This window comes from Peromyscus californicus, unplaced genomic scaffold (assembly GCF_007827085.1).
Source record: "Peromyscus californicus insignis strain IS unplaced genomic scaffold, ASM782708v3 Scaffold_4__1_contigs__length_199733344, whole genome shotgun sequence".
NCBI classification, from domain to species: Eukaryota; Metazoa; Chordata; class Mammalia; order Rodentia; family Cricetidae; genus Peromyscus; species Peromyscus californicus.
The window spans coordinates 183,252,906-183,312,706 of record NW_026294562.1 but is presented as its reverse complement, the minus strand read 5'-3'; the positions used below and the strand labels follow the sequence as shown (position 1 = coordinate 183,312,706).

The following is a 59,801-nucleotide window of genomic DNA, read 5'->3' as shown; positions in this document are numbered from 1 at the left end:
TCCTCTAAAAAACACATGTGAGCTTTCTTGGACAATGTCATAATTGTGTTATAGACATCTAGAGGTAGAAACTTGACATCCCTTACCTCCCTCAAAGTAAAATGCCATCCTCCAATTGCGAATAAGAATAAATATTCATGAGGTGCAAAGTTCAGTAATAATTTCCTTTTCCTCCCCTATCTTCGTAAGGGCTTTTGGATCCTGGTTTGATCACACACTTGGATGGTTAACCAGAAGAGACACAGAGAACTTCCTACTAATGTCCTGTGAGGAGCTACAGAGGGTAATTCTCTTTTACTGTGTTTCCTACATTCCCCATATCTGCCTTTGTCCCTTTCCTTTGTATTTCTCTAGGGGTAAACAATCGAGTAAGTGAGTGGGAGACTGTCCTAGTTAGCATCGTTGTCTACTTGACACACCTGTGAGAGGGGCTATCCATGGAGAAAATGCCTCCACTGGATGTCTGTGGGGAATTTTCTCAATTAATGATTAGTAGGAGAGCCTCGCCACTCTGGGTACTATATCCATAGGCGGATGGGCTTGGGATGTATAAGAAAAGTAGCTGAGTAAGCCAGAGGGAGCAAGTCAGTGAGCAGCATTCCTCTGTGGGCTCTGCTTCAGTTCCTGCCTCAAGTTCCTGCCTGGCTTCCATCCATGATGCTCAAAACCCAGAAGCTGGATAAGCCCCTCCTCCCCCAGGTTGTTGTTGGTCAGTATTTTATCACAGCAACAGAAAAATCAAACCAAAACAGGGAAGGTGTGTAAAACCCAGTCTTTCATTGCCTGCATAACCTCAGCATGTTCTAACTCATCCTGTGATTCACTGTTCTCCTGAAACTGCAAAAACAGTAGTATTCAACTAACACAATGAAAGTGACAACTATCTAGAATAGTGAATATCATGCTACATGTGTGGTTGATAAATCTTAGCCATGTCTTATTAAAGACACGTGATTCGTCTAAACGTTCCTTCAGTTTTAGGGCAAGAATCTGATGGCTTTTGTTCAGGATACTAGCCTGGCACATGCTCTGGGTTCAACCTCAACAACATTAGTACAAGGAAGTTGCCACAGTGACTCCCACCCTGACAACCTGACCACATCAACACAGGCACCTCAATAGCTTCATATTGGGGCCCAGGGACAATCAGAGGGAGCATCGACCTTAAAACTTAGGCAAGGCCCTTTCATATAGACTTTCAGAGAATGTTCCAGGCTTGAGTCCTAAGTCAGAACTAAGGACTGGCCAACAGGAATCTCACCATAGTAAACTATGTATTATATACAGCAATTCCAGTACTCCAAAGAGTAGTGGTTTTTCACACAACTATTTCTCTCTTTCAAATCCCTTCTATTGGCTGATTTAATCCAGTGACCACTGAAATTCCCATTTCTTTCTGTGGTATACAGTGTTTTTTTTTTTTTTTTTTTTTTTAGAAAGTGACTGTTCATTTACTGTCTCCACTTTTCAATCCAATTTACATCTAGTTGGATTCATGAGTCTTGTTTTTTTCCAACAAAATTTGCCAATGAAAAGCTAGCAACCAAGGGTAATGATGAGTGTAATGGGGAGGAGCAGAAAAAAGTATTTCACGTATTTTATATGAAATCTAGATTAGCTGTGGGGGGCACACAGGGAGAAGCAGAAGATGGACTGTTCTGCTGGGATGGCGAGGGAACGGGTAAGTAGGAAGGGGTAAGGTGGACAGCAAAGCATGATGGGTGATGAGGTGAACATGAGTTCAGTACAATGATACACATGTATAAAAAGTGACATAATGAAATCCCACACTTTATACATTAAAATTGATTTGTTTTTCATAAGGAAAAGCCGGGGGCTTGAGGTTGGCTTAGCTGTTCAGAGCATTTGCTGCTCTTCCAGAGGAGCTGAGTGTGGGGCCCAAACCCATGCCAGTTAGCTCATAACTGCCTGTAACAATAGCTCCAGGGGAATCTGACACTCTTTTCTGGCCTCCACAGACACCTACATACACACAGACACACAGACACACAAACACACACACAGAGTAACAGACACACACACACATGCAACACATACACATACACACACATGCACAGACACACACACACACACACACATGCACACACACACACACACACGCAGAGACACACACAGGCACACACACAGACACACAGACATAGATACAGACATACACACATACACACAGACACAGACACATAGACATACACACAGACAGACACAGACACAGATGCAAACATACACACACACACACACACACACACACACACATACACACTTTCTTTTTCTGAGCTGGTGGCTGGCAGGCAGACTGACAAAGGAATGGGTTTTCTTTTCATGACTCCTTTATCCCTTCACAATGTAAGACACAGTATGAAAATTGGTGAAGTTGGGGCTGAGTGGTGGCTGAGTGGCTAAGAGTACATGCTGCCTTTACAGAGGACCTGGGTTTGATCCCCAGCACCCACATGGTGGCTCCCAGTCACCTCTAATTCCAACTCAGGGATCCATTGTCCTTTTCCTGCCTCAGTGCACACTGTATGCACATGCATCATATATATATATTTATATTATACATTATAAATTTATACATATCATGTATTTATTATAAATTTATATTTTTGTTTTATACTATATAATGTGCTATTATACAGTATATAATATATAATTTATAAACATAATATATTATAACTGTATAAATATGTTATATATGACATATTGTGTATATTAATATATACATATATTATATAAGATATATATTTGCATATTATATAGGATATGTATTTGTATATTACCATGCATACTATATTATTATACATTTGTGTATATTAATATATATTATATGTGAATATTCATATATAATAGATTATATATAAATATATATGATGTAGGATGTTGGAAACAAAAGTTTAGGTCACATAATAAGGAAGTATTCAGCTTCATGAGAACTCAAGGGCTATGTCACCATCAGTGCTTGTATCCACTCTCTCCTGATAATTCCTTTTCCACCCACAGGACCTCAGAGGCAGCACGCAAAAAGTGCGTCAATTTCTGGGCAAACATCTGACTCCAGAACAGCTTGATTCTGCTGTCCGAAACTTGTCCTTTTCAGTCATGAAAGAGAAAAGGATGTCCAACAGTATAATGCTAAGAAATCCCAAAGATGGCACCGTCTCCAATATACCATTGCTGAGAAAGGGTGAGACAAGATAGAGTGTCAAGGTTGTGTTGTAGAAATGGGTAGGTTTTTGATGTTTGCATGAAGCATGAGGCATGGAAACACGTGCTTGGAAGTTAGTGTCATATTCCATCATATTCTTTCAGAAGAGTCGCTGCCCACAGATCCATTACTGAGAATCCTTAGAACCACGGTTAAGCAGAGAAGGAGTGAGAGGTGCCTGTGCCCTCCTGGCTCTGCCTGTGCAATGGACAAGTCCTGTCTATACACTTAGACCAGTCAGTCTCAGTGACATGGTCCAAGTCTGTAAGAAACTAGAGGTGTAGTCACAGGAACAGGACTTTCCAATTCAGAGGGTTTACAACAGAAAACCCATGCAAACATCCATGTGTCTACATGACAGATACAACACCATTCGTCAGTAATAGAGTCTACTCACACATGCAACAACTTGGATGGATTCCAGTGGCCTTATGCTGAGACAAAAGTCAACAACAAATCCACATACAATATATTTATGTAACATTCATAAAATAGAAAATAATTGTAGAGGCAGAGAATATGTTGCTGATGTTCAGGGATCTGGGGTGGTGGGACTTGATGGTTCATATATGACTAAAAAAGTAGTAGTATTGGGAGATGTTTGTGGCACTGGACTATTTATGTATTTCAGTGGAAATGGATTACAAAACAATCCCACATGGAGAAAAGTGATGTAGAACACATCCATTTCCCTAGTGGAGATTTTTCTGATCACAGCATTGTGTAACTTAACCATATTCCCTTGACTATAATACAAACTTTGTTGTAAAAATAGTTGAAGGACACAAACTTTCAGTGTCCATTTTGTAACCTGTTTCTCTATCACATGGTTGTTATTTTTTTCCACATGGGGGGCAGGACTGAGGTGCGGGTTTGAGAACTCCCTCAGTTTTTCCTTCAGAGTTTCAAGACTAGGATTTTTCACCTGACATTTCGGACGCTCACAGCCACCAACCTCAAATCATCGCAAGCCCTGTCCCTTTTGTGCTAATGTAGTTTTGACAGTTGGCAAATGGTATGAAGCAGAAAATTGTAGGATGACTCATTTTGGTCTTGAAGGATAATACTAACTGGATAGTTGAGGTGGGAGTGTGACAGGCTTGGCTGTGCAAGTGGGATTTGGGCTCATTTTCCTGGTGCTTTCCTTCTGTGTTTGATTGACAGGCACCTGTGGTGACTGGAAGGATCTCTTCACTGTGGCTCAAAGTGAAGGCTTTGACAGAGTCTATCAGAAGATGTCAAGGCTGGATCCTGGTCTCTTCCCCTGGTCATCACGCTGTTGATTGATCCCCCCCCACTCCGCACACCCCCATCCCAGACAGGCTTTCTTAGTGTAGTCCTGGCTGTACTAGAACTCACTCTGTAGACCAGGCTGGCCTCGAACTCGGAGATCTGCCTGCTTCTGCCTCCTGAGTGCTGGGATTAAAGGTGTGCACCACCAATGCCCGGCTGTCTGGTTATAAGACTGTAAACTTTTTAAGGACTCCGAGTGTTACCTACTAAACTTAAAAACAAATGTCTCTGTGCTTTTTTTTGTCATCTGGATGCAAGTTAGTCATCTGGGACCAGGAAATCTGATGGAGAAAATGCCTCCATCAGATTGGCCTGCAGGAGGGTCCCGCCCACTCAAGGTGGTGCCATCCTTGGGGAAGTGGCTCTGGGTTGTATGAAAAAAAGCAATCTGAGCAAGCCACAGGGAATAGGCCAGTAAGCATCACTCCCCCACAGTCTCTATTTCAGTCCCTGCCTCAGTTTCCCATGATGATGGACCTGTAAGCCAAATGAACCCTCCCCCCCCATGTTGCTCTTGGTCAGGGCTTTCTCACAGGAATGGAATGAAGACTGGAATACTATCCCTTTGAGCTGCCAGGTGGTTCGTATCACAAAACTCAGAGCAAAATAATTTTTAAAAAACTTGAGTCTAGAGCAGACATATCTGTACCTGGTTTCCAAAACTGAATTGCAAGCAAGGTATTCATAACAAAACATCAATTTATTGTCGCTTTCAAACAACTACAGTGGTGAATTTATTGGTATTGAAGGGGGTCAGCAGAGAGAAGTGTATGCTTGGCTGAGCTTTAAATCTCTAGTTATAAGGAACAAAGGGTCAACACTTTTCTAGTCAGAACTCAAAACAGGTCCAGCTATAGCGGCAGCTCAGGAGTTGAGAGCACCATGGCTCTTGCAGAAGAAGGGAGCTTGCCCACATCCACACCAGACCCTCACAGCTGCCTTTAAATCCAGATCCAGGGGATCTAGTGCCCTCTGGTGGCCCCACAGGCAACTTCACTCATGTGCGCACACACAAATAATTTAAAATTAAAGACTAGGGATCCCACTAGGTTAAGGAAAAAAAAATCTACACTGCATTAAGCGTACCAGAGTCAAATTGAAGCTGAATTATTAGGGTGGGAAAAGTCAATTATTTCTATTAGGAAAGCTCAACTGAATTAGTAAGAATATTTTTTTCTTGTTTTTGAAAAAAATAATTTACGGACTTAAGAGATGGCTCAGAGATGAAGAGTGCTCACTGCTCTTGCAGAGGACCCAGGTCCATTCCAAGAACCCACATGGCAGCTCATAATCACAGGTAACTACAGTTCCAGGGGATCTGATGGCCTCTTGACCTCCAAGGGCTTCTGTGCACACATGGTACACGCACACGCACACACACCTGCTACACACATATCCATTTAATAAATATTTTCTTACAAGGAAAAAATAAACTATTCAGTGGTTCTCAACTTTCCTAATGCCTTAACTCTTTAACACAGTTCATGTTGTGGTGCTCCCACCAACCAAAAAATTATTTCATTGCTACTTTATAGCTGTAATTTTGTTACTGTTATGAATCATAATGTAAATATCTGATAAGTAGGATATATGATATACAATCCCATTTGAAGTTGTGACCCACAAGTTGAGAACTACTGGTTTAGATTAAAATTTAAAATATTGTTTAAATAGGACTGACTTCTTTATTGTAATTACAGTCAACGTAATAGTGACTAACAGTTAACGTGTAAAATCTTAAGTTTTAGAGGTTTATTATTTGTGTGTACATATGTGGATCTGTGTGTGCTTGCATGTAGGTATCTGTGGAAGCCTGGAAAGCACATCAGATACCCTAGAGCTGGAGTTACAGGCAGTTTTGAGCCACACAGTGTATGTGCTGGGGTTTGAACTCTGGCCCTCTGAGGAACAGAGAGCACTTTTAACTGCTGTGTTATCTTTCCAGCCCCTCTTTGAAGGAATAAAAGGTGAACCTTAGGCCTGATCCCTGGAACTTTGAAAAAGAATTTTTGAGATCACTTTTCCAAAAGCATGGATTCCTGATTTTAACTTTGGGGATTCTAGATAGGATCTTCATGCTTCCCACTTTCTGCATTGTGACATTGGTGTCTTTCAGGATCACGTTCAGGTGGATGTTCCCTGCACTGAGAACGACACCAGTGTAGACATGTTACAAGCATGACTCCCAACCAGAACTGTAAGAGAATCGGGGTCTCTTCATGTTCAAACCCCAACACTCTAAGACAGCCATTAAGGACTCATTCATGTTTTCAAACATGCTTAGAGTTTATTGAATGTATTTGTTATCTAAATATTGCGAAGTGGTGAGGGGAAGTATAAAGACGGATGGGGGCAGGACACCGTGAAAGAGCAACCCTGGAGTCAGCTACCTGTACCAGGTGTGCAGCTTGGGACAGGGTACACAGGAGAAATAGGACGAAGGAAAAGCCGTTGTTTCAAGATCAGTTCGTGCTGTTCCATACCAGACGGACACCCCTCCTCTCGCTTTCCTCTTTGACCCAGGGACAATGTAAGATATCCAGGTGTTTTTTCATTCCCACAGCTTGCAGTAGCATCTGTGACTCCTCAGTCAATGCAGATTTGTCCAGTCTGGAGTGAAAAAGAAAGTGCTGTTTTTTTTTTTATTACATTTACTAATTTGTATGGGTTTGTACGGGCACATGCTACAGTGCACATGGGAAGGTCAGAGGTCAATTCATGGGAGTCCATCCTCCCTCTTCTATTATGTGGGTCCCGGGTTGTCAGGCTGGACAGCAAGTGCCTTCACCCACTGAGCCATGTCAGCATCCCAAGTTTTGTTGACAATCACTTGCCTCTCTTTACCTCCATGACGTCCTGTCACCCTTCCCTAGGAATGAATGAATGTACCGAGTGTGAAGAGAAGGCATGATTCTCTCCCAGAGAGTAGGGACCCTCTCATATATATAGATATGTAATATAGATGTCTATATAAAGAATCTACCAAGATGTTAAGATTAAAGTTAAAAAACACCGAAGTAAAAATGACTGTTTTCAGCCATTCATTGTTTAAATGCCTAACCACGATGATTATTATTCCTTATTCATGCATTATAACTTAATACAGTCTTGACATTTCTCAAACTTGTGAATGCTAGTATAATGTCATTGTCACCAATCTCATAATCGTCCATCTTAAGCCTCTCCCTTCATGTGTCCCTACTCACTTTCTATGAGACACTTAAAGCTTATCCTACATCTTAGCTCACCCATGAACGTAGCTGATGCTCATCTGTTCCCACTGCCTGTTTCACCCATGACATTATCACTAAGCTACCTAAAAAAATAAAAAAGACCAAACACTCATTATCTTTACACTTATATTTAAAAATCTATGTTTATTCTTTGATAATTTCATATATATACAATTATTTTGATCATGTCCTTTCCCTATTCTCCTGTGTGACCTCTCCACATCCCTTTCCAAACTTCAAGTCCTTTTCTTCTCCAATAGCTCACTGAGTCTAAGTCGTGATGCCCACAAGTGTGTGGATATAGGTGCCTGCTCTGGAGAATATGCAACCTACAGGGCCCACATCCCTGAAGAAAACTGACCCTCTTTCCCCTTGAGGCCACAAATGTCCCTAGCTCCTCAGCTAGGGGTGGGGTCCTGAGCCCCTCCTCTGTCTGTGCTGGAGTGTTGACTGGCTTGAGCTTGTGCAGGTCTTGTGCAGACAGCCGCTGCTCCTGTCAGTTCCTGAGTGTACCTGCCTTCTCACGTCTAGAAGAGGCTGGTGTGCAGCAGTCCTGCCAAACTCCTACGATGTTTCTACCCCTTCTTCCTCAATGTTCCTTAGACCTTGGAAGTAAGGGACCATGCCTCCCTTTAAAAAATAATGTCTTAAGCAGTCAACACTCAACATGGTTAATTTTTTTTCTTGAGAAATTTCCCCTAGATTTTTGGGCATTAAGTTCCCCTTGAATTTCACAAATTAAGATCGGAGCACAGGTCTCCCTGACAGTAGGCTGCCTCAATTTTCTCCACCTTCTCTGCCTGCTTTTTTCTTGCCAGATGTCCATAACCACAAGTCATGTCACCTTTGACTACAAAGAGTGAATTCAGAGATCTGCCAGGCTCTTTAGATCTGCTGCCCATTTCAGCCCCTGCCTCTCCAACCTCCCCTTCAGTCAATACTGCCCCAACCACAGCCTTCTCACCATGATTTACCCCTCTGTGTCCACACCCCAGCCCTTCTCAACATCTCATCCTTGCCTGCACATTACTCTTTATAACCCCAGTAAAGGACCTAAGTCAACAGGGCAGAGGCATGAGCCATTTTTCTCACCGAATGTTCCTCAAAACATCTTCACAGGCACTTATGTAACCAACCTGCACATATGGAGTAAGTTCTCAAATGTACATGAAATATTAAGAAACATAACCTGGATTTATAATTCCATACAGCAATTTCAGAACCCTTTCTGACTCTAGACTGGGACTGAACATTTATGGGTAGTGTATGTGTGAGGCAGTGTTTGTAATCACCTCAGCTGGGTGACTGTGTCTCTAGAACACATGAAAATGCCCAACCAAGTTGTGCCCAGTGGTATAACACAGGCCTGGTAGTTATAGCACTAGCCAATCACTTTTTAATTGGATGATGATGCCTGTTCCACAGGGGAGATTTAATGTCTGCTGCTGTAAACATTGTCAAAATCCCATGGTTGAGGGGACCACAGACCCTAGAGGGAAAGCTACTGTGGTTCCCTTAAATGGGCATGTTGTGAAATTGCCATCTAAATGTTTACATTTATTCCCATAGATTTGTACTTCTCACAGCCTTGGTCAAGGAAGCCTTTTTCCCCCTTTTTTTGTGTGGGGGGGGCTGTGGGTGGTGGTTAATTCAGATTCACAACTGGTTGAAAATCCTGAGAGCAAGTGACTATGAACGCTGAGCCATAGATGGGTCATTTATCAATCTCCCCATCCAAGGCTCATGGATGATCATGAAAGAAGGGGCAGATAGACCTTAAAAGCTGAGGGTGGGAAGAAGCACTATGAAGTGCTATCTTGTAGACATGACATGACCGTTTTATGTATCCACTCACAGTTGATGCTGAGGTTGCCAGTACAAGACCTGCATTCAAAATTCCAAAATTCCTCCCCTAGCTGAGAAACTATTGGCAGCTGATGACAGCTGAGTGAGAATGACTCTTAATATCTGGCTGTTGGTAGGTTGCCCATGCCCCAGCAGATGACCCCATGTCCATAAGCACATGGTCAACAGGACTTGGAGTCAGGGGTTATTAGTTGGGATTGGAAGGTCCTGGGAGGGTTGGAGGATGTTAGTGGGGGATGGAATATGATCAATACACATTGTATACATGTATGAAAATGTCAAATAAAAATTTGTTAAAATTAACTTATGGCCTGGAGAGATGGCTCAGTGGTTAAGAGCACTGAATGCGCCGGGCGGTGGTGGCGCACGCCTTTAATCCCAGCACTCGGGAGGCAGAGCCAGGTGGATCTCTGTGAGTTCGAGGCCAGCCTGGACTACCAAGTGAGTTCCAGGAAAGGCGCAAAGCTACACAGAGAAACCCTGTCTCGAAAAACCAAAAAAAAAAAAAAAAAAAAAAAAAAGAGCACTGAATGCTCTTCTATGTGTGACTAGGGTTCAACTCCCAACACTAACATGGTGGCTCACAACTATCTGTAACTCTGTCCCAAGGCATCTGATGCCCTCTTCTGGCCTTTGTAGGCACTGGAAAGCCATGTGGTGCATAGACTTACATGCAGAGAAAACACTCATAAAAATGTTTTAAAGATTAATTTGGCATTTAAAATGTGTTATACCCTGAGAGACCATTTAAATGACTTACACAAAGTACACTATATATGTGAACTCATATTTTGTCTTTTTTATTACCATTTCTTGTTTTTTCTAAATGTTATACAATACCCACATATAACATTTGTGTGTGTGTGTGTGTGTGTGTGTGTGTGTGTGTGTGTGTGTGTGTGTGTACACATTATAGACTAGGATCCATATATGAGAGAGAACATGTGGAGTTTTTCCTTTCTAAGATAAGGTATACTTATTTGGTATACTTCTAAGACCACTATTTTCTACAAATATTGTGATTTCATTATTCTTTAGAGTTGAATGATAATTTAAAAATAAGCCAAGTTTTTAAAAGATGTCTGATGATGTTTGGAGTAATCACCACCAGAGGGAAGTACTCATGAATGGCTAGAAATCAAGGATGGTTCTCAATGTCCTAGAGTACAAAAGTGGTCCTGTACAACAGAACGTCCTAGCCCAGTCTCAACGGGGCTGAGCTTGAGCAAACCAACGCTGAAGAGCTTGCTCTGAAGTTATTCCTGACCCCGAGACAGGGAGTACTCACCCCAGCACCTTCAAATTACAACTTTTGTGACTCAAAGCCTCACACAGCAGCTCCAGCCCATCGTGGTCGAAGGTTATCCAGTCGAGGTTCAGGCTAGTCAGTGTTTTGCATGTGGTGAGAGCTGAGGCAAGGTCTGCACAGCAGTCAGTTTTGAAATCATTCATGTCTAACCTGTGACAGGGAAAATACCAGAAAAAGAATGTGGTATTTGGTGCCAGCCAGTTCCAGGCTTCTGAGCAAACTCCTAACCAGCCCCAAATGTCCACAGTAAGCAAAAGCACTAAGCAAATCCAGGTTTCACAGAACAGTATTTTTTTATTATTTGAGAATTTCATACATGTAGACAATGTGTCCTGATTATATCTGTCTACTACACACACTTCCAACTCCTCCTAGACCTCCCTATTCTGCACAGCTCCCACTTGATACCCCTTTTAAACCCATTAAGGCAGTGGTTTGCTGTGGATATTGCTCTGTATAAATAAAATGCTGATTGTCCAGTAGCCAGGCAGGAAGTATAGATGGGACAAGCAGAGAAGAGAATTCTGGGAACAGGAAGTCTGAGCAAGAGAGACGCTGCCAGCCGCCGCCATGAAAAGTGAAATGTAAGATACCGGTAAGCCACGAGCCACGTGGCAACTTATAGACTAATGGAAATGGGTTAATAGATAGAAGAACTAGATATCAAGAAGCCTGCCACAGCCATACAGTTTGTAAGCAATGTAAGTCTCTATGTGTTTACTTGGTTGGGTCTGAGCAGCTGTGGGACTGGCGGGTGAGAGAGATTTGTCCTGACTGTGGGCCAGGCAGGACTGGAGAAAACTTCAGCTACCTGTGGGTTGTAACCCCTTTGGGGTCGAGCGACCTTTTCACAGTGGTCACATATTAGATACCCTGCACATAAGATATTTACATTGTAATTTGTAACAGCAGCAAAATTACAGTGGTGAAGTAGCAATGGAAATAATGTTATGTTTGGGGGTCACCTCAACATGAGGAACTGTATGGAAGGGCTGTAGCATTAGGAAGGTGGGAATCCCCTGCACCAAGCTCAATCGGGATTGCCTTAGGTGCTTGGGTTTGGGAATACCCACTGGGGCACAGGCAACCAGGGCTACATCTCTGAAGAAAACTGACTCTCCTCCCATCAGCAGCCCAGGGTAGGGGCTTCTTGAGTGCCTCTGCCATCCAACCTGGAATTGTGACCCGGATGATTCATGCCATGTAAATTGGTGAAGAACCTGTGGCTGGGCATGCCATAGGCCCTAAGGGAAAACCCAATACTATTACCTTGTTAGGGGGACATAACATAAAACTACCTTCTAAATCAGTGGTTCTCAACCTTCCTAATGCTGTGACCCTTTAATACAGTTCCTCATGTTGTGGTAACCCTGCCTCTGCCAAATTATTTTCATTGCTACTTCATAACTAATTTTGCTACTGTTATGAATCATAATGAAAATATTTGTGTTTTCTGATGGTCTTGGGTGACTCCTGTGAAAGTGTCATGGTCACCCCCTAAGGGGTTGTGACCCACAGGTTGAGAACCATTGAACTAAATGCTCAGCATTATTCCTATATGTTAGTTCAGCTCTCAAACCCCAACAGAGAAGCTTCTTTTTGCAATGGACTGATTAATACAGAGACTCACAGCTGTTCAACATTCTGAGAGTACTCAGCCTTACATGGAACATATATACCAGCCCTTACCCCAAGGCTCAGGGAACCTGAGGGCCCAGAAGAAGACCCAGGAAGACTAGAACCAGATACTGTGGTGGGGGAAAACATGACAGGGCAGTTACACTCAAACTCACAGCAACTGTTGTTGTCTGTACAAGGCCTGTCTATTGACATTTTTCTCAAAACTTGAGACTACATTAGGTGGAATTCTTCTTAATCTTATTGTCTTAGTGTTGTTTTCTATTGCTGTGAAGAGACACCATGACCACAACAACTCTTATAAAGGAAAACATTTCATTGTGATGGCTCTCTTTCAGTTCAGAGATTCAGACTACTATCATGGCGGGACATGGTGACATGCAGGCAGACCCAGGGCTGGAGAAGGAGCTGAAGGTTCTAACATCCTGACTCACAGGCAACAGGAAGTGGTCTGACTCACTGTGTGTGGCTTGAGCATATATGAGACCTCAAAGCCCGCCTCTACAGTGACACTTCCTCCAACAAGGCCACACCTCCTACTAGTGCCACTCCCTTTGGGGGCCATTTTTTCAAAAACCACCACATCTATTGACCCTTTAGCTTTCCCTCATTGAGCTGGGGGCCCTTTCCACCATGACAGTTAGTAGAGACTCACCCAAGACACTGCAATTTACAATCAGGATTCCTCAGAGCTTCACATAATCGCTTGATGCCCGCATCTTCTATGTTATTCTTGCCCAGTTTCAGGGCCTTTAGATTTTTATTGCTAGTAAGGACAGCAGAGATATCCCCACAGCAGTCTGAAGTGAGAGAGCAACCAGATAACCTGGGAAAACACACATGCAAACATACTGACTTACGAGGCCCAATCTTTTTGTTTTGGTTTATTAATTTTAATTTTTAGAACTTCATATGAGCACTGCATCCACACCCTCCATCCCTACCTCCAGTTCCTCCTCTTCCCCCCAAATTAATAATCTCTTTATTATTGTTACATGTATACATATATGTATATGTGTATTCATGCGTGAATACATGTACATGTATATTTAACCTAAGTTCATTTAGCCTTGCTTGTGTGTACATGTGTTCAGGGGATAGGATAGCCCAGTAGAGCTTGTCCCTGGAGGAGACCCATTCTCCCTCTCAACAGCCATTCACTGACCTTTTCTTTTTGAGACAGGGTCTCATGTACCCAGTCTGGCTTCAGACTCATTACATAGCTGAGGATGACCTTGAACTTCTGACCCTCCTATCTCTACCTCCCAGTGCTGAGATCATAGGTATGTAGTTATCACACATGTTTTTAAAAAAGCTGTGCTGGAGAATCAAACTCAGGGCTCTGTGTATGCTAAGTAAGTGTTCTACCGACTGGGCTACATCCCTCATCAATGAGACCCCATCTTAACAGCTTGGCATATTTCCATCTATTTGAACCCGAAATGATGATGCCTCTCCATCTCTGGTACCCTGCTCTTGGCTGGCTCACTGCAATTCTTCTGCCATGATCTCTTCATGTGATGTTCCTACTCTCATTCCCCCTGGTTAAAATAGAGATACTCTGAAAATCATTGGGGCCACCTTACCGCTGATTTCAGATTTCTGTGCAAATGTCATCAAATGGTGAACGTCTGCCAGTATTTAATATAACAAACATGTCCTCAAACCCTCCCTAAGCCTCAAGCTCGTGGTCCCCATGGCACTTTTAATAATGGTTAAGAAAGAGGTTAAGAAAGAGGGGAGAGAAGGAAGGTAACGGGTGTAAGATAGGTGAGCAATGGAGAACGGAGATGACGAATGTGTAGATGTTAAATATAGACATTAGGCAGATACGTTAGATGTAAAATGAACATACCATAATTAGTAGATGACATATAGATTGATAATGGACAGGCGATATGCAGATGATGAAAAGAGAAGGATGACATGTAAGTAAAGACAAAAAAATTTTAAATGGGAGAAAAGGGGGAGATGTTAAGTTCAAAGTTGATGGATAATAGGTGGGTGGATATATGATAGGCAGGTAAATATGTAAATCAATACATAAACACATATGCATAGATCCATGACTGATGGAGGTATTTCTACATTATGCAGGTCTAATATGTGTGTGTTAATGGTTCTCAGGCAGGGATGAATTTACCTTCCAGGGGATGCACATTGCATGTAGATATATTTTGGTTTGCCACACTAGGTCAGAGGGTACTCTTGACACCTCACAGATGTAGACATCGTGCCACAGCCCTCTTCAAATCACAGGACAGCCACAACAAACATGCCAACAGTACAAAGACTTAGAGACTGTGACATTTGCACTTTGTGCCTTTATGCATACATGCCCATCACCTCAATTCTGTCGGATGAGGACTATACTTAATGCTTCAAAAAAATTTTATTTTATGTGTACTGGTGTTTTGTCTGCATTCATGTCTGTGTGAGGGTGTCACATCCCCTGGAACTGGAGTCACAGATAGTTGTGAGCTGCCATGTGGGTGCTGGAAATTGAACCGTGGTTCTCTGGAAGAGCAGACAGTGCTCTCAACCACCTCATCATCTCTGCAGCCCTGTTGGAGTCTGTGTCCCCATGTAATGGAATGGATGAAGCAGTTTCTGGGGCTTCTATCATGGCATTAATTCCACTCATAGGGACTCACATTCATCACCCAGTCACCAAGGGCTCCATGACTTAAGATAGTCATCATGAGTGGTAGGCTTCACCACAGACTCTGTGGAGACACTGACATTCACACAATTCTACCCTCCCACTTCCTTCTGAACACCAACATCCCAAACCACATTCCCTGCAATGGAAGAGAACACAGCCCTACCATAACTCCTGAAGGGTGCACATTGGGTCCTTCAAAGTTTCACACAGAATGTGCAATCCAGTATCTTTCAGGACATTTGACCCCAGGTCAAGAAGAGAGAGTTTTTTGTTGCACAACAGGACTTCGGAGAGATGGCCACAGGCAATGAAGCTGAGACAGCAACGTGACAACCTGCAAAGAGGGTCACACATCAGCAGCTCACCCATTGTCACAGCATCACATGCCTCTGCAAAGACTGTCATGTTCTCCCTATACTGAATTTCCACTTTGCATGAAAACATTTTGAAATGGGCTGTTGAGATGGATCCACACACAAGTAAAGTCCCTTGCTACCAAGCCTGAGGACCCTAGTTCAATTCCACATGATGGAAGGAAATAATCAACCCCACAAGTTGTCTTCTGTCCTCCATGTGTGTGAGTATACACACACGATGGAAACAGTTTCAAACAAAAGTTTTGAAAACCTGAGGTTGTAGATCACCACAGATGTTTCCAAAATTGACTGATTTGTCAACAACAACTGGCAAATCAATCAACTGATTCTTCCACCTATATCAGAAATTCACCATGTTGCAGAATCCTGCCCTCATGGAATATCTTCCATTATGTTTTAATTTCTTTTCGTTGTCAATAAGTGTGTATATGTCTCTGTGCAGGTGTACGTGGATGTAGAGGTCAGAGGGCAAGCTCAGGTGTCACACTCTGGAACACCACCCACCCCCTTTGAGACAGGGTCTTTCACTTTCTGGAACTTATTTATTAGACATGGCTGGTTGTCCATTGAGCCCTAGGGGTCCTGCTGTCTCTTCTTCTGCAGTTTTCTTTTAGATATTTTTCTTCACCCTGTTATTTGTGTGGGTTAAAGACTAGTGTTTTAAAGACTAGATGATATTTGAGATAACTCATGCTTAATGCAGCTCTTTATAATTACTAGTCACCATGTGTAATTTAATTCAAGCTACTCTATAATAACTAGTAATTAAATAACCGAATAATTTTTGTCTTCTAATGTTATTTTTTCCTACCTCTCCTGAAATATCTTTCAACTCTTTGTAGTGCATATTTCTCCCTTTGTTTTACAAGTTTCACATCAGGACTGGAGACATGATGCAGCATTTAAGATCACTTGCTGATCTTGCAGAGGACACGGGGTTCAGTTCTAACCATCCACATAACATGGTATTCACAAGTCTCCTGTAACCATAGTTCCAGGGGTTTATTGACCTCTTCTGGCTTCTGCTGCTTATGCACTCACATGGTACACAGTAAGAAAATTCCACAAGTGCTCTCATGTATCCAGCCCAGATCAAAACACAATGGTACTGAAAGTATTATATAAAACTATCTCCAAGGCATGTGCACATATTTTATATACCATGCAAATAAATTTCATGTTTGGACTTAGGGACCATCACCAAGACTCATGATATGCAAATATTCCAAAAGAAATTTAAATGGAATATGGAACATTTCTGGTCTAGTCATAAGCAGTTCATGTAACAGATACTTAATCTGCACTAATTTTCTTTTATAAATAGATGTCTCCATAATGGTCAATATTCAATGCTCTTGCATTTTATATGCATGTTCATGTCGGTAAGCTGCATGTGTACATACTACTGCATCAATACATGATCACAGAGGACACAAATAATTTGCACCTGTATACTTTCTCTTCTATGAACCTAGTTGTTTTTGAGTACATTTCCCATCTTAAGGCCTTTGATTGATGGAACAATAAGTTATCTAGTATGGCTTCCCTGGGACAATAGTCTGGCAATTTGCTGCCATGAGCAACCAACCTCAACCTCAGGGCAGGCGATAGTTTACAGTGACTTAGGTCAGATGGAGGAAGCCCAGCCTTGGAAAGGAATTTTTTGTTTTTCTTACTCATATTCTCCTCTTGCCTGGTATCCAATCTCTTTCCAGGGGCATCATTACCTCCATAATAATCATATTCATTAAGCTATAAATTATATATAAGGAATTTCAGAGCTAGTATTGCCTTGTTTAAAGTTGGTCTCATGGTGTATCTGTTTGCATTTGCTCCACTTATTTGGCAACTGAGGCATGGACAAGTGACTGAGTCTAGTGACACATTCCTTGTCCTCATGCATTCCTTAGTGGGTATTTGACTACTTTTATGATGGCTGCACCCATGTGCAGGGTTCTGCAATATCTCCAGGGCATGCTCTCCCAGACCAACTCACATCAGTGTCTCCAGGACACAGCTTGGATGCTTCAGGACTTCACACAGTAACATCACTCCTTTGTTCTTCAAGGGATTTTCAACCAATGAGAGACGTTTCACCTTGCGGTAGATTAGGGAAGAAGCAATCATGCCACAGGCCTCACTTGAGATGTCACATTTCCCCAACCTACATGTGAGATACATGTCACAGGTTAGGAATAACATCTTCAGGTGATCTCTGTAAGACTACCTATTGTTCAAACAAATGACCCAGATTCTAATACTGTACATATCAGTCCACACCTACATCATAGGCTTATTTAATTAATAAGTATAATTCTGTGACTACCACTGATATATAGAGTTCTACTGATTGGGAATAAGCCTAAGCCAGTGGTTTTCAGCTATGGGTGACTTTTACTCTCTGGGATCCATTTAGAAATGCATGGCGAGGTTCTGGGTTGTCACACCAACCAACAGAGAGATAGGGTGTTACTGGAATGTAGTGGGTAGAAGCCCTGCCCTTTTGTGCGGATATAGACCCCATCACTAAAGTATGGTGTGTAACCCAGTATGTCTGATTACCAATATCACTGTAACACACACACACACACACACACACACACACACACACACACACACACACACGCAAGCACGCACTTCTTGAGGCCATCACAGTGATCCTCCCTTTCAGATTTCAGTTATCAATGAGAAACTCATTGTGTTAGAACTGTGCTTCTGACATTATTAAAACCTGCTCCTTGTGTTTAACTTAGAGAGGAGATCATAAAGCTTATGGGTTTTGTTATCTCCCTTGTCAGTTTAGTATATTCAAAAGATATGATGGAAGACAATAGAAAGAGATCACGTGCATGGAGTAAGATCTGGAAGGATCCCAAGTACGCAAGCGTTGCCTTATGGATATAAAGTGCTCCATATGGATATATTTGCCAAACTAGAAGACCCCTGGTTCTCCTTTCATCCCATCACTGTGATAAAACACCCTGACCAAAGCAATTTAGAGAGGAAATGGTTTGGCTTACACTTCCAGCTCACAGTCCATCATTGAGGAAGTCAGAGCAGGAACCTGGATGCAAGAATCATGAAGGAGCTGCTTGCTGGTTCTTGCTTAGCTAGCTAGACTTCCTATAAAGACCAGAACCACCTACCCAGGAAACCTCTTCATAGCAGACTGTACCCTCGTATATTAATTAACAATCAGGATAATCCCTCACAGACATGCCCAATCTGATAAAGAAATCACTGAATCAAGAGTTCAAGTCAAGGTGACAGTTAATGCAAAGCAGGATGAAAATATTCCAAACTTTTTGGGATTTTTTTTTAATGGAGTCTTTATCATGTAAACATGATAGGCTAACTCCAAACTAACATTCTCACTGAGGATGGGGGACGAGAATGACAGTTACAGAACATGGTTCCAGCTTGGTTCTTCTGGGGACTGGTCACTATGCAGTTGCCCACCAAAGACCATTCATTAGAATACAAGTTGATCCTATCACCTGGAGAACGCCAAGAGGTGGGAAGCTTTGTGTCAGGAATCAAGGCAACAGTCCAAATATCAGAAGAAGTGATTCTGCCACCATTACCAAGCTCTCACGAAATGACAAAGGTTTGTAATTCCTGTACACAGCCAGAGGAAAAGACTGCAATGCAAGTTTCTCAGCATGAGCCGCCATACCACAGCGCCAATGGTGATAAACTCACTCTGAGCTATCAGTCATGTAGCTTAAGAGCAACAGTACCCTGCCAACTTCAACTCATTCTCATGCCGTTTCCACATTGCCCTGCAGTTTCAGGGCTGCCCCTATTTTCTTCTTAGCCTCCTGTCAAAGGCCATGTGGAAGTTTTACTTACGGATTGTTTCTCTGCTGGTAGTTTTCACAAGGTGCCTCTGCATGTTGACCTCTGATTTCCACAGGTGCCCTGCCCCCCACACTAAGTAATGAGTGTAATACAATCCAGATATCCTATTATGTTGATATTCAAGCCATTAGAAAACAAAGGAGGTCATCAAAATGCAAGGGGAAAATTTTCAGAAGGGAGTGGGAACCAACAGCACACAAGTGAGTGTGATCAAAGTCCATTATAAACATGGGCGAAATGGCGTCATGGGGGAGGTGGAGAGCGGATCAGCAGGTAAGAGCACTTGCTGCTTCAACAGGGGACTGGAGTTCAAATTCAGGAACCCACATCAGGTAGCTCACAGCCCTCTCTGGCTTTTGAAGGTACCTATATACAGGGATGCACACACACACACACACTTTTAATAAAGAGATAAAGAAACTATCATAATGACACTAATTTTGTGTAACACATGCTAATGCAAGTGTGAACTTTCAAAGATAAGCCTTAAAAGTGATTTTAAAAATAATTTTAAAGAAGCTACTGAGTGTAGACAATGCACTGACTTACAGTAGTTCCTCCACTCCGCATGTTGAACATTTCAGCACAGAGCACAAACTCTCAACCATGTCATTGGAGAGATTAGTGCCATACAGGTTCACAGATTTCAGGTTAGGTAGTTGAAGAAATATGTGAAATAATGCACCATCTCCAAAGTCAGTCATGAAGGGACACCTGTGTAATAAGGCCAAATGGCGAATTATAGCAGGATGTGGGGGTCCATGGCAAAGCAACTTGTAGACATCCTCTTCCACACTTCACCCCACAAACCATGGTTGTTCAGGCATTCTAGTTACCCATGTCAGGCAGCTCATGATTTATTATAACTCTGACTCCAGAGGACCCAATTCAGATGCACACATACATAGACACAATCAAAATAACCTTAAAAACTAGATTTTTAGTTAACATTCATTACAGTCTCTAGAACATAATCAACTCCTATTGGCTATGTACGTGTACACACACACACACACACACACACACACACACACACACACACACACACACACACACGATGTATAAACATTTACAAACCCCTATATAGAAAAACCTCAGATATGCGGCTCTTGGCTATTGCTTTTTCTGCTTTGGATATAGTTCTGCTTTTATTTATGCATTAGTCTCCTCAAGGAAGAGACAGAGTTTCTTCCATCTACTTAAAGGATGGGTGCCTATTCAACTTACGACAAGCTTTGGAGCTTAAATGCAGTCAGAGGGTAAGTAGAAGATGGAGACATTGAGGCACAGAGAACTTTAAGGGCAGTTTCATTGAAATTACAGCAGTCCAGATCCAACACCTCCAAGATGTGGAAATATTCGCAAAATGTAATCCACTGTTTTATTGTGTTTCTGCAATGAGATAACACATCATTATTCTCTGGTGCCTAAATTCAATTCAAGACATTCCTAAGATAGGCAGATCACTCCCAACCCCTTCAACGGGGCACACATGGTACATAGACATACATGCAGACAAAACACTTCTACACTTTAAATAAAAATAAATCTTAAAAAAAGAAAAAGGAGCACACAAGAGACAGAGACGAGAGAGAGAGAGAGAGAGAGAGAGAGAGAGAGAGAGAGAGAGAGAGAAGAGAGAGAGAGAGAGAGAGAGGGCCCTGTGGGTTACAAAATGCCATCTTCTGAGCATGGTATAGTCACTGTGGTCTTAATCCCACAAGAGCTACGGATACCTCCACTGCCTGCACAAGACCGCGCCTGTTACCAGTCAATCAGAAGCTGGGGAGAGCCTCACACAGCTCTACCCCTCCCTGCTAACATAATGACTACTGGTGGATTCTCAGGGAGGAACAGTCATCTCCAGTTTTGTACCCGCAAGTCAGTCCACCAGGGTCTAATGCACAGTTCCAAACCCGTACACACTGATAGCCCTAGTTAAACTCAACAGCTGACACAACAAAAAGACGTGAATGTGAGAAAGGAGCTCATAAAGAAGAAGTTAGTGTGATGGGGTGGAAGGGGGACAGAAGGGAGTAGAAGGTGAGAGTAACCAGAATGCATTACCTACAGGTATGAAATTGCAAATGAATACATTGAATACAAATTATAATAAAGAAGCATGGCTTGAGATGAGGTGAAATAGATGGAGTCTTTGGGAGACACATTTTATATTATTATTAAGAGATTTTCTATTCATTTTACATACCAACCACAGATTCCCCTCTCCTCCTTCCTTCTGCCCCCCAGCCTTCCCCCTCAACCCACCCTCCCATTCCCACCTCCTCCAAGGCAAGGTCTGCTTTGAGGAGTCAGCAGAGCCTGGTACATTCAGTTGAGGCAGGTCCAGTCCCCTCCTCCCTGCACCAAGGCTGCGCAAAGTGTCCCCACCATAGGCACTGGACTCCAAAAAGCCGGCTCATGCACCAGGGATGTGTCCTGATCCCACTGGGCCCCCAAAACAGTTCAAGGTAAACAACAGGGGAGACTCATTGTTAATAGCTACATATCACTGCTGAAGACACCCAACCTTACTCTGTTCTCTAGGGTCTCCTCTTGCAGTGAGAAAACGTGATTTTTATGTGAATTCAGCTAGATATTTGGGACTCCTGAATGAATAGCAAACTATACCCAATAATATCATCAAAGATGCTACACATTTGAAAGATCAAGTATGAGCTAGCAGCCTAAAGCCAATGCAAGGCAAGTCAACTAGAGCAATGTAGTATGAGCACAGCCTCAAACCAGACACGAGTTCCCAGAATCCTCTCCAGTGTAGTCGCCAGGACACTAAACACTCTATGGATGAAGGAAAAGAGCCAGACACTGCAACAAAGCTGCTCACATTTCCACCTCACAACTGGCCTTGTCACAAGTTTGCTCTTTGTATAAATGGAGGAACTCAAGACAACTTTCCAGGGCCACACAGCTCCAAACGGCAGTGCCAAGACTCAACAGATAGCCTTCCTGACGATGCCATTTAAACACTCAAGCATAGATGTGTAAGAACTTATGAAATGCCATGCTAGAGAGAGGGATCAGTGGGTAGGAGTGTAGGCTGTGCAAGTGTGAGGACCTGAGTTCAGATCCACAGCACTGACATAAAAAGCTGAGCATGGTGGCTTGAGGCTGTTGCCCCAACATTAGAAGCGGGAGACAGGTAGACCCTGGTATTCTGCTGGCCGGTTAGCCTAGTCAAGATGGTGAGCTCCAAGGGTGGTGAGAGACTCTCTCAAAGGGTGAAGGCAGAGGACAACAAAGACAGCCGCCCCACATCTTCCTCTGACTTGTTCACAAATTCATATGGATACAGCATGCACACAAACACACGTATAAAATTATGCATGGACGCTAAGGCAAAACTGGAAGAACCGAGGACAAGCTTCAGAATTGTGCTTACCTTTTATTGTATTTAAAGTCTTCTAAGTTAAACTTTTCTGGGTCATAGATTTCTGAAAAAACTTTGTGTTGTATATGCAGATGAAGTTTCTTTAATTTTTGAGATTTCAGCAGATGGTTTGCAGCCGACGTTAATGCATCAACATTCCCAATATCAACAGTCATTTCTTCAAATAGATTGATCACTTGTGTTTCAAATCTTTTTTCCCCGTTGTTATCTAGGCTCTCGAACAAACTCTGGGGATTCAGTTTCTCACTGCACTCTGCTTGACTCAAACTTCTAAAGCATTTGAAAATTTCCTGTTTTACCTCTTCGGATGGTATAAAACCAAAGTGTGGTTTTAGCATGGCAGCGACTTTTTCAGTGGCAATTCCAAACACAAATGTCCCTGTCATGAGCCATTGGGTTTGGCCATGAGCATAAACTTCTTTTAGAAATTGGGGCAGGCTTCCAATGACGGGGTGAGGTGTGCCTTTCTCTTGTCTGAGGAAATAGAACAGGGCAGCGAAATATGACTGTAGCAAAGGATGGTAAAACATGCAGCCGTCTCCTCGATGCTGGAGAAAATTCATCCCCAGCCACACTGCCTTCTCAGATTCCGATATCCCATTCCTCCTGAGATCCTCAGATGTGAACACAAATACCTGTTTCCACATTGCCTCTGCAGCCAAGGTACACAGGGTCTTTAATCGTGCTCTGTTCTGATTAGGTGGACAGTCGGCATACACTGATCTGAATGCGCTCACCATAAAGCTTGTGTAGATAGACGAATCTGTTTCACCAACTAATAATTTCATTCCCTCTCCCCTCTTAAGCTGCCACTTTAAAGTACTACAGATCATCCAGCACCTAAAAGGAGTTCTGCATATAGTGGACAATTGGTCTATGCTTTGTAAATAATTAAAGACTTGTAAGCCTTTCTGAGTATTTTTGAAGAAATATATACAATAGTACTTTTTAGATTGGTCATTGAATCCTCTAAGAATTATGTTCCTTGGATATCGCAGCAAGGGATAGATTTTTGGTACACTTGGGTTTCCCAATTCAAGAAGCAGAGAGGATTCTGGGAGCATTACTTTCTGTAGCAAACTGCTGAAGACAATTTGTGTCGGCAGCATCTTCCCCCAGTCATTGCACAAGTTTGTCCTGAGTTCCAAGTCAAATTTCAGGTATTCAAGGCCCTCCAGGATAAACAAGATTCTCTTTGGATCAGATAAGATTTTGTCCAGTGTCTCTGAAGACTCAGACAACTTAGCTAACATAAGCTCACCTAAGCTCAATTCTGTGATATTGTTAAGTGAGATGAGAGAGATGAAGAAAACATACTGGAATCTGTTCTGCCATAAGTTTCCTGACGCCCAGTCCAACATTGCTTTTCTTAAGAAAGTGGTTTTTCCTTTTCCTTTAGAACCTAATACAACTGTAGTGACTGGCTCTAAGGGACAATGAAATACTTCTTGCAATGCCTTGTACTGCATTTCTATAATTTCTTGGTAGGTTTCATCTTTCATATGAATGAAGGTTTCCCCATTCCATATGTATTGAAATATAGTCTTCATAATCTCTTTGTATGAACTTTCTTTATCTGAGTTTGATGAAATCAGAACACAAGGCAGTTAGGAATAGGATCCTCCTGAGAATGAATCACATTTTTTTTCTTAAATACACGTCTGTTAAATGATCTACACTTCTGGATGATCAGTGAGGCCATGGGTCCCAAGGAAAGAAGAAAAGGAGGAGAGCCACCCACCTCTTCCCCTGCAGTAAGTTACCTTTTCCCTTCATCTGATATAGGTTTTACTTCCTGTTACACTATAAATAAAGAATGGTTAGGTCCCACCTTAACCCAACCAACCAACCAGTTCTTTCTGCACCCACACCTCTAGAGACCTCTACTGTATGCAGCTCTTTCCATGCTTGTGAACATGCATGGAAGAGTTGACTGACTCATGGCCAACTCAAATCCCTATGCTAAAGGGGGTACACGAATATTTCAGGGCCACTAGAGAAGGGAGGTCCCCAGAAGCCAGGGGTACTTAAAGAAAAACGTGGGATCCCTCTAGAGTCAACTGTCTCCATATATTGGATCCCTTCTCTACCAAAAAAAATTACAATGCCAATAAACCTTGCTTTCACTTTCCCTGGAGCTCTTTCCTCCCTTACATTCTTTAATTCACAGAGAAAAACAACTCGCCAGCTAGCCAGTCTCATCTTGGTGCCCAATATGGGGCTCAAACCCCAGACACTCGGTTATTTCACCATATCCAGGGTTATAATATGTTTGATATATTGACTGTAAAAGCATTATGACCAAACTGGAAACTCACCTCCGAGTAACAGCTGCTATAAAGCATGAATTCTGGGTATTGCTTTCCAAATTTGCAAAGGGCATGATACCTCCCCAGGACAAAATCCAGAAGTACTTCATTTGTACATAATTTCATGAGTTAGAGCTCAGAATGTTGCTGTTCAGTCTAAAACTTTTATACCTCACAGTAAGTCACTTACAAGTCATTCTATATAAAAATTTTCAGTTTGGTATACATGTTTATAATTCTATGCTTAGTCAAAGCAATATTTGATTCAGGCAACAAGACAGAGTGAAATGAACTTTGGAGTTATATGAGTTCAAGTCTATGGATAACAAATCAGGGTGTTAAGGTGTCCAGGGTTAAATCATATGTATCTCATTGTTTTAGATACATTAATGTATCTGGATCAATGTCCTAAGCCAAATGCGATTAATAGAAAGTGTTTCTCTGGTCATTCATGGGGATAGTTAGCAGGCAGCTGGCACATGATCAGTACCACAGGTTGGTATTTTTTTTTTATTTCTGGCACCAGACTTTCTGGGGGCAAGGGCCTACTGTCTTCTCTGAGACTGGGACATGCATGTATCAGTGAGTGGTACATTAGAAATGTTCACTAAGTTAAGAGCACTTGCTGCTCTTCCAGAGGACCTAGGTGCAGTTCCCAGCACCTATACATCCACTGACAACTGGCTGTTAAGTTCAGCTCCAGGGTTCCCTGCCCTCTTCTGGCCACCACAGGCACTGCATGCATGTGGTGCCAAAAACATCTTTTCATAAAGGAAAATTGGTATCCATACAGACTTTTGAATGCCATTAAATTTTTATTGTAATTTGAAAAAAAGAATTACTACATTCACACATGATGAAGTGTTGAGTGTTGGGCTGCTAACGTGGCTCAGGGATGGGCACATCCTGTAAGTGCTCCTAGGGCAGCAGCCTAGAGAGGACAAAAATTAAGGTGACATCAGCTAGAATTTGTCCATCTTTAATCTAGTTTCTTTTTTTCCTTTCTGTTTTTAGAGACAGGGTCTTGTGCGGGCCAGAATGCCCACTGACCTCAAACTAGCCACGTAGTCAAGGCTGGCCTTAAACTCCCAAACTCTCCCATGTGCCCCTACATCCGAAGCAGGAGGAGGAGCTAGAATGCACTGCTGTGGTGGTTTGGATAAGAAATGTCCCCCATTGGCTGGAATGTTTAAAGATTTGTTCCCTAGTTGATGGTCATGTCTGGGAAGCCTTAAGAGGTGTGGCCTCGCTGGAGAAGGATGTTGCTTGGGGCGGGCACTGAGATTTTATGGCCTCACCCTACTTCTAGTTGTCTCTGTGCTTCGTGCTTGCCGTTGAGATGTGATCTCAGCTTCCTGCTCCTATCACCAGGCCTGTGTGTTGTCAGGCCTCTCTCCATGCTGCCTCTCATCACTTTGGACCGATAAGCCAAAATGAACTCTTCCATGAGTCACTTTTGTTCATGGTGTTTTATCACAGCAACAGAAAAGGAACTAGTGCAATAACCATGCCCCATTATCCTCCACATCTTATAGGCATGTGCCTACTTGGTCCTTGCCAAATTACTGGCGTCTTTATCCCCATGAGGAAACAGATGTAGTGAGATTAATCATCTCATTGCAGCTGACTAACCAACAAGTCACGTGACTAAGGACCAGCTAAATGAAAGCACGTGGTTCCAGATTCACAATCATTTTCGGTGGATGCTTCTGACAATTACAGCATTTGTTAAATCATAGTTTTGCTAAAGGACAGACAGATTGGAATGTGGAGATAGTCTATATGCGTCTGAAATGTGGAGTCATCTGTTGGTAAAATATTCCCTCTGGAAGGATTGTGACATGCCTTCCACCTGGAGATAATCCAAGGTTGTACATTTGAGGTCTTCCTCTACCGTCTCAAGCAATTCACAGGCTATAGAGGTAAGGTCTCTGGGAAAGGAGATGAAGGCCTAGTCTTAGCAATACATGTCTGGTCAAAAGATGAGTGAGTGCTATAACAGAACTCCGTCTCCGCTGAGTGTGGCACTGTGCACCTGGAACCCCAGAACTCAGGAAGCTGAGGCAGGAAATCACGAGTTCAAGACTAGTCTGACAGTCTATAGAGTGACTCTGAAGTGAGACAGTTTCAAAGACAGAACAAACAAAAGAGAGACAGAGGGAGAGAGAGAAGGAGGGAGAGATAGGGGGAGGAAGGTCATGATGAAATGTGTTGGTCTGTATGCTAATTTTAAAACAGCAAATGAAAGGACAACTTCCTTGGTTAGCTGAAGAAAACATTAATGTTAGGATCTGCCTCATTTGTTTCAATCAATCCTGTATTTTCTTTTATTGATCCTGGTCATGTGCATTAGGACACCCTCCCCCTCCCTAGTTAAAGGATGATGAATATAACAACCATGGTTTCTTCAACGTAACCCTTTCTCAACTACTGGGACAGGCAGACAATCGACAATGACATGACCTTCACATTATAGTTGTAGCTTGTTGTTTCTGTGGGACTCCTAAGAGTGAAGTTGGGGTGTCTGACTCTTTTGCCTCCTCTTGGGACCATTTTCCTACGACTGGGCTGCCTAGCCCAGCCTTGATCGGAGGGTTTGTACCTAGTCTTATTGTACCTTGTTACGCCATGTTCAGTTGATATCCCTGGGAGGCCTGCTCTTTTTTGAAGGGAAATGGAGGAGCAGTGGATCTGGGGGAGAGGGAGGTGTGGAGGACTGGGAGGGAAGGAAGGATGGGAAACAGTGGTCGGTATGTATTGTATGAGCGAAGACTATGCTAAAAAATAAAAGTAGCTCCTATGTGGCTAACTTTCCCCATGCCTCCCCTCTGTCTCCGTGCTCACTTACCTCTCCTCAGTTCCTGAGCCATGATCGAGAGGTCTGCCCTATTGACCTGGAGAAACAGGCTCGACACTATGTCCCATACTTGTCCTGGACAATGTGTGAACATCAGTGTTACCAGTTTTGTTCTCGAAGCCATCTCACTCTTATTCCAGGGTATCGGCTTGATTTTAAATTCCTCTGTTTCTTTACTGAGCAGCTCTTTAAACTTCAAGAACTCTGCATCACTCAGTTTTTGCAGGCAACGAGTCACCCCAAAACCAGATGGTCCTTCCATCTTGGATGGTAAGCTCAGACTTCAGAGGTTAATAAATCTTCAAGAAATAAGTGACGCCTGGGCAAGAATGACATGAGAAGTCATGTCTCAACTTAAAGAGGCTCAAATTATTGATGTCATGCATTCCTTCAGATACAGGTGGCTCATCTTTCACCCATTCACTTAATGCATTGTTAATCTAGTGTTAAAAGTATCCTTACGCCAAGGCTGCTATCAGAGAGAATGAGAACCAACTGAACAAAATTCAACACAGCAGCGAAGTGATCAGCAGAGCCACAGAAGGAGAGTCGGCACTGTCTTTGTGCCTGCCACCATGTACTACTAGGGACAAGTCTTAGAACTGTTTACAGAAGTTCTCACCAGCTCTCAGGTTTATAAAGTGTAACTCACTGATACCAGATATTCTTAAACAATGTCCGATCTAACTTTATTAAGTCAAAAATACCACTCCCACACACAAGACAGGGTTTCTCTGTGTAGCCCTGGCTGTCCTGGAACTCACAGAGATCCACCTGACTGTGCTTCCCAAGTGCTGGGATTAAAGGCCTGTGCCACCATGCCTGGCTTCAAAAAGTTTTTAATTAAGAAGTTTTGTGCGTGTGTTTTGCCTGCATTTATGTGGATGTTATGGATCAGTGGTAGAGTGTTTGTGTAGTATATGCATCGTACTAGGTTCAGTCTTTAGTACTGCACAAAACCAAACCAAAAACAAATCAAAACAACAACAACAAACAAAACCAAAAAACAAAACAAAAAAAAACAGATTGCCAAAAGCATCCAAAGGAAGTCTTAATATAATTATGATGTGCAAGACTTTTCACTTTAAGACAAAAATTCAGAAAGGATGATGTCAGATGTGGAAATAATACAATCATCCAGAAAATATGAGAATCTTAACCTATATCCACCTAGCATATCTACAACCTAAAAAACAGATTTATCTGTAAATAGTGGGAACTTACACGAAGTAGTGTCTTTTAGACAAGTGATACTAGAAAATCAAACAGTCCATGTGTGAAATAAAATGAACTGGCGCCCAAGAATGATTCTTGAGGCTGTCTTCTGGTCCCCACATATACCTGCATGCAGGTGTGTGTGCGTGTACACACACACACACACACACACACACACACACACACACACACACAAGCACGCACGCATTCACACTCTCACTAATGAAAAGATGCTAAACATTACTCATCACTGATAAAATGCAAACAATGAGCTAGCCTCATGTACCTACAGACATGATCGAGAGACTGTGGATACAGTTGGTAAAGCACTTGGCCCCAGCAGGCCTGGAACTCACAAGGTCTGCTCTTCCTCCCAAGTGTTTATATTTGTTTATTCTTTTTGTTTTTTGGTTTTCTGAGACAAAGTTTCTCCATATAACAGTCCTGGCTGTCCTGGAAATCACTCTGCAGGCCAGGCTGGCTTAGAACTCACAGAGATCCACCTGCCTCTGCCTCCCGAGTGCTGGGATTAAAGGCATGCACCACCATGCCTGGCTGATATTTATTCTTAATTAGACCCTTTGGGGTCTCTCAATCTACTGCCTTTGACTTTTTTGTTTGTTTGTTTTTGTTTTTTGAGACAGGGTTTCTCTATGTAGCCCTGGCTGTCCTGGAACTCTATCTGTAGACCAGGCTGGTCTCAAATTCAGAAATCTGCCTGTCTTTGCTTCTTGAGTGCTGGGATTAAAGGCGTGTGCCACCACTGCCTGGTGACTTTTCTTTTCCATTCCCTATTTTATCTGGTTTTGGTGCTGGGATCAAGGGCATGAGCCACAACATCAGGCTAAAATAAGCATTTTTTAAATGTTGGCCAATGGTATCTTGTTACTGTTAAGTTTCCTGACTTTGATATACCATGGTTCTGAAAAACAGCATTTTTATTTTCAAAACATAACCCTGAAGTTATCTATGGTAAATATTAGAGGTAAATTTGCATGGGTCTCTGTAACAAAATGACATAAACTAAGTGATTTAAAACTACAGAAATTCAGTTAGGGATGTCAGTTGATTGGGAGGACGCTTGCTTAGCCCTGGGTTCCATCCCTAGCAACACAGAAAATCAGGTGTGGTGGTGCACACCTGTAATCCAAGAATGTGGGAGGAGGAAGCAGGGGGTTAAGAAGTTGGGGGTTACCCTTGTCTACACTGTGATTTGGAAGCTAGCCCACAACTCTTGAAACCCTGTCTAAAAAACCCAACCAACTCCAACAACAACAAAAAACTGTAAGAATTGAATTGCTTTGTGGGTGAGGCTAGAATTTCAAAGTCAGGGATCAGAGGGCTCACCCTCCCTCCTACAGGGAACCCCTGGCCTGCCTGTATGGAGCTCCTGGTTTCTTGAAAATCTTTGTTCTCTCTTTCCTTGCAGCTACTTAACTTCAGTATCTGCCTTGATTATCACACTGCATCTTCTTCCCCTTGGAGAGGATGCAATGGTTCTCCACAGGGTTACCCTTCGGACGACTAATTAAATCCACAACAATCTCCTTTTGCCTCCTTTGGAAGTATTAGAGGTCAGATGTATTTGTTTAGCCCAGCAGCTACCACTCAACACCTCAGTCAACAGCAAAGACCAGCTTTTATTGATATGCAAAGGTACTCTTTGCCCCCATGCATTGACCTCCGTAGCCAAAAAAAAAAAAAAAAGGCGAGTCTAAAGGATTACACCAGGCAAATGGAACATCAAAGACCTCTCTGCCATGCAAGAGAGAACTCACGTGAACCGTGAACCGCTTAGATAAAACGACTGGGTTTGTCCATACCCCCCTGCTTCTCTATGGGTTCTCCTGGTCCCGGGCCTCACATCCACGAATACAAATAACGTAAGTCTATCTCCACCCTCTAAATTCTCAGGTCTCCAACCTTCACGACGCCGACCCATGCTATTATTTTCTCTTTGTATCGGGGGAGGCCTCACGAGCACCCGCTCCCCCGAGGTCCCCCAGCTCAGCTAACCGTCTCTTGTGGTCCCTCTACTTACTTCGAAGTCGGAAAAGAGTCGGATGTAAGTCGGCGGGATTGTCCACGGATCCCACCAGACGGAGCAAGCGTTGAAGGATTTGGTCTAGCAGCGAGTTGTGTTTTTCCTTAAAAAAAAAAAAAAAGTTAAATGTAAGTACCGCCAAGAGTCTTGGCTACCCTGCTTAAATTAAGTCCAGAGAGCCATGGCTTAGGACGCCAGCTGGTTCTGGTGGGTCAAGGCGTGAGGGAGAGGAAGAGGGGAGAAAAAAACGAAGCGCACACACACCCCTGCCTCAAATAACAGCAGAAAATAAATGCATACACGAGGAAAGCCGCAGACAAGACTTGCTGACTCACCGCCCCGGGGCTTCCACGTTAGCCCTTTAATACAGGGCAGCTGGAACTGGGCAGAAAAAGTCTATGGTGCCATGTGATTGGCCAATGTGTCACTCCCTCTCATTGGTCCGGGGGGCCTTTGGCGAAAGGAAGAAGGACGTGATTGATGTTGGATGCTGGGTGTGGCTCCGAGCCCCCGGTTCCTGGTATTCTACAGGGCAGCGGATGTTGCCGTGGATCTGGGTATAGGATCCCGGATGAGTTCCGGATATGGGATCTCCCGGGCTGCTGACTGTACGGAACCCCTCCAGCATCTCCCAAACGGGAAGCAGAGATGGATCCCTTCATCACTTTTGTGTGTCGTTACCTTTTTATATGCGTGCCATCACTGTCTAGCATATAAATGGGGGTAGGGCAGCCTCTCTGTCTCCCCTCCCCCAATATGTAGACCAGGCTGTCCTTGAACTCGGGTTCCTCCTGCCTCAGCCTCCTGAGTGCTAGGATTGCAGGTGTGCACAACCACTCGTGGCTAAATTTCAAGTTCTGACGACGATTGCCAGAGCTCTTCCTTCCCTGGCTTAGGCTGCCCTCTGTCAACCGAGTTTGAAAATATTAAGTGGGGGAGGGGATAGCAGTGAGACCGCTCAGAAGGTGACACTTGATGTCAAGTCTGGAAGACCCACACGGTGGAAGGAGGAAACTGACGCCCGCAAGCTGTCCCCTGATCCATTCACCACGCACAATAGATAGGTGAATAAATAAATGTAGTCAATTAAAAAAAATTAAGTGGCAAATCTCAGCAATAACTCGATCGTATTAAATGACTGTACAGTGTATAATTAATGTTCTCAATTTTGTTGTTATTATTATTAATCATTTGTTATGCCTCATGTATAGATTAAGCTTCTATAGGCCTATATATGGAAAAAATATACAGGGTTCCATTCTATCTGAGTCTCACACATCCACTGGGCAGCTTTGAAAGGACATAGGAAACCGATGTAAATATATATACATAGTTTTATGGGAAGATGGTCAGGTTTTTATATTGACTTTGTGTTGATCAAATCTGCCTTATATCTTTTAAAAAAACTATGCTGGGTGTGGAACACAAGCATAGTCCTCCAAGCATGCCAGGCAGGTATTCTACCTCCGAGCAAGGGCTTCACCGTAGAGCTAGAACTATCCCCCCCCCCCAAAAGCTGTTTTAATCTTTATAGTTATTCTATGGTTGGGAGGATTTACATAGACTTTCAAATTATCTCCAATAATGCTAATGTTGCTCCAGATCCTCTCTTTTTGCCCAACAGAATTAGCTACACATTTAGACCTATGTGGATTATCAATAAAAGGAGAGGGTACATTTGTTTTGTGTCCTTTAAGAATGGCATCTTGGGCTGGTGCAAGGGCTCAGCAGGTAAAGGCACTCAGCTGCCGAGCCTGAGGACCTGAGTTTGATCCCTGGGGCTCACTTGGTGGAAGGAGAGAACGGACTCTCCGGAGTTGTCCTCTGCCCTACACACACACACACACACACACACACACACACACACACACACACACACATTAAAAAGGTATCATTTTAAACGATCTTTTCTTTCATCATGAGGTTTTTGGTGTTTTTGCTTTGGGCCGCTTTATTGGGTTGTTTCCTAATTTACAAAGACCTGGGAGTGCACACAGAGGTTGCATCTTTTGTGTCTTCCCCCTTTGGCGTCTACTGGGAGGACCACCATTTTCCCTTTGTTGGGTGTGACGGGAGGAGGCACAGTCCCCAGTGGTACCCAGAACTCGTGGCTGATTTCAGCCGAGTGCTGCAGGTGGGAACAGGTCCTCAGAGATGGTTACGGATGCTCAGGTGTTTCCAGCCTGCTGACTCCTGGGTTAAGGATCTAGGACAGTGGTTCTCAACCTTCCTCATGCTGCAGCCCCTAAATACAGTTCCTCATGTTGTGGTGACTCCTCAACCATAAAATTATTTTCATTGCTACTTCATAATTGTCATTTTGCTACTGTGATGAATTATAATGTAAATATCTGATATGCAGAATATCTGACATTTGACCCCTTTGAGAAGGTCATTTGACATCCCCCCCACCCCCGCAAAGGGATGGAGATCCATAGGTTGAGAACTATTGATCTAGTGACTATTTCTACACCCCCTCCCCTGCTATGATCCCACACATTCCACAAGTATTTATTTATTTATTTAAAAACCATCTACTTATTTCTTTATTTAGTGTATAGGAGAGATCAATTTGCAGGTCCACAGGATTTGAACTGAGGTCATCCCACTTGATGGCAAGCACCTTTGCCGAGTGAGCCATCTCGCTGGCCCTCGCAATCATTGATGACATTGCTTGGACTTACATGGAACCTTGGCAGATGATGACATAGCTTTTCTCTGTGGACTTTATGGCGTTCTTAGCTATGTGACATGGAGATTGGTGTGGAGAACCCTCCAGATCTCTCGCACAATGCCCCAAGAATTCTGACATCATCAGCTGGGTGTGGACCGTCTCTCAATCAGGAGATCCTGTGAAAACCTGCAAAGTGCAAGATGTTCGGAGCTTCCCAGTCTGGCTAAGAAATGCACAGGTGTGACAGGGTTCTCTTTTGTTCTGTTCTCTGTGAAGTTACTGTGACCTTGGAAGTGTGTCCAGCCTGTGTCCTAATGGCTGCATGTATCTAGGGGAGAGCTGTGAATGTGACCCAATACAAAATTGTGAACTTAAAATGCACACACACACACACACACACACACACACAGAGGAATATGGAGAAAAATAGAAAGCATTAATTAAAGAAATACAGTCTGAAAACTTTCTGATATTAGTCAACCGATGATCAAAGTAGGAACCCCAAGTAGGAAAAAGTAAATGTAACACTCTCATATACAAACCAATCAAGTCTGAAGGTAGAGAGGAAAATCTCAAAAGTTATTGGGGAAAATGATGATGAGGGCTGGGATATATTTTGGTTTTTGTTTAGTTGAAGTGAGTAAAAAAAAAATTGAAAATAAAAATTTGAAATCTCCATATCAAGGCTGGACGAGGCAACCCAATTGGAGGAAAAGGGTCCTAAGAGCATGCAAAAGAGTCAGGGACACCCCCATTTCCACTGTTAGGGGTCCCCGCAAAAACCCCAAGCTAAACCACCACAGCATGCATGTGTGCAGAGGATCTAACGCAGACCTGTGCAGGTTCCCTGATTGCCACTTCAGTCTCTGTGAGCCCCTATGAGCCCTGCTGAGTTGATTCTCCTGGTGTTCATGACCTCCGTGGCTCCTGCAATCCTTCCTCCCCTTCTTCTGCAGGTTTCCCCAAGCTCCACCTAATGTTTGGCTGTGGATCTCTGCTTCTGCTCCCATCAGCTGCTGGAGGAAGCCTCTCTAAGGACACTTGGGCTAGGCACTATGAGCATAGCAGAATATCATTAGGAATCATTTCATTGACGTTTAAAAAATTTTTTTTTGTCAGTCTGGCTTGGTTATACCCTAGGTCTTTGAGCTATCCAGCTTCCGGATCTTGACCATCCAGGCTGTCAGGTCTGGCTCCCTCTCATGACTTAGGCCTCAGGTTAGACCAGGCATGAGTTGGCCACACCGACAACCTCTGAGCCACCATTGCCCCCACACATCTTCCAGGCAGCACAGATTGTGGTTTGAAGGTTTTGTGGCTGGGTCGGTGTCCCAGCCCCACCACCGGGAGTCTAGCCCGGTTACAGAAGATGGCTGGCATCAATGATTCCTAAAGATATTCTGCTAAACTCACATGTCCATAGGTGTGTGCATTTATGTCTGAGTCTGCAATTGGATTATTGATCAATTTATCTGTTTTGTGCCAATACCATGCTGTTTTTATTACTATGGCTCTGTAGTACAACTTGGATTTGGTGAGCATGATATTTGTAGTGGGAATCTAGTAGAGTCTTTGTATCTAGGGTAAACATTATAATGAATTAGTTGTTTCTCACTGTATCTAAGGTAACAGCAGATGTATTAGTGTTTGTTAACGGTACCCAGACCTTGAAGAAATCATACTAGAGAACAGTGAATGTTTTCTATGATTTATAGAGTTATTTTTCTGGGGAGGTTTTCCATTCATTGCATGACTTTTATCACAAGACTATTCAGGAACACTTGCAGGTCTTGAATTATTGGGTACTACAAACAGTACACAATAAAGACTAACTAAAGGTTGCAGGAGTGTGATGATTTCCTTCAGGGAACATATGGAACAGATCAAAGGGGCTTTGGTATGAAGAACTTGTTGTACCCCAAACACAACCTTTGTGTACAATCAATAAATATGCTTCTGAACAGAGGTTCTAGGTTTAGTTCACAGAAAGTGTTCCTCTCTGCTGCCAGAGAGCCTAAATTCTGGGGTGACTCTCCTTCTTTGAATGGCCTGCACAGTACAGAACACCCGACAGATACCTCCAGCAGTTCTTTATCATTCAGATTGTTTGAGCTATCCTTGGTCTTTTGCTTCAATATGAAGCTGAAAATTATCCTTTCAAGATCCGTGAAGAATTGTGTTGGAATGTTGATGGGGTTTGCATTGAATCTGTAGATTGCTTTAGGTAGGATGGCCTTTTGTTTTGTTAATCCTACCCATCCATGGGCATGGGAGATCTTTCCATCTTCTGATACCTTCTCCAATTTCTTTCTTCAGTGTTTTAAAGTTTTTGCCACACAAGTCTTTCACTTGCTTGGTTAGAGTTACCCAAGATATTTTATTTCATGCTGTTTTGAAAGGTGTTGTTTCCTTGATTTCTTTCTCAGTCCATTTGCCATTTGTGTGTAGGAAGGCTACTAATTTTCTTGGGTTAACTTTGTATCCAGCCACTTTGCTGAACGTATTGATCAACTGTAGGAGTTTCTCAGTGGATTTTTGATCACTTATGTATACTATCATATCATCTGTGGATAAGGATACTTTGATTTCTTCCTTTCCAATTTGTATCCTTCTAACATCTTTCAGCTGCCTTATTGCTCTAGCTGGAACTTCAAGTATCATATTGGGTAGGTATGGAGATAGTGGAAAATCTTGTCTTGTTCCTGATTTCAGTGGAATTGCTTTGAGTTTCTTTCTATTTAAATTGATGTTGGCTATGGGCTTGCTATAAATTGCCTTTATTATGCTGAGGTATATCCCTTGTATCCCTGATCTTACCAGTACTTTTGTCAAGAAGGGGTATTGGATTTTGTCAAAGGCTTTTTCTGCATCTATTGGGATGATCTTGTGGTTTTTGTCTTTCGGTTTTCTTGTACCATGTATTACATTGATCAGTTTGCATATGTTGAATCATCCCTGCATCTCTGGGATGAAGCCTCCTGATCAAGGAGGGTGATCTTTTTGATGTGATCTTGGATTTGGTTTGTGCCAAAGTCCACCTTCAGGAGGGTTAACAACCCAAAGAGGAGGATTGGAGTCAGCAGGGGAAGAAAGGGATGAATGCACATCTAAGGTGAGGGTTGAGTAGCTCTCTCTCTCTCAATCAGAAGGATTCTTATTTATGTAGCATATTGACTAGATAAGTCATTTGGCAAGCATCAGAGCCCTGATTTCATTTTTACTTCCCCATTCAATGTCCAGGGTGAAAAAGCAAAGTACAAAACAGACAGCCTTATCTGAAACAACATCTTCAGACTGCATCTGTCAAATCAGGAAGCTATAAATTTCTCGGGGTCTGTAAAGCATGGACAGATGGACCTTCGAATTTTACAGCCTGTGCCTAGGCTGATTGTTCATGCGGTTACAATATGTTAGTCTGAAACTATTGTTACCTTAACCAAGTTATGTGTAGAAGCATTTGATGTTTTCTAAAATGCAAGCTTTACAAAATATCTCATGATAAGCATTTAACTGGCTGATTATAGCATTCTTCTTTTCTTCTTATTTTTTTTTTTTTGAGACAGGGTTTCTCTGTGCAGCTTTGGAGCTTTTCCTGGAACTCACTCTGTAGCCTAAGCTGGTCCCGCACTCATAGAGATCCACCTGCCTCTGCCTCCCGAGTGCTGGGATTAAATGCGTGCACCACCACCACCCGGCTATAGCGTTTTTCTGCTCCTTAATTTTATATTAGGGACCTGTTATTTTCATACGCTCCCAGAAAGGAAGAGTCTGGTATCTCATTGTTTTTCCATCAACCCACACTATTCTTATCCCTTCTATATAGGCTCCAGCATAGGGCAATGGATACACTTGTGACATCTTGTATCCAGAGCTGAGCAAGAAATTTTTCAGAATCTACACGACTGGTACCGCAATCCTTGGGGCACGAGGAAGACGCTTCCCCCTGTGACTCTCCTTTCAGGCTATGATTTCCTGTCTTCAGAGTTTTCCTCGGGAATATGAATTTATTTTCCCAGGGGCTGCATAAGCAGAGAAGTCCCCGTTATGCAGACAACGGCTCCTAAAAGTGAAAGCAGAAGCCAGGATGCTCGCAAGTGAATCCCTTGGCGAAGTTTCTCTGGAACTTTGTCAAGCAACGTCCTGTCTTCTGCCTCAAGCTGCCCCTTGTGCCGTGGCCCAAGGTATTTTATTGAAAAAATTTTCATCTATGATCATGAGGAAAATTAGTCTGTAATTTTCTTTTTTTTTGTTGAGTCTTCATGAGTTTTGTGTGTCAGGGTAACTGTGATCTCATAAAATGAATTTGGCAATGTTCCTTCTGTTTCTACTTTGTTTAATAATTTGAGGGGTATTGGTGTTAGCTCTTCTTTGAAAGTCTGGTAGAATTCTGCACTAAAGCTGTCTGGCCCTAGGACTTTTGCGGTTGGGAGACTTTTCATGGAAAATTATCCATTTCTTTTAGATTTTTCAATTTGTGATAGTACACGTCTTTAAAGTGTGTCCATATGATTCCCTTGATTTAATCAATGTCTGTTATTATGTCCCCTTTTCCATTTCTAATTTTGTTAATTTGGATCTTCTCTCTCTGCCTTTTAGTTAATCTGAATAAGGGTTTGTTGTCAACCTTATGGATTTTCTCAAAGAACCAGCTCTTTGTTTCATTGGTTCTTTGTACTTTGTTTTTATTTCTATTGTACTGATTTCAGCCCTGAGTTTGATTGTCTTTTGCAGTCCACTACTTTCGGATGTGATTTCTTCTATTTGTTCTAGAACTTTCAGGTGTGCTGTTAAGTTACTAATATAAAATCTCTCCATTTTTAAAAACGTAGGCACTTTTCCCAAGAACTTGTGTCTCAGAACTGCCTTGTATCCCGAAAGTGTGTTCATTTCCATTCAATTTGAGGAAGTCTTTAATTTCTATATCAATTTGTCTTGACCAGTTTTTCATTCAGTAGTGAGCTGTTGAGTTTTCATGAGTTTGAAAACTTTCTGTTGTATCTATTGTTGTTATACAACCTTAACCCATGGTGACCTGATAGGATGCAGGGGGTTATTTCAATTTTCTTGTATCTCTTGAGATTTGCTCTGTGATTGAGTACACAGTTAATTTTAGGGAAAGTTCCATGAGGTGTTGAGAAAGCGTGTGTGTGTGTGTGTGTGTGTGTGTGTGTGTGTGTGTGTGTTTGGATGAAATTTTCTGTACATATCTGTTAGGTTCATTTGGTTTATAAAGTCCATTAGCTCCAGTATTTCTCTGTCTGGGTTTCATCTGGATGACCTATCCATTGGTGAGAATGGAGTATTCAAGACTCCCACTTTCAGTGTGTGGGGTCAGTAAGTGATTTAAGCTGTAGTGGTGTTTTGTTTACAAATTTGGGTGCTGTTTTGTTTGGGGCACAGATGTTAAGAATTGAAGTGTCATCTTGGTGGATTTTTCATTTGATGAGTATATACTGTCCTTCCCTATCTCTTCTGATTAATTTTGTTTTGAAGTCTATTTTGTCAGCTATTAAAATGGCTACACCAGCTTGCTTCTTAGATCCATTTGCTTGGAAAACCTTTTTCCATCCTTTTACCCTGAGGTGATGTATCTTTCATGTTAAGGTGTGTTTCTTGGATGCAGCTGAAGGACGGATCTTGTTTTTGCATCCACTCTGTCAGTCTGTGTCTTTTTATTGGGGAATTTAGACCACTGACATCGAGAAATCAATGAGCAGCATTTGTTGACTCTTCTTATTATTAATTATTTGTGTACGTGTGTGTTTCCCCTGTTTTTATTTTTGGCTTGGGATTTTTTTTATTTCCTGTGGTTTTTTTTGCATGTGTTTAGCCTCTTTAGATTGGAGTTTTCCTTCTAGCACCTTCTGTAGGGCTGAATTTGTAGGTAGATATTGTTTAAATTTGGCTTTATCATAGAATGTCTTATTTTCTCCAACTATGGTGATTGAAAATTTTGCTGGGTCTAGTAGTCTGGGCTGGCATCCACGGTCTTTTAGAGTCTGCAGCACATCAGTCCGGGCCCTTTTGTCTTTTAGAGTCTCCATTGAGAAGTCAGGTGTAATTCTAACAGGTCTGCTGGTGTATGCTACTTGACCCTTTCCCCTTACAGGTTTTAACATTCTTTCTTTGCTTTGTATGCTCAATGTTTTGATCATCAGGTGCTGAGGGGACTTATTTTTACATCCAGTCTATTTGGTTCTGTAAGCTTCTTGTACTTAGGCATGTCTTTCTTTAGGTCAGGGAAATTTTCTTCTAGAATTTTTTTTTTCGAGACAAGGTTTCTCCATGTAGTTTTGGTGCCTATCCTGGATCTCACTCTGTAGACCAGGATGACTTTAACTCACAGAGATCTGCCTGGCTCTGCCTTTCAAGTGCTAGGATTAAAGGCATGTGCCACCACCGCCTGGCTAGGATTTTTCAAAAAAAGTATTTTCTTTTCCTTTGATTTGGGCTTCTTTCTTTCCTCTATTTCTATCATTTTTCAATTTGGTCTTTTCATAGTAGTGTCCCAGATTTCCTAGATGTTTTGTACCAGTAATTTTTTTAGATTTAATATTTTCTTTGACTGAGGTATCATTTCTTCTATTGTGTCTTCAGTGCCTGAGAGTCTCTCTTCCATCTCTTGTATTCTGTTGGTGAGGCTTGCCTCTGAGGTTCCTGTTTGAGCTCCTAAATTTTTCATTTCCAGATTTCCCTCAATTTAGTTTTCCCTTATTGATTCTATTCCTACTTTCTGGCCTTGAACTGTTTTATTCATTTCCTTCCACTGTTTCTTTTTGTTTTCCAGGATTTCTTTAAGGGATTTATTCATTTTCACATTAAAGACCTTATTGAAATTTTCGCCAGGGCCCACCCTGAGAAGATTTCTCCCAGAGTCCTGGGGAAGTTGCTACAGCTGGAGATAGGGTTATCTGAGGGAAAAGAATCTATGTACACTAGTTTCTTATGTCCATTACTTTGTTTCTCTATAACAAATTTCTATCTACACAGCTTCAGTTCTGTTCTGACACTCAGTTCCTCTCTGTCCCTTCTTTTTCTTTCCTCTCACAGCCCTAGTAATGAATAAGTTCTTATGCTCTCGATCTCATCTTCGTCCTCTGTTCCTTCATCCTCCATCTTTCCTTCCTCTTCTCCTCTCCGGACCTGATTCAAATCCACCTACAGTCTGCAAAACTTTTCCTTGCTCCTTACTCCTTGGCCTGACCCAGTCTACCTTGCCATCTACAGAAACTCCACCTTGTTCTTTCCTCTCCAGCCATGTGACTCTGCCTGTCCCAGAAATTCTGTTCCAGTCTTTACTACACCTCGTTGTGCAAAAAACTCTTTTGTCTTGAGTCAATAGCTCTGGCATGTCACTAGTCCTGAAGGGATGGTCTGAGCTTCATTTGCACAAGAAACAAAGCTATGCATCTACAGTCTGCCTTTCTCCTAGGCTCTGTAGGGATGTTACCTAGTAGATCAGCTGTAGCTGGAGATTTCTCCAGTCCTGCTGGGAACCGCAGTCACACAAACCCAAGTAAACACACAGAGACTTATATTACTTATAAACTGTATGGCCATGGCAGGCTTCTTGTTATCTAGTTCTTCTATCTTAAATTAAACCATTTCTATTAATCTATAAGTTGCCCCATGGCTTGTGGCTTACCGGTACTTTACATCTTACTTCTCATGGCGGCAGCGGCTGGCAGCGCTTCCTGACTCAGCCTTCCACTCCCAGCATTTTCCTCTCTGCTTATCCTGCCCATACTATACTTCCTGCCTGGCTGCTGGCCAATCAGCATTTTATTTATCAATCAATCAGAGCAACACATTCACAGCATACAGAAAGACATCCCCAGCAATCAGCAGTAGGTCTGAGAAGCTTATACTGTTTGCCATATGGCCTACTAGTATATGAGCACACAAGAAATTCATAGCAGAAGACAGCTGATATATTAAAAGCTGAATAAAAAGCAAATATTCCCTGATAAATGGTTTCCCTCTAGAAAGATTTCTTGACCTTTCTAGGTATAGCTTTATTATATCCATCTGAATCTCTATAATATATTCTTGTGGCTTGCAGCAGGACCTCTATCAAATCCATCCAGGCTGTTTTAAGGTCTTTTCCTTGTGCTTCAGCTGTTTCGGAATCCTCAGCACCTGCTGTGGTAGGGTTGCTGGGCTCTAATGGGGACATATTGTCCTGGCTGTTATTGTGCTTTTACGATGGTGTTTAGGTATCTGACACTGGGAAGACTGTAATTCAAAGGTGCTGATATCTGGTCTTATCTTTGTTGGTTGGGTATTTTGTTCCTTGGTTTCTGTTTCTTCTCTGGTTCTTAGGAGAGTGTGATGGCTGTGTGCTGCCTGTAGGAAATTCTTCTGGGGTCCTGATAGGTGTGGGCACTGGAGGTTCCAGGTAAAATGTGTTTCTCAGTGTTAGGAGCTGACACTGAGGAATGAGGATGGGCTTGAGGAGGTGAGGGAGTCCACAGGAGGGAGGAAAGCAAGGTGTTCCACCAGAATATGCTGAGTTCCCTGGGAGTGGGGGCAGAGTGAGGAGAGGCCACAGCAGAAGGTCTGCCACAGTGCTGGGGAGAGACCTGGATGAAGATCTGTAGGTAGCCCACTTGCTTCCCTGGCTAGTATGGCCTGTATGTTCCCAGGGAATGCCTGCTGGTGGTGGGTTCTGGGATACAGTATTGAGTTGGGGAATGGAGATTAGGAGGGGAAGATCTGTGTAATCCACTGGAGATGGGGGCAGTGGGCTGTGGAAGGGAGGCTGCAGCAGGTGTTCTGCTGTAGATCTGGGGCTGAGACTGGGGGGTTGGATTTGGAGAAGCAGATGAAGAGGTGAAGATCTGCAGTCAGCCTCCCCACCTCCCTGGCTGGAATGGTCTGTGGGTTCCCAGGGTATCCCTTCTGCTTTCTACCTTTCTTTGCCTCTCTTCCTCCCATTGTCTCTTTGTCCTCTTCCTTTGCCATTGTGTCCTTTCTGCTTTGATCACACACACACACACACACACACACACACACACACACACACACAACCTACACACACACACACACAAGCACACATACACCACATAATGGATATACACACCTACACACACAGACACTCACACACCTACAGTCATGCACAGGCATGCATGCATGCACACACCCATACCGACATATGTGCACACTCAAACACAGTCACACAGACACACACACACACTACACACACAAGCACATACACATCACATAATGATATACACACATACATGCACACACACTCACCTACAACCATGCACACACCCACACATACACATGTGCACACTTAAGCACAGACACACAAGCACACACACACACCACCATGATCATACACACACATACATGTGTGCACACACACTCACACACCTACAGACATACACACACCACACCTGAATACACACACATGCATGTGCACACTTATACATACACACACATATACACACACACATGTACACACATACACACATAAAACCTAGGTTCCATATATCAAAAAACACATGGTATGGTAATTTTTCCTGAGTCTGGCTAATTTGGCTTATCAGGTCTCCAGTATAGAGATGCAGATGAACTGACTGCATTGAAAACCAAGATCCAACTGCCTGTTGTCTCTGAGAAACCCTTGTTTCTGGCAAAGACACTCAAGGACTGAGAGTGGAAAATTGGAAGTCAGTTTGTCAAGGGAAAAGAATTTTTAAAAGAGGCTGGTGTACTTGCTCTGGTGTCTGATTAAGTAGATTTCAAACCAAGGTGAGTAAGAACAGATAAAAGGCCATTACAGATTAATGAAGGAAATAATTCCTCAAGAAGATGTAATGTCTACACACTGCATATTGGAGCTCACGGTTTCATAAAAAAATAAGTGAGTGGCATAAAACCTCACATGGGTCATTTAGGCATGACCCAAGGAGGCAGATTTTGGTTCTCCAACTTACTTATGTGTCCTCTTTCATTTATTATATTATTATTGTTATTATTTTTTGAGACAAGGTTTCTCTGCATAGCCCTGGCTATCTTGGAACTCTCTCTGTAGACTAGGCTGGCCTCAAACCCAGAGAGATCTATCTGCCTCCCAAATGCTGGGATTAAAGGCATGTACCACCACCACCTGGTTAAAATAGGCATATCTTATTACCCTTAAATTTAAACTTCAATATTAAAAACACTCAAATGTCTTAAAATAAGGCAATCTAAAATACAAAGTAGAACCAAGAGCTGGTTCTTTTAAAAAATGAACAAGATTGACATACCTTTTGATGGGTGATGTCGTTCTGTTTGCTGTGAATATGTGTTGCTCTGATTGGGTGATAAATAAAGCTGTTTGGCCAATGGTGAGGCAGAACAAGGTTAGGTTGGACATTCTAACTAGAGAGAGAGGAAGGAGAAAGACAGAACCGAGGAGACACAGCTGCCACCAGGAGAAGCAAGATGTAAAGTACCAGTAAGCCACAAGCCACATGGCAAAGTATAGATTTATAGAAATGGGGTAATAAGATGTAAGAGCTAGCTAGCAAGAATCCTGCCATGGCCATAGTTTAAAAATTATATAAGCCTCTATATGTTTATTTGGGTCTGAGTGACTATGGGACCGGTGGGTGAGAGAGATTTGTCCTGACTGTGGGCCAGGCAGGACATAGGAAAACTTCAGCTACAACCTTTGGCCAATTTAACCAAATGAAAAGAAAGATGATCCAAGTTCATAAAATTAGAAACAGAAAAGAGGAGGCTGTAACAGGTTCCGATGAAATCCAGAGTATCACCAAAGAATACTTTAAATAATTATATTCCTCAAACAAGGAACATCTAAAAGAAGTGGGGAAACTGAGACACATGTCAACTGCCAAACCTAAATCAAGAAAACAGAAGCACTCAAGCAGGTCCCTATGAAAAGCAATATTAGAGAGGTATTGAAGAGTCTCTCCACCAAGACAGGCCCAGGACTGGACAGGGTCATCGTCAAACTATGCTGAATGTCTAAGGGAGGGCTAACACCAATATTCCTTGTGCCACTCCAAAAACAGAGGGTGAAGGAACACTGCCAGACTCACAAAGCCAGTATTACTTTGATACCCAAACTAGATAAGGATAAAAACACTCTCCATAGCAGTTTTCCCAATGAACACTGATGGAAAAATTCTCAGTGACATCCTTGCAAATTACTGGGCATGGGGATGCACGCCCTTAATCCCAACACTCAAGAGGCAGAGGCAGGTGGATCTATGCGAGTTCAAGTCTGATCTACATAGTGAATTTCAGGCAAGTCAGGGATACACAGGGAGACTCTTTTTCCAAAAAACCTTGCAATTTTATTTGAGAATATATTCATGGGGGTTGGCTGGCTGGTTAGTCATTAAGAGTGCTGATTACTCCTTTAGAGGACCTGGGTTCAATTTCTAGTACCCACACAGCAGCTCACAACCACTTGTAGCTCCAGCTTCAGGAGATCTGACGCCCTCTTCTGGCCTCCACAGGCACTGCACCCATGTGCTCATGCACACACATAGATAACTGAAATAATAAAGAATTAGAAAAGAATTTTGACATCTATTTGTTTTAGCATGCATTTGGGCGCATGTCTCTGTGCATGCATATTGTGCGTGCAGGGACACACATGCTGCAACAAACAAGTGGAGGTCAGAGGACAGCTTGCAAGAATCAGGTCTCTTCTCCCACTTTGTGGGTCCCAGGGATTGAATTCAGGTCCTCAGACCCATCAGCCAGTACCTTTACCTACTGGGCCATCTTGCTTGTCCTCAGAGCTCATTGAAAGGTGGAATGAAGAATGAATCAAACTCCCATAACCTCAACTTTAGTGATTTCCAGTTAATGTACAACAGTTATGGATTTCATCAGAGTTGCAAATAGTCCTGTAGGAGTATTGGGTACAACGCCAATATTTAAGGCCGAAGGAGTAGACTAATTCCAAGCATAAATGCAAATATAACCAGAGGCATTATGGACAGCATGGCAAACAGAAACTTCCCTGGTGCCAATTATCTGTAAGTGTGTCATCCCAGACAACAGTTCCAAGCTGCCTGAGCACTTGAAAAGTGCTTGGGCCCATTTGTATAAATGATACCTTAAAATATAGTGGTTAGGATAGCTCAGAAACCTAGGGTAGAACCAAACATGACTGGAAAATAATCGATGAAATGATTCCTAATGATGTTCTGCTGTACTCAGTTTGGTGCCCAGTCCAGTCTTCTTTGGAGAGGCTGCCTCCAGTGGTTGACGGGAGCAAACTCACAGCCAAAACATCAGGCTGAGGTGGGGGAGAGAGAGAGAGAGAGAGAGAGAGAGAGAGAGAGAGAGAGAGAGAGAGAGAGATAAAGAGACTGGCCTTGAGTGTGCTTTTGAAATCTCGAAGCCCATCTGTAGTGACACATCCCCTCCAACAAGGCCCACATCCCCTTAACAAGACCACGCTTCCTAATTCTTCCCAAACAGCTCCACTAATTAGAGATCAAGCCTTCAAACATATGAACCCATGGGGACCATTCCCATCCAAATTACCACAATCTATCTACTTTTTCCCATGTCATTTGCACCATTTTATATTTCCACAAAAAATGCTTATGAAATTTTCAATACATTCAGTTCCCTAAACCCTGTCCTTTGTGGCGCTTAGGAGGCATAAATAGGGGTGATGGATTAAAATATTGGTCAAAGTAAGTTATATGTTTGAAATTACAAAGGAGTAAAAAAAAGAAAAAAAACATTGCTTAAAACAAATATTGACTATTTGTGATCAATTTAATCCTCGGTCTGCCTCCCCTGTCTACAGGTTAAGGAGTGTGCCTGAAAAATCCCAATCCTCTAATTGTGCTGTAGGGATTCAGGTGACCAGCTTACATCCTTAGGCTATTTATGGGGCATGGTCACTTTTTTTTTACACACAGAAAACCTAATTCAGAGATTACATGATATTAGGAGCTGTATGCTAGGAAACTTGGAGATAGACTCTATCTATCTATCTATCTATCTATCTATCTATCTATCTATCTATCTACCTGTCTATCTATCATCTGCCACCCTATAGACTTACTTACCTATCTAACATGGTCTTAGACTGGTCCTGAGGCACAGATCCCTACATCAAGTAACTGTGTAACTGAAAAGGCACCCGCACATCACTAGTCTGTCATTAATAATTAGCTCAGCCCATTGTATTTTATGACTGTGTCTCCCAGGGAAAGGTACCTCTTGCAGGTTTCCATTTGCTCTTGTCAGTTTCTAAATCTCGGGGTTCTCTCAAGAAACACAGAGCTTCTCTCTCAGCCTGGGGATGGGAAATGTTGAGAATGGGCAGGAGATGAGGTTGACTCAGGGCTCACTCTCACTAATTGTCAGACACTGAGATGGACGAGACTTGAGCACTGCTTGATTTCCAGTTGGCTCTGCCATTTCCAGGTGTGTGAACGTGAGCACACTTTCTCATTCATGGCACCTTATTTTCAGACAATAATTATTTGTACTTCGATAGTATCTTCCCTAGAAATACCCTGACAAGACACAACTTTGGGGAGAAATGATTTTATTAAAATGTACAGTTGCGGGTTTCAATCCATCATTGGGAGGAATTCAAGGCTGAAAAGGCAAGCAAGCTAGTCACACCACATCCATGGGCCACGTAGAAATGACTGCGACTTTCTGCCTGCCTTCTCTGGTCTCATATAGCTCAGGAACTCCTGTCTAGGGAATGGTGCTGCCCACAGTGGGCTGGGTCTTCCTATGTTAATTAACAACCAAGACAATCCCCCTCAGACCAACCTGATCTAGATGATTTCTCATTTAGACTTTTTCCCTGGAGGGATGAGAAAACTTGAAGTGAGTTCATGAAACCGGAAAGCATCAAGAACAGTATCAAGAAGACAGGCTGACAGGACAGGGTGTTGGGGCAAATGCTGGAGCTTTAAGCAAAGCTCTAGATCCCTCTCCCCACTGGGATAACTTTCAGAGCATCTTATAGTCAGTATATCTAAATCAAAGCTCATGACCTTGTCTATCCTGTCCTGTAAAATGATATTTTCACCTCTTTCATCTCACTTTCATCTACATGAAAGGATCCTAGCACTTTAAAAAAAGAGTTTGTGGGATGGGTAAGAAAAACAGGATGAAAATTTTGGCAAGCATTATGACTCATTTTGAAGAAAATGGGCCTTAAAGAAGATAAGTATCTTGCTTAGCCTCTTGAAGTCAATAAATGAAAGGGCTTGGAGTAAAACCAGGTATTTTGGGTTTCAAAACCATTGATTAAAATACCTTAACTAGACATTCTAGACAGCTTGCTCTTTTTTCCCCCATAAAGCAAGAAGTAACACCAATAGCTTATTCCTGACATTTGGTATTATGAGCATCTTTTCATTTGCCAGAAGTGCATGCCTTAGTACTAACACAAAGGACCATTTTCAAGCAATATGCCTTCTTTCTTTCCTGGTGCACTTATATTCAGATGTGAGAACTGGTAGAAAGCTGAATGTCTCAAAAGAAACTAATATTTTTTCCAACTAAAAACAAAAACAAACAAACCAAAGACTTTTCCCCCAAGTACTTCTAGGCTCTGTCAAGTTGAGAGTTGTAAGGATCACAGTATCCAACCAAGCTGTTGCAAATATATGCATAAAATAATATAGAGGTTAAAATGAAATTAATGTGGTTTATGCTATCACAGGGCAGAAGCAGAGGGTGGGTCAGGAGGGATGACTGACCCCTTTTTCATGCAGTCATCTAAGATGCAAGACTTCTCATCTCCTTTTATTCTGCTAATGTCTTCACAAAACTCTGAGAAGTCTATGGCACTCCATATAACCCTGTATGAGGTAGGATGGTAGGAGAGCAATCAGACTGCTTGTACCCTCATTACCAATAAGCCAAGCATATCTCTTGAATTTTTGTTATCCTGTTCAGATTTGATTAGATAGACACAGAGACCAGGGGAGAATAGGTAGGTAGAAGAAAGTTTGACAAATCTATATAAAGCTATAATTAGATAGATGAGATGATGTGGTACGCTACTCACAGTAGAATAGCTATAGATTGTTGTTTTTAAAAAAAACTAGAAAAAGTCATATTCACAAGAGTCAACATAAAGATATGATATCCATCTGAAGAGGTAGATATGTTTAAAATGATATAAAATTGTGCAATATCTACATTACATTATGCTACAGTATTTACACAACTTTTAATATTTCTGTTAAGTTTAATGTGAATGGAGAAAGTAAGAGCTAATGAGGGGCAGGTTGGAGAGATGGCTAGACTATTAGGAGCACTTTCTGCTCTTGTATAGACCTGAGCTCCATATCTACATATGGTGGCTCACAACCATCTGTAACTCCGATGTAATTCCTGACTTTGGGAGCCAAGGCAGGAACTCAAACAGGGTAGGAACCTGAAGGCAGGAACTGAAGCAGAGGCCATTGAGGGGTGATGCTTACTGGCTTTCTCCTCCTGGTCTACTTTCCTTTCTTATACATTTTAGGACCACTGGCCCAAGGTGGTACTGCCCATAGTGGGCTGGTCTCTCCAAATCAATCATTAATCAAGACTGCGCTCCACAGGCTCCCTACAGGCTAATTTGGTGGTGGCGTTTTCTCAATAGAGGTTCCCTTTTCCCAGAAGACTCTAGCTCATGTCACATTGACACAAACAAACAAACAAACAAACCACCAGCAGTGGTGGTGGTGGCTTAAAGGTGGAGGGCATAATAGAACACAAGCAAATGAAAAGTAGAGAGGGGTGATACTGTGGGCAAAAAGTTTTTTTTTTTTTGTATCCATGTAGTTTTGGTGCCTGCCTTGGATCTTGCTCTGTAGACCAGGCTGGCCTCGAACTCACAGAGATCTGCCTGGCTCTGCCTCCTGAGTGCTTGGATTAAAGGCGTGCACCATTGCCGCCCAGCGGGTAAAAAATTTTAAACAGGAATGATGTGAGAATTAGGGATATAAGTTGAGATTGATGGGTGATGTTGCTCTGTATGCTGTGAATGTTTTTCTCTGATTGGTTGATAAATAAAATGCTGATTGGCCAGTAGCCAGGCAGGAAATATAGCCAGGATAAGCAGACAAGGAGAATTCTGGGAAGAGGAAGGGTGAGTCAGGAGTTACCAGCCAGACACAGAGGAAGCAAGATGTGAAGGCAGAACTGAGAAAAGGTACCAAGCCACGTGGCTAAACATAAATAAGAATTATGGGTTAATTTTAGTGTAAGAGCTAGTCAGTAATAAGCTTGAGCTAATGGCCATACAGTTCGTAAATAAGCTTCTGTGTACTTACTTGGGTCCGAGCTGCTCCGGGACTGGTGGATGAGAGAGATTTGCCCTGACCTTGGGCCAGGCAGGATACAGGAAAACTTCAGCTACAAAATGGGAGTGCAGGAACGGAGGAAGGATTAACCAGGATTAAAAAGTACAATGAAGCCACGTGGAAGTCAGCTGCCTTGTATCCAAGCAGAAAACACAAAAAGGAAAACCTAAGAATAAAACCAATAAAAATACCTTCATCATTCAACATATGAAACATTTTCTTTACTATGATAATGTAATGTAATTTGATTGTTCCCATTTTCCCAGAACCAGGAACACACTGGATGATTGAGATAGTCAGTCTGATTGTCTCCAAAGGGGACCCTACTTGGGTCCAAAGTGTCAAAAATTCTGCCAGGTCTCCAGGGATCAAGTCTAAAGATGGCAGAAACTATTGCTGGACCAAGATGGACCGCGTCTCATGAGTACACATCTTCCCATACAATTGTTTCCCAAGTCTTACTTTACATCCAGTGCTAAGGTGAGTGGATGCTGGTCTCTGTGATGGAATCTTAGGAGGACCCTCTTTCATTTGATAAACTGGCACACTCAGGGATGTGTCCAAATCCATAGCCTGTGCACCAATCATCCTAATACTTGCTTGTATGGAAACATAGCTGAACTCACAGTGCTTCATTAACTGGTTAATAAATGATTCATGTTAATGAATGCTTGTTAACTAAGAAGTCAGCTTTCAACTTCACATTTTTCCTTTTCCATGTGTGTATATGTGGTGTGCATGTATGTGGGCATGGGAGTGTGGGGTGCACATGCACTTGTGGATGGGTGTGTGTGTGGAGGCCCAATGTTGATGTTTAGAATCATTTTCAATCACTCTTCTACCTTATTCTTTTAAAATCTTTGGTGTGTGTGTGTGTGTGTGTGTGTGTGTGTGTGTGTGTGTGTGTGTGTGTGTGTGTGTAGGTGCTGCGGCTCAGTTACCATTGTGTGGGTCCCAGATATTTAGCCTAACTCATCAGGATTGGCACCAAGTGCCTCTACCCAGTGAACAACGTCACCAGTTCCCACCTCATTCTTCTTGAGGCAGGGTCTCTCAATCAAACACAGTTCCCTGGCATGACTTATCTTGGTAACCAGCATGCTCTGGAGATCTCCTGTCTCCACCTTCTAAGGGAGGAATTACAGGCAAGCTTCTCACTTGCCTGGCATTTACGTGGTATATTAGTCAGGGTTCTCTATAGTCATAGAACTTTTGGAATGAATCTCTCTCTCTCTCTCTCTCTCTCTCTCTCTCTCTCTCTCTCTATATATATATATATATATATATATATATATATATCTATCTATCTATATATATATCTATATCTATCTATCTATCTATCTATCTATCTATCTATCTATCTATCTATCTATCTATCTATAAAGGGAATTTATTGGAATGACTTCCAGGCTGCAGTCTAGCTAATCTAACAATGGCTAGTGGTGAATGGAAAGTCCAAGAATCTAGTAGCTGCTCAGTCCCATGAGGATGGGTGTCTCAGCTGGTCTTCTGTATATGCTGGAATCCTGGAGAAGTAGGCTTCAATGCCAGTGAAGGAATGGATGTGCTGGCAAGGTGAGGGCAGGCAGGCAAAGAAGAAGCAAGCTTTCCTTCTTCCATTGTCCTTATATAGGCTTCTGGCAGAAGGTGTGGCCCAGATTAAACGTGTATCTATTGGTGGCCATGTCAGAGGAGCAGCAGATGGCAATTGACTTCAGGGGATTGGCCCACCAGCATGCAAGGCACTGATGGACGAATCTTGGATAGGCAAGGCCCCAAGAGCCTCAGCCCCAGAATGTTTCTTGCTACTGCTGTGTCTTTACATGTCTGTCACTGCCATTTTTCTCTGGTGTCTGGTATGGTGTGAATGGGTGTGGAGAGATCCCCACTGCCCTTAATGTAGTATGATCATCTCTTGGAAATGTCCTGTTTTACTGGGCATTTTTACCTGTGGATTATTATGGAGATGACTTCCTCCTAAGCTGTACTGTTTAACTGAAGCAATGATTTTATACAATAATAGTGTTAGTTTAGATAGGATTTTGATGATTGAGGGTTTTAAATAAATACAGTAAGGCATTATGGTAGAGGTTATTTTAGTGGAAAAATTAACATAGGTAAAGGTAGGATAAAATGCTGCTTCTGCCTCTGATAAAGCAGGGGCTGCAGAGGCTAAAAAAATAAAAGAACAAAGTGTTACACAGCTAGACCACGTGAGTTTCTACTGAAGAAGTCAGATAGACTGTGGCTTAGGCTAGTGACTCAGAAAAACAATCGAGTCCCAGTAGCCCAGCTAGTTTAAATTCCTTTAATCTTAATGTTGGGAGATGTGTTCACAGTTTCCGAGTGCATCACAGCTGAAACAAAGCTTTGAAAACAACAAGTTAGACTAAGATGCTTTTGTGTGAAAAACCCAAGAAGACAATCTAAACTTTTAGAAAGGCGCACAGTTGAGTGAGGGACTCCTTAAGGTCAGGACACAAGAGCCAAGCAGCCCAATTATTATTAGCTGATGGGCCTTCCTTGCCAGGATGAGCAGTTGGCCAAAGGTGACGATTAACTCCTTGTCCCCATTTCTCCCCTCAGCTTCCTGATATAAACAACTGTTGATGAACGGGTACGCACCCTGAAGACTTAAAATAGAGCTGATGGGTTCTTGTTCATATCGTATAAAAGTTCAGATTCTTCTAGGTTTACCTTCTGAGATGAATAATACAGTGATTGGTCCTTTCTTTGTATCTGTAATATGCAGCCTGCCAGTAGAACTAGCTTGACAAATACTTTTGCTTACTATCTCCTAATATATAATGAGTTGTTTGGATACGAATGTATGTGGGTTTGGGGGCAACCTGTTTTTCACCTGTAATGCATAAAATGTTTAATCAGGTTGGGGAAATGGAAACATTTTCTTTTCTTTTCTTTTCTTTTTCTTTATTTTTTGGTTTTTCAAGACAGGGTTTCTCCATCTAGTTTTGGTGCCTGTCCTGGATCTCGCTCTGTAGACCAGGCTGTCCTTGAACTCACAGAGATCCGCCTGGCTCTGCCTCTTGAGTGCTGGGATTAAAGGTGTGCACCACCGCTGTGCAGTGGAAACATGGCTTTTTAAAACCTGTATTCATTGTAATCATTCAGTGAAAAATAGAACATAACCACATTGTGATTTTTATATTGCTTGAAAGATTTTGGTGGGGTATATAAGCTGCAAGAGAAAAAAATTAAGTAAGTTAGAAGGAAAACATCAAGAGTTAGAAGGAAAACATCAAGAATGAGAGAAGGAGAACACCAGGAAAGATGTAGAGGAAGAATACAGAAGAAGAATAAAGAAAAGTCAGAAGAAAACCATCAAGAGAATGTGTGTGTGTTTTCCTTACTCCCTCAGATAAAAAAGACTTAGTATGCAGACTCCATGGATTCCCTTCATGCCCTGCTGTGCTGGAGGCTGGTCCTCATGGTAGCAGTATGTGTCTTCCCACCTCAAAATCTGGATCAAAGACAGGTTGTCTTCCTGCCTCAAGATCCAGATCATAGGTGTGCCCTCCATTTCTGGATTGTATTTCATTCCAGATATAGTCAAGTTGACAACCAAGGATAGCCATCACATGTGGGTTTCTGAGGATCCAAACTCCAATATTCATTTTTTTATGCAGCAAACATTTGAAGCAGTGGTTCTCAACCTTCCCAATGCTGAGGCCCTTTAACACAGTTCCTCATGTTGTGGTGATCCTCAGCCATTAGATTAGTTTCACTGTTATTTCATAACTATAATTTTGCTACTGTTGTGAATCATACTATAAATATCTGTGTTCTTTGATGGTCTTAGGGGACCCAGGCTGAGAAACCCTGCTTTAACCACTGAGACATTTTTGCAGCCCCTCAACTGTTCTTACAACAGTGAACCATGCATGTCAGTGGCAGCTATGTACACTTTCTCAGATGGAAGATCAACTTGGCATCCTTTATCTCAGAGTCAAGGAAATGATGGAAGAGAAGGCAACCTTACATTGAGAGAGTCATGGATGTAGGGAAAAGGTGCAGCTTATCCTTTGAACTCCACATGTGTGTTGTGGCTTTGACTTAAGAGTTTGGTTCAGAATGTGTGGAAATATTCAGTGCTGAAATGAAGACAGACATTTCTAATAAATGTTCTCTCTCTCTTTTAGATTATCTATGTCATCAGGGATCCAAGAGATGTTGCTACATCTCACTATCATATAAGAAAACATTTTCACCTTTTGAAGAATCAACAGATTTTTGATGAGCATCTTCGTTCATTTACCCAAGGTGATGGTGAGTGGAATATGGACTACTAATTTTATATTTTGAAATCAAGGCAAGACCAGAGATCTGTGTTGCATGTTTAAAAGCTAAATCTGTGGGTCACAATTTTTAAAATTTACTCAGTGTGGGACTAGAAGGATGGTTTAGCTGTTAAGAGTGTGCACTACTCTTGCAGATGCCCAAGTTTGGTTCCCAGCATCCATGCCAGGTTTCTCTCAATTGATTGCAACTCCATATCCAGGGGTCTAACGCCCTCTTCTGGCATCCCTAGACACTGCACTCATGTATGCAATACCCACAAACAGATATACATATGCATGAAACTTAAAATAACAAAAAACAATGTTTTAAAATTTTACTCAATGTGATGTCAATGATTTTATGGATATCCAGATGCAATCTGATTTTCATTTTATGCATTTTTTTCACTTAGAAAAATCCAATACTTGTATGATATACTATATAGATATGAATGATCATCTATCCTTCATTTTTATATTTATCAATTGATTGTTTTCAGATATTGTATTCATTAATTTAGTGTGTATGTGTATGGGGTTTCACACATGCCATTGTACATGTGTGGATGTCTGAGGACAACTTGTGGGAGTCAGTTCTCTCCTTCAACCATGTGGGTTTCAGGGATAAAACTCATATCATCAGGCTTTGGGTCGCGTGCCTTTACCCACTGAGTCATTTCATCAGTTCTTGGTATTTTACTTACAATAAAGTATTATTTAATAAATCTATGATTGCTTCATAAAATAGTTCTTATATGTATTTGGATTTTATCCTGCTCTTTTTATATACTTTTCTAGTTAGAGGTTCAAAGAGGCAAGGCTGGAGATGTATTTAAGTGGTTAAGTATTCTTTCTGCTTTTTCAGAGGACCCAGTTTCAGTTCTCAGCACCCATATGATGGCTTAAAACCATCTGTAATTCCGGTTCCAAGAGATATTATACCCTCTTCTGGTCTCTGCGAACACTGCACCCATGTGATGCACATACATACATATCAGGAAACATTCATACACATGAAATAAGGTTTAAAAAAATCCGTTTAAATATGTAGGTAGTAAGCATGCATAATTTTTTCCTCTAAAAAACACATGTGAGCTTTCTTGGACAATGTCATAACTGTGTGATAGACCTCTAGAGGTAGAAACTTGACATCTCTTACCTTCCTCAAAGTAAATGCCATCCTCCAATCAGGAATAAGAATAAATATTCATGAGGTGCAAAGTTCAGTAATAATTTCCTTTTCCTCCCCTATCTTTGTAAGGGCTTTTGGATCCTGGTTTGATCACACACTTGGATGGTTAACCAGGAGAGACACAGAGAACTTCCTACTAATGTCCTATGAGGAGCTACAGAGGGTAATTCTCTTTTACTGTGTTTCCTACATTCCCCATATCTGCCTTTGTCCCTTTCCTTTGTATTTCCCTAGGGGTAAACAATTGAGTAAATGAGTGGGAGACTGTCATAGTTAGCATCGTTGTCTACTTGACACACCTGTGAGAGGGGCTATCCATGGAGAAAATGCCTCCACTGGATGTCTGTGGGGAATTTTCTCAATTAATGATTAGTAGGAGAGCCTCGCCACTCTGGGTACTATATCCATAGGCGGGTGGGCTTGGCATGTATAAGAAAAGTAGCTGAGTAAGCCAGAGGGAGCAAGTCAGTGAGCAGCATTCCTCTGTGGGCTCTGCTTCAGTTCCTGCCTCAAGCTTCTGCCTGGCTTCCATCCATGATGCTCAAAACCCAGAAGCTGGATAAGCCCCTCCTCCCCCAGGTTGTTATTGGTCAGTATTTTATCACAGCAACAGAAAAGTCAAACCAAAACAGGGAAGGTGTGTAAGACCCAGCCTTTCATTGCCTGCATAACCTCAGCACGTTCTAACTCATCCTATGACTCACTGTTCTTCTGAAACTGCAAAAACAGTAGTATTCAACTAACACAATAAAAGTGACAACTATCTAGAATAATGAATGTCATGCTACATGTGTGGTTGATAAGTCTTAGCCATGTCTTATTAAAGACACATGCTTCATCTAAATAGTCTAAACATTCCTTCAGTTTCAGAGTAAGAATCTGATGGCTTTTGTTCATAACCCTAGCCTGACACATGCTCTGGGTTCAAGCTCAACAACATTAGTACACGGAAGTTGCCACAGTGACTCCCACCCTGACAACATGACCACATCAATACAGGCACCTCAATAGTTTCATATTGGGGCCCAGGGACAATCAGACAGAGCATCAAACATAAAACTTAGGCAAGGACCTTTCATATAGACTTTCAGAGAATGTTCCAGGCTCGAGTCCTAAGTCAGAACCAAGGACTGGCCAACAGGAATCTCACCATAGTAAACTATGTATTATATACAGCAATTCCAATACTCCAAAGAGTAGTGGTTTTTCACACAACTCTTTCTCTCTTTCAAATCCCTTCTATTGGCTGATTTAATTCAGTGACCATGAAATTCCCATTTCTTTCTGTGGTATACAGTGTATTTTTTTAGAAAGTGCCTGTTCATTTATTGCTTCTACTTTTCAACCCAATTTACATCCAGTTGGATTCATGAGTCTTGTTTTTTCCCAACAAAATTTGCCAATGAAAAGTTGGTAACTGGGTAATGATGAGTGTAATGGGGAGGAGCAGAAAAAAGTATTTCACATATTTTATATGAAATCTAGATTAGCTGTGTGGGGGGCACACAGGGAGAAGCAGAAGATGGACTGTTCAGGCGAGGGAAAGGGTAAGTAGGAAGGGGTAAGGTGGACAGCAAAGCATGATGGGTGATGAGGTGAACATGAGTTCAGTACAATGATACACATGTATAAAAAGTGACATAATGAAATCCCACATTTTATACACTAAAAATTGATTTGTTTTTCATAAGGAAAAGCCGGGGGCTTGAGGTTGGCTTAGCTGTTCAGAGCATTTGCTGCTCTTCCAGAGGAGCTGAGTGTGGGGCCCAAACCCATGCCAGTTAGCTCATAACTGCCTGTAACAATAGCTCCAGGGGAATCTGACACTCTTTTCTAGCCTCCATGGACACCTACATACACACACACACACACACACACACACACAGACACACAGACACACAAGACACACACAAACAAACACAGACATACACACAGACATACACACACACAAACATACACACATATACACAGACACACATACACAAACATACACACACAGACACACACACACAAACACATACACACATACACACAGACACACACACAGACACACACAGACAGACACAGACCCAGACACACACACAGACACACACAGACAGACACAGACACAAATGCAAACATACACATACAAACACATACACACATGCACAGACACACACACAGATAGACACACAGACACAGACATACACACACACAAACACAAACACAAACACACACACACTTTCTTTTTCTGAGCTGGTGGCTGGCAGGCAGACTTGACGAAGGAATGGGTTTTCTTTACATGATTCCTTTATCCCTTCACAATGTAAGACAGAGTATGAAAACTGGTGAAGTTGGGGCTGAGTGGTGGCTGAGTGGTTAAGAGTACATGCTGCCTTTACAGAGGACCTGGGTTCGATCCCCAGCACCCGCATGGTGACTCCCAGCCACTTCTAATTCCAACTCAGAGGGATCCATTGTCTTTTTCCTGCCTCAGTGCTCACTGTATGCACATGCATCATATATATATATTTATATTATACATTATAAATTTATACATATCATGTGTTTATTATAAACTTATATTTTCCTTTTATACTATATAGTGTGTTTTTATACAGTATATACATTATATATAATTTATAAACATAATGTAAAAATATAACTGTATAAATATGTTACATATGACTTATTGTGTACATTAATATATAAATATATAAGATATATTTGTATATTATATAGGATATATATTTGTATATTACTATGCATACTATATTATTATATATTTGTGTATATTACTATATATTAGATGTAAATATTCATATATAATAGATTATATGTAAATATATATGATGTAGGATGTTGGAAACAAAAGTTTAGGTCACATAATAAGGAAGTATTCACCTTCTTGAGAACGCAAGGGCTATGTCACCATCAGTGCTTGTATCCACTCTCTCCTGATAACTCCTTTTCCACCCACAGGACCTCAGAGGCAGCACGCAAAAAGTGTGTCAATTTCTAGGCAAACATCTGACTCCAGAACAGCTTGATTCTGCTGTCTGAAACTTGTCCTTTTCAGTCATGAAAGAGAAAAGGATGTCCAACAGTATAATGCTAAGAAATCCCAAAGATGGCACCGTCTCCAATACACCATTGCTGAGAAAGGGTGAGACAAGATAGAGTGTCAAGGTTGTGTTGTAGAAAAGGGTAGGTTTTTGATGTTTGCATGAAGCATGAGGCATGGAAACACGTGCTTGGAAGTTAGTGTCATATTCCATCATATTCTTTCAGAAGAGTCACTGCCCACAGATCCATTACTGAGAATCCTTAGAACCACAGTTAAGCAGAGAAGGCATGAGAGGTGCCTGTGCCCTCCTGGTTCTGCCTGTGCAATGGACAAGTCCTGTCTATACACTTAGACCAGTCAGTCTCAGTGACATGGTCCAAGTCTGTAAGAAACTAGAGGTGTAGTCACAGGAACAGGACTTTCCAATTCAGAGGGTTTACAACAGAAAACCCATGCAAACATCCATGTGTCTACATGACAGATACAACGCCTTTCGTCAGTAATAGAGTCTATTCACACATGCAGCAACTTGGATGGATTCCAGTGGCCTTATGCTGAGTGACAAAAGTCGACAACATAAATGTACACACAATATATTTATGTAACATTTGTAAAATAGAAAATAACTGTAGAAGCAGAGAATATGTTGCTGATGTTCTGGGATCCAGGGTGGTGGGACTTAATGGTTCATATATGACTGAAAAAGTAGTATTGAAAGATGTTTGTGGCACTGGACTATTTCAGTGGAAATGGATTACAAAAAAAAATCACACACACACACACACACAGAGAGAGAGAGAGAGAGAGAGAGAGAGAGAGAGAGAGAGAGAGAGAGAGAGAGAGAGAGAGAGAGAAAAGTGATGTAGAACACATCCATTTCCCTAGCGGAGATTTTTCTGATCACAGCATTGTGTAACTTAACCATATTCCCTTAACTATAATACAACCTTTATTGTAAAAATAGTTGAAGGACACAAACTTT

General features: G+C 42.1%; 1 protein-coding gene across 3 annotated transcripts; it reads right to left on the bottom strand.

The window, feature by feature from the left end:
- Window positions 1–6,975: 6,975 nt before the first annotated feature.
- LOC128095085 (NACHT, LRR and PYD domains-containing protein 9A-like) lies at window positions 6,976–28,299 on the bottom strand. Of its 3 annotated transcripts, XM_052713785.1 has the most exons (10): window positions 28,029–28,299; window positions 22,896–24,447; window positions 22,316–22,322; window positions 20,690–20,880; window positions 20,012–20,176; window positions 17,598–17,765; window positions 15,388–15,558; window positions 13,215–13,385; window positions 10,901–11,071; window positions 6,976–7,123 (listed from the first exon to the last, which is right to left on the bottom strand). In XM_052713785.1, exons 1-10 carry the CDS (start codon window positions 28,297–28,299, stop codon window positions 6,976–6,978), a joined length of 3,015 nt encoding a protein of 1,004 aa, XP_052569745.1. The 3 variants fall into 3 exon arrangements, with proteins under 3 accessions (XP_052569745.1, XP_052569744.1, XP_052569746.1); XM_052713784.1 differs by lacking the exon at window positions 22,316–22,322 and having other exon boundaries at window positions 20,690–20,854; window positions 22,863–24,447; XM_052713786.1 differs by lacking the exons at window positions 20,690–20,880; window positions 22,316–22,322 and having other exon boundaries at window positions 22,863–24,447.
- Between the last annotated feature and the right edge of the window lie 31,502 nt (window positions 28,300–59,801).

What these genes read in the sequence shown, in the direction of transcription:
- LOC128095085 (XM_052713784.1), bottom strand. Translation starts at nt 28,299, where the DNA reads ATGGAAGGACCATCTGGTTTTGGGGTGACTCGTTGCCTGCAAAAACTG. An exon ending in GACTTTAAATACAATAAAAG is followed by an intron (nt 20,855 to 22,862) that starts GTAAGCACAATT and finishes ATCTCATTGCAG; the next exon opens with AAACACAATAAAACAGTGGA. An exon ending in TGCGGAGTGGAGGAACTACT is followed by an intron (nt 17,766 to 20,011) that starts GTAAGTCAGTGC and finishes TCTCACATGTAG; the next exon opens with GTTGGGGAAATGTGACATCT.